Here is a 72,089-nt window from a genome sequence, read left to right on the forward strand (position 1 = left end):
TTTTTACATTGCAGGAAATCAATATCAAATGAAGTCCAAACACCGCGAAACTTTTTGTGGATTTTTTATGGACCATAAGACATCCAGTGGGCCAGAGAAGCACCTGGGGGGTGTCCCCGAGGGGGGCACAACCAACCAGGGCGCACCTGGGCCCCTAGGCGCGCCTAGGTGGGTTGTGCCCACCTCGGTGGCCTCCTGCACCCCCTCTTTGCCCTATAAATCACCAAATATTCCAAAAACCCTGGGGGTAACCCTAGATCAGAAGTTCCACCGCCGCAAGGCTCTGTAGCCATGAGAAACCAATCTAGACCCCGTTCCAGCACTCCGCCGGAGGGGGGAATCATCACCGGTGGCCATCTTCATCATCCCGACGACCACCATGATGAGGAGGGAGTAGTCCACCCTCGGGGCGAGGGGTTTGTACCAGTAGCTATGTGTTTAATCTCTCTCTCTCATGTTCTTGAGATGTCACGATATTGATGTATCGCGGGCTTTGTTAATATAGTCGGATCATATGGTGTTTTCCCCTATCTATGTTGTTGTGATGAATTGAGTTATCCCTTTGAGATTTCATTTTATCGGATTGAATACTTCTATGGATTTGAGAGCACTTGATATATGTCTTGCAAATAAATACTCGTGGTGACAATTGGGTATCATATTGATTCACTTGATATATGTTTTGGCACTCAACTCGCAGATTCCCAAGGTGACATTGGGGTAATCTACGCATAGGGGTTGATGCACGTTCTTGTCTTTGTTTCTCCGGTAGAAATCTTGGGGCACTCTTTGAGGTTCTTTGTGCTAGATTGAGTATTATGAATCTGAAATTATTTGGTGTTATTTTATTAGGAACTCTTTGATAGATTGATCGGAAAGAATAGCTTCGAGGTGGTTTCGTACCCTAGAAATAATTTCTTCTTATGTTCTCCCCTAGATAGGAACTTTGGAGTGATTCTTCATCGCACTTTGAGGGATGGTTATATGATCCAATTATATTAGAATTGTTGAGAGATTACACTAGCGAAAGTACGGACCCTAGGCCTCATTTTCAAGCATTGCAATACCATTTGTGCTCCGTTTTATCAATTGCTACCTTGCTGTGTTTTACTGTTCTTATTACAAAAATCAATATCTACTACCCATATAACACTTGTATCACCATCTCTTCACCGAACTAGTGCACCTATACAAGTTACCATTGTATTTGGTGTGTTGGGGACAGAAGAGACTTTTTATTATTTGGTTGCAGGGTTGTTTGAGAGAGACCATCTTCATCCTACGCCTCCCACAGATTGATAAACCTTAGGTCATCCACTTGAGGGAAAATTGCTACTATCCTACAAAACTCTACACTTGGAGGTCCAACACGTGTCTACAAGAATAAAGTTGCGTAGTAGACATCAAGCTCTTTTCTGGCGCCATTGCCAGGGAGGTTAGGTTAGTGGCACTCACATCCCGTCAACGAAGCTCTTTTCTGGCGCCGTTGCCGGGGAGGTTAGGCAAGCGGCACTCACACCCTGTCAACGAAGCTCTTTTCTAGCGCCGTTGCCGGGGAGGTGAGTGCTTGAAGGTATATCTTTAGATCTTGCAATCAAATCTTTTAGTTTCTTGTTTTATCACTAGTTTGGTTTATAAAAAGGAAACTACAAAAAAATGGAATTGAGGTTGCATCATATTACTCATCTTTATAATGTCTTTCTTTAAAATGATGGAAAGGAAAATTGTGCTCAATTGATAGAAGAAGAATTCAATAGAATGTTTGGTATAAATGATGAGCATTGTTGCAATGTTGTTATTATGATTTCTTTGAATATCCATGATGCTAATGATATGCAAAGCCATAAGCTTGGGGGTGCTATGTTTGATGAAGATGATATTTTTAGTCCCCCAAGATTTGATGTGCAAATTTGTTATAATGATTGCATTCCTCCTATTTATGATGATTATAATGATGAAAGTGGATTCGGAGAGGTCATGACTTTATTTAATGATGAATCCACCATTTTGGATGAGGCTTAAATTGAATATGAGAACAAGATTGATATCTATGATGATTATGCTGATGACATGTATGCTATAAACAATAATGATAACCATGAAACTTGTCATCATGATTTTAATTTTCACTCTCGTGATAGTTATCTTGTTGAGTTTGCTCCTACTACTATTGATGAGAAGAAATTTGCTTATGTGGAGAGTAATAAGTTATCTACGATTTTGTGTAATGAAAAGAATGCTTTATGTGATGATTATATTGTTGAATTTCTTCATGATTCTACTGAAAATTATTATGAGGGAGGAAATTATGCTTTTACATATTGCAATAATATCAAGTTTCCTCTCTATATGTTGGAAGTTTTGAAGTTATCCATGTTTTCCCTTCCTATGCTAGTTGATTCTTGTTCCCATAAGTTATTTGCTCACAAAATCCCTATGCATAGGAAGTGGGTTAGACTTAAATGTGCTAGTCATATGCTTCATGATGCTCTTTTTATGTTTCAATTCTTATCTTTTATGTGAGCATCATTGAAATCATCATGCCTAGCTAAATAGGCACTAAAGAAAGGCGCTTGTTGGGATACAACCCAACACTTTTACCTACTGTTTTTGTGTGTTCACATGACTAGGCTACTGTAGTAATGATGTTTTATAGCTGGTGTTTCAATAAAGTGCCAAGTAAGACCTTTGGGATGGCTTACGGTGATAGTTGATTTGATCTTGCTGAAAAATAGAAACTTTTGCGCTCAGGAAAATAATTCTACTTTTTAATAGAAGCATCATAAATACTGATTCTTTTTGAACAAGATTAGTAGACAAATTGACCAAGTTGTCCTAATTTTTCAAAAAAATTGGAGTATTAGAAGTATGGTTGGAGTACAGATTACTACGGACTGTTCTGTTTTTGACAGATTCTGTTTTCAATGCATAGTTTGCTTGTTTTCTAGTTTCTATGGCTTATATTGCTCAATATAAATTGTGCAAATGATGAGGTACAGTAGGCATTGTGTGAGAACAACTATGAATCTTGTCTTTGACAGTACCAAAGTGAAATGGTTTGCTCTTTATCATACTAACCTATCTCACGGAGTTCCGTTAAGTTTTGTGTGATTGAAGTTTTCAAGTTTTGGGTGAGACATCAATATGGGGAGAATAAGGAGTGACAAGACCCTAATCTTGGGGATTCCCAAGGTACCCCAAGTTAATATTCAAGGAAGATCCAAGCAACTAAGCTTGGGCATGCCCCGGAAGGCATCCCCTCTTTCGTCTCCAACAATATCGGTAACCTCACTTGGACCTATATTTTTATTCGTCGGATGATATGTGTTTTGCTTGGAGCGTCATTTTATTTTGTTAGGATTTTATTGATGTTATTTATAATAATGTTTTTCATGTTTCTTTTGAATAAAAATGTCAAGGATAGCCTTTACCATACTTATTTTGCAAGTATACATGTTGCTGTTTCAAAACAGAAAGTTTATTGATGTTGCAAAAATTCCCGAGAAAAGTCAGAATATGGTAAAATGTTGAAACTTTTTGAAAGATAACTCTGATAAATTTTCTACAGTGTGGTAAATTTTCATAATTTTTAGAGTTAAAGAAGTATTGATACTCTTGCATTCTTTAGCGACTGTACTGTTTTGGCAGATTGCTGTTATGTTTGCATTGTTTGCATACATTTGCTTGTTTAATGATTCTACTTGAGGATATGAGTATTAAATATGCAGAGGCATTTAGTATGCCTTTTTCGGTAAAGCGGGGCGAAAGCCTTTTTCGGTAATATGCAAAAGCATTTAGTATGCAATGTTGAATAATAATTTTGGTGATTTGCTACAGTAGAGAATGATAAGGTTTTGCATTGATTTATACTAACTTATCTCATGAGTTCTTGTTGAGTTTTGTGTGGATGAAGCTTTTGAGATTTAGAAAAACCATGTATGAGAGGAACTAAGGAGACACAAAAGCTCAAGCTTGGGGATGCCCAAGGCACCCCGAGATAATATTTCAAGAAGTCTTGAGCATCTAAGCTTGGGGAATGCCCCGGTAGGCATCCCACCTTTCTTCTTCAACAATTATCGGTTAGTATCGATTGAGCCTAAGTTTTTGCTTCTTCACATGATGTGTGCTATTATTTGATTGTCATTTTATCTTGTTTTACTTTCTGCTTGCTGCTTTAATAAAACACTTAGATCTGAAAGTTTTTAAATAAAAGAGAGTCCTCAAATAGCTACCCATTTACATAACTACTTGCTTGATCTTCACCTATATATTTTTGGAGTAGCTTGTCATTTACTCTTGTTCTTCACTTATATCCTATGAGTAAATTGTTGAATGAATTGAATATCATGAAGTTGAAATTACATCATGCCTAGTGGTAGCTTCACATTGGGTTTAGAAAGTGAAATCTTTTGAAGCTTGACAATCACAATATTGGTCATACAAGCAATTCATGAATGATTACTATAAGGAAGAGAACTTTCACATGCAAATACACTATCTTGGAAATCTTTTGTGATTGTGAGCCCCCATCAAAATATTATATGCCAAAATTGTTGATGTTGGTCGAGGAAGACAAAATGATTTATGTTTGTTCATATTCACATATAGGTTATATTGTCATAGATCCTTCAACATGTGGTGCTTGCCCCCCATCTTTGCTAGCCAAAAATTCCGCACCAGGTAGAGATACTACTTGTGCATCCAAAAACCCTTAAACCTAAATCTTATTTTCAAGAGTCTGCCATACCTACCTAAGGATTGAGTAAGATCCTTCAAGTAAGTTGTCATCGGTGCAATAAGGCAATAAAAATTGCTTCTAAAAGTGTTAGATCATTTAGTGTAAGAGAAAATTTAGCGTTGTACGAACTTGTGATGGCAAAGAATAAAAGCGATAGACTGCATAATAAAGGTTGCGATCATAAGGGGCAATATAACGTGACGTTTTGTTGCACTAAAGGGTTGAGCATACAAACAAAAAGCGCATGGCAACCTCTGCTTCCCTTTGTGAAGGGCCTACCTTTTACTTTTATGTATTTACTTTCATGCAAGAGTAAAAGTTTTTCTCTCCATTCCCTTTTATTTTTCTCTTTTGGCAAGCATCATGTGGTGAGGAAAGATCTAGGCACATATATCTAGTTGGATATGGGTAGCATGAGTTATTATTGTTGACATCACCCTTGAGGTGAATACGTTGGGAGGCAAAATTATAAGCCCCTCTCTTTCTATGTGTCCGATTGAAACGTTTTGCTCATGTGTATGTTGTGAGTGTTAGCAATCATAGAATACTATATTATGGTTGAGTATGTGGAGCTCTTACTTAAACGTTGTTGAATAAGTTGAATTGCAATTGCTTGGTGACTGAGAATATAGGTTGTTGAGTTTCAAGAGAATTCATTGTTTGAACCTTAACATGTGAATTGGTTGCTACTTTAACATAATAAGTTTTATAAGAAAGAATTGATGTTATGATGCTAGGAAAAGTGATTGAAATTGTCATTGATCAAACTTGTGCACTTTACTAGCATTCACACTTCATAAATTATTTCTTTTAGCATTTAACTACTCGAGGACGAGTAGGAATTAAGCTCGGGGATGCTGATACATCTCCAACGTATCTATAATTTATGAAGTATCCATGTTGTTATATTATCATTCTTGGATGTTTTACAATCATTTTATAGCAACTTTATATCATTTTTGGGGACTAACCTATTGACCTAGTACCAGTTGCTATTTTTTGCTTGTTTTTTCCATCGCAGGAAATCAATATCAAACGGAGTTCAAACACCATGAAACTTTTTGTGGATTGTGCCCACCTCGGTGGCCTCCCGCACCCCCTCTTAGCCCTATAAATCACCAAATATTCCAAAAACCCTGGGGGTAACCCTAGATTAGAAGTTCCGCCGCCGCAAGGCTCTGTATCCATGAGAAACAAATCTAGACACCGTTCCGGCACTCCGACTGAGGGGGGAATCATCACCGGTGGCCATCTTCATCATCTCGGCGGCCACCATGATGAGGAGGGAGTAGTCCACCCTCGGGGTCGAGGGTTTGTACCAATAGCTATGTGTTTAATCTCTCTCTCTCCCGTGTTCTTGAGATGCCACGGTCTTGATGTATCGCGGGCTTTGTTAATATAGTCGGTGTCGGATGTGGGGCTCCGGCTAACCCTTAAGGTTCGAACACTGGGGTGTGCACGAAGTCTTTCCCTCCTACCAATCTACGCTCTAGCTCGCTAGATCTCGTGGATGAACTCGACGAACTCACAACACAGAAAGACACGGGGTTTATACTGGTTCGGGCCACCGTTGTGGTGTAATACCCTACTCCAGTGTGGTGGTGGTGGATTGCATCTTGGGCTGATGATGAACAATATAAAGGAAGAGCAGTCTCCTGAGGTTGAGGTGTTCCTGTGTGTATGAACTTGTGGTGTGTAGGTTCCCTCAAGCTAAGATGAGATCATCCTCCACTATGGTGGCTAGTCTTATTTATAGAGGCCCTGGTCCTCTTCCCAAATATCGAGCGGGAAGGGAGCCAACAATGGCGGGCTAATTTGAAAGGGGACAGCTAGTATGAGCCATCCTGACAAAAGTAGTATTCGCCTGCACAAAGCTCTGGTGGTGGCGCCGTCTTGGGCTCCACGATGACCTCCGTCTTGCAGTCCATGGTCTTGGTCTTGTTGCACCGAAATGGCAACCTTTGCCTGATGCCTCGGTACTTCGCGGCTACGCTTGCCTCCTTTGCACCAAAGAGGAAACAAGGACGCTGCACGCGCTGGCGCCCGCCTGGTGTTGATCGTCATGGCTCACGTCACGATAGCCTCGTGAGGTTCGCCTTGCCTTGATATCTTTGCTCCTCGCGAGCCTACCTGACCAGACCGCTCCAGAGGAGGTCTTGCGTCGTCCGCCTCATGAGGCTTGGACCCTCGCAAGGGTCTCGGATGCTTTGTTGATGAAGATGGGCCATACGGCCTGCTGCTTGGCCACACCGTGGGCCGCAGGCAGGCAGGTCTGGAGACCCCCATTTCCAGAACACCGACAGTAGCCCCCAAGCCCAAGGTGCACTCGGGCTTGGCTTCGCGGCGAAGCCATGGGTCAAGTTCGGAGCACCGCGGGCCCCAAAAGCCTACGACATCGGTTGACATGTGGCGGTTGATTGGACGTGGGCGTCTCCCCTTCCCCACGCTGCCTCGATGACTGCATGACTTGACAAGTCCCTGCGACATGCAAGGGAAACCATCATTACCTGTGATCGTGGGAGACGCCGGTTTTGGCCTTCTCTTGCTATAAATGGGGAGGGGGCGGAGCCCCCATTGCCCATCTCTTCCTCGCTTGCTCGCTTCTTGCTCCAATGGCGCCTATCATAAGGTTCTCTGCCGAAGAAAAGGGGAAAGCCCCCCGGGATGTCCCGGAGCTACTCTCGCCGAAGAAGAGGTCGATCCATCACCGTGACGATGCGGCGATGCAGGTGGTGGCGAGGCCTTGGTGCGAGCGGCCTCCACTGGGGTACCCGCTACCCCTGTACGCCCAAGCTGAGGGCTCGGGAGGACGAAGTGACGAGCAGTGCCGCCCATGCTGCATCCGGGGTCGCCGCGCCATGGCGACGCATGTCGTCCATGCCGTAGACTCCTCGCTCGAGTTGGTGCTGTGGGCGCCGACGCCCCCGAGCTCCTGGATCCGCTTCCCGCGGTTCTTCTCCGACGTGATGCCACCGAGGGGGCCTCTTGAGCTCTAGCTGCAGCACGCCGACTGCAGCGCTCCGGCGACCGGAGCAAAGATCGAAGTGGTCCCCACTGGCAAGATCTTCATGACTCGCGGCTGGGGCGAGGTCGCACGAGTCTGTCGTGTGAGGGGCGCCCTCACGATCCACTTCGAGTACGACGGTGCCTTCACGCTTTTCTTCAAGGTCTTCGACGCCGAGGGCCGTCGCCTCGAGTGCTGCTCCGGAGAAGAACGCGAGGCTGGTGCGCACTCTGCTCGCGTCCACTCCAGCAACATCAACCCTTGGGAGTCCAGCAGCTCTCCTGAGCTCTATGAGACTCCGGAGACGAGCGACAACAGCTACGTGCCCCCGAGCTCTCGTCGCGCTCGGAGCAGGGCTGCGGCGTCCGGTCGCCGTCGCCGCTGATCTGGATGGGGTTGGCGCTGGCCTCCCGTGGCCCACTGTTGATGATGGCGTCCGCCACAGAAGGATGTAGATAGGATTCCCCTTAGCATCAGCTTTTGTTTCCTGCGAAGAATCATGAATCACCCCGTGGGGGCATGTAAGGATCTGTAATGCCTTTGTACTTACACTACAAGAAACTTGTTAATCTGTGACGGATTCCTCATGACGTCCTAGGGGACCGTCACAGAAATCGTCATGGATCAGCAAAGCGAGATTAGGGCCCAAAACAGTAGCCCACTTATGACAGGCCTAGAGGGACCGTCACAGAAACCGTCACAAATTGGGGAGTTGTGTCTAGCCTTTCTTTTTTTTTATACACAATGTGTGAAGCGTCAAGAATGACTTGTGCTGATGTGTCTTTTATTCCCCTTGAACGGCCCATATGTCAGTGTGATGCAGTAATAAAAAAATAAAAATAAAAAGGATGCAGTAATAAAAAAGAATTTTAAAAATAAAAAGAGAGCCTTAATCTCGGCCGCAAGTTATGTGTATATACTTATGGTAAAAAGGTTCGATTCAGATTGACATATGGGCCATACAAAGAGAACACAAGAAACATCACGAGAATTTTAAAAATAATTTTTAAAAGGAAAAAAAGAACCTCCTGAATCTAATCATTTTACTTTAAGTATATACACATAATTTACCTAAAAAAATCACATAACTGCATGCTTATGACTGGACTGACAGTGTGACTCATACGTGAGTTATTTACAAATAATCACGCATATTAACACAACTCCCTACAACCCAGCCCGTTGGCACGTCAGTGGATAGTATAAGTGTAGGTCCCACATGTCAGTATATGACAAAGAGAAAATAATTTTGAAAATTGGGGTGTAGTAGGAGATTCGAGTCTAAGACATACTCCCTCCGTAGGAACAGAGGAAGTACATGTTATATTTTTTTTGAGGGACAATACATGTTATGTTAGAGCGGTGCAAGCTAACAAACCAACTAGCGGCAATGCACGTACCTTTTTAAGACTACATATCGCTCACTTAACACAAGCACGTGGGCTGGCCCAGTACTGCATGTTACTTTTTTTATACATATTGTATCTTCTAGGGATTTTCTTAATGCATATTCTACTTGGTTTCTTATTTTATTTTACTTTAACTAGTTCATGTTTATTTTTACATTTACTTTTTAACAAATAAAATCGGTATTTTAAATTTTATTCAATCTCATTATATTTTAGGTTGAAGGGGTAAACATGAACTTTTTTGAAATTTGTGTGGATTTAAAAAAAAGGAAATGTAACACAATTATATATATTCATTCCATACCACAAGCACACACAATTATTGTGTATCATGATTGTATTTCTAGTTGGTACCTCGTTTGACAATGAAACTTTTTCTACGCTCAAAGATACACCAGTAAGAATATATCATTTCTAGAGGAAACGACCGGCAATGTTTTCGACCTTACTTGATATATATGTAGGTCAAACTGGAATTAGTTTCAGTGGATACGCGGAAATTCATTTTATGGAGTATCCTAGAAAACAACTTGCATGTAGAATCTTACATTAAAATTTTATTTTGATATACTCCCTTCGTTCTGTAATATAAGAGCATTTTTGACACTACACTAGTGTAAAAAAATGCTCATATATTACGGGATGGATGGAGTATATGATAATTCTTTTTCAAAGTTACTCTTTTTTTAGGTTTTCGAAGTTACTCTAAAAGGATGCCTTATTTGGTTATTTGAATAATTGAAAAAAAAATGAATTCGTGGCCGGCCTCACTATCAACACAGGCCCACAAGAGTTTCCAGCCGAAGTGGCGATCCAGTGTGAGGGCAAAGCTGCGTTGTGATTGGTTGATGTACGCATCCCATGGATCGCAGATCCAAACCGTCTATTCCCCTGAGATCCAACGGCAAGGAAACCTCCCCTCTTGCTTGTGTTTTCTTCTGTCCACCACGAGACGCCCGCTTCTCTTCCACCAGGAGGAAGTGGATCTCAGTCGCCCCTTCCAGATCCTCCACCCACCACCACTAGTCCGCCACCTTACCCATCCATGGCCACCTCCACTACAGCAAGGAAAAGGGTGGCAGCCGCCGCAACCTCGCCATCCATGGCCATCCTCCCCTCTGCATCCCGCAACCATCGCGTTGGTAGCCGCCGCGACCTCTTCATCCACGACCATCTTCCCCTCTGCATCGCGCAATGACCGTATGCCGCCGCGACGTTAGCATCGTCTCACAGGCGGCAACGCTCCTGAAGGCGGACCTGCAATGCACGCGGCGCCGACGACCAGGTCCCTCGTGGCCTCGAGGGCGTGCAGAGGCTGGATGGGTCGGGCGCGATGACTACGGGGTGCGGGAGGTCCCACTTCAGCCTCCACTGACGGCGTGCCTCATCGAGTTCTGCCGTATCGGACCGGCAGGATCCCACCAGGCCACCAGGTCTCTCCCCTGTTTCTTTTCATTTTCCCATGCTTTTCATTATTGTTTTTTAACCGTTCTTAGGGCTTCTTAACATGCAGGTAGCACACGTTCATAGACTCTTCGTCGATGGAGACAGAGTGTGGTTCAGAAGGATGGTTCGAGGAGATATGCTTGCAAAAATGGTGTCTCCCACGCATGAGCATTAACCCCAGTTTGCGTATGGCGAGCGTCGGCGGCGTTTCAGGAGCTGGAGAGTAGTTTTGGGTTCTCTAGGAGATGTTTGTAATTTTAAGTTTTTAGGGATCTTTTTGCTCGTGTACAGGTGTATTTCCGGGATTGTTTATGTAACTTCATTTTATTTAATGAAATGAGCATATATTTCTTTCAGATAGAAAATTTTCATGGACCAAGAGAAGGGAAATGTGATAGGATTCGGGTGGGCCTTGGACCGACCATAGTTTAATGGGCCAAATTTTTAATTGGGTTGATTGCTACATGGGTTGTCACTCTTGGACCTGGTCAAAATTTGATGGACCATTGGGCCGATTCCTACATGGGCTGCCATGTCAAATGATGACATGACAAACATGTTAACGCCATTACAAGCACGCCAGTTAAGCATTCCTGGGGCAGATCCATGACGGTCGAGAACCGTCAAGGACGGTATGATGTCAAATTATGACGTGATATACATGACGGATTTCGAGTCCGTCATGAATAGGCATACATGACAGATTTCTATTGATGCATGACGGAACAGAACCGTCATGTATTAACAGATTTCTTGTAGTGTTATCTTCCTTGTTATGAAGATTTGATGAACACGTGTCCCGTCAAGGTTCGGTCCCTCCTTTCTTTCCTCGCGATAGCTTGTTGCTCTACGCTGACGGGTCCCGGTTCCAAGGCGGCTATAGCCGTCGCTGGTATGCCAGGTCGCAATGCCGTGGTCAAGGCCAGGAGGTGCGCGGCCCGAGGTCCAGTAAGAGCCCCTGAGGCGCAATGCTCAGGAGGTCCCCCTTAGCACCCAAGCGGCCATGGTAAGGAAAGAAAGGAAGATGACTTGGCCGCAATGGGGTTGTGGCATGGTGTGAGCGACTACTAGGCCCAAATATTTAGCCGATCCGAGGACGAGACTTATCTTGCTGAGTTCGCGGTGATTCCTGGTGTTGCGCTAGGGCTGCGCCCAACTTACGCGACATAGCTAGGCTGGTCTGTATGAGTTTTCCTTCTCCCGAGCTCTTCTTAATGCTCTACGTCCTTAGGTCCCATCCCTCGAGCGAGCTCAGCCGCCACTGGTATGCCAAGTCGCGATGCCGTGGTCAAGGCCAGGGGTGAGGGCTGGAGAGACAGTAAGAGCTCCTGAGTCGCGATGCTCAGGAGCCCCCTTTTAACGCGTAAGCGAATCGCACGAGAGAAAAGGAGACTCGCAGTGTCGCCTGCTATCCTTCCTGCGGGGTCCCTGTGGACAGGCACAAGAAGAAACATGGTTTGCCGTTACTGCCGCCTGCCTGCCGCTGGGTGGTCCAGATGAAGCGAAGGCACTGAGGGCCTGGTGAGGTGACATGTACGGCGCGTGCCGCGAGCCATAGCTCGACCACTCAGATTTGTCGGTCGTGGCAGGGACGGACCCATGCACCAGCGCCATGCCTGTGTAGAGGCCCCAAGGGAGGCGATGATCGAGCAGGTGATAGCAGTTGGCAGATTAATCATGAAGAGCAGATCGTCTTGGGTAAATGCAGGAAGATACACGCCACTGGGTCTGGCCTGAGCGGCGTGGGGATGATGCAGCCCGAGGGGCACCCCCAACAAGGTAAGCTAAGACATAAGCAAAGGGATACATGCCACAGGGACGGACCCATGTGGCCTGGGAATAATGCAGCCCGAGGCGCGCTCCCGGCTTAAATGAACTTGGAAGATGTCACCTGGTTCTGTAGACGAAGTGGAGTTGGTGCAGCTGAAGCCACGCGTTGAAGGAACGGCTCCTCATGAGCCACCAGGACCCTGAGCCTCGGGAGGCTCTGGGGGCTCAGGAGGTTCCCTGAAGACCGTCGCCATCTCTTCCAGGACTGCGTGGCACCTGGCCTCCTGAGCCGCCAGTACACACCGCAGGTTGCGTTGGTAAGCCGACGCCACACTCGGCAAGCCGAAGGGCATGCGAACGTAGCCATGTGGTGGACCCTCACAGCGGCCCACACGTGATGGCCAGAAGCGTTCCTGAGATGCGGCCCTGTTGAGCCCTGGGATGTCGATGCAGACGCGCAGTTCAGCACCCTCGCCTGGATGGTGAGCCGCGCTCGGTGAGCGGCTGTCGCCGCACATGGCTCTCGCGTCTTGTAGATCTTGGGTGGTCTTGGTGATGAACTCCTGGGTGGTGGGCACTCCTTGCCCTGTGCTCTCCTAAGGAAAGTGTGCCATGAAGCACGCTTCCATGTGGTGCCCAAGCGTCTCCCTCGTGAGGTTGGGAAGGTCTGAGGCTCTCCAGGAGGGAGCCCCCGAGTCCTACCTGAGGAGGGCGCCGGGCGCACTTTCCTATGCGGTGGAGGGAGCCGCCCCTGGAGAGGGCGCTGATCCTGACGAGGCTCCTGACACGACGCCATCTTCCTGGGGTCCTGCGCGGCGCGGTAGCTTCTTCTTGGGGATGGTCTCCGGAGGGCTTTTACTTCTGCTGTCAAGGTTGTCGATTGTTGTGGCTTGGAAGGCGCGCTCAAGGGAGCACACCGCATCCCTTTCTTCACGTGGGACCGTGATGATTCCCTCGCTTCCTGGCATCTCGGAGAATGATGGGGTGGTGGTCGTCGCAGACGAAGGTGACGTGGTCAACGACGGCGATGGGGGCGTCACCGATGGCGGCGACGATTTCGATGGAGATGATGATGATGCGAGTGACGCGTCCGTAGACGATGCATCGAGCGATGTCTCTGGCTGATCCCATATTCTCCTGTTGTTTTATTCTGCATGCAAAACTCGGGCGTGGCCCTTGGAGAACTTGTAAGAGCATTTTGAGAGGGGGAGCCCCTTGTGTAAGCAAATCGCAGTTTTTACTTTCCTATGCGATGTGGGTATGTGTCCTTATGAGCTCATGAAGCTAGGGGTGAGTTTCCCGACGTGGTTTACCTTAGTCAGCGCCAACTTAGGGCTGGATCGTGAGGCGACGAGTTCCTGAGAATCCTGCAGAGCTTATTGCCCCGTTTGAGGGGGCCCCACAAGGGGTGAGCACCAGGCGTAGTGCTAGCGCGTGCTTTGTGCGGTCCGGCTCGCGAGGAGCTTTGCGAGGGAAAGGCGATGGATGTGAGTCCCAAACCAAACAAGATCCAGAAGGCGAGAAATGGCTCGAACGAGAAAATGCACCCCCCGCGTGCATCGATAAAAATGCAGCTTCAACTTAAGTCCAGAATCAGAAAGCAAAGCCACAGAAAGAGAGATCCAAAGCAAAAGGCCGCGTTCAAGTCTTCTCACCAGCGCGGAGCTAAGTGTTGTCCACTAGGCGTGGGAGGGAGCCCCAGGGCCTGAGGCCGGCGCTCCTGAGACTCTGAGGCGTGTACAGCCCCAACTCATTATCACGTAAGAGTGTCACGGGCAGCGAGCTTCACAGGCACCGGGCCTTCTTCACAGGTACCGACCTTGCTTCATATCGCCAGACGAGGGCCCCACATTGCGCCACTCTTGACCTCCTTTGAGCAGATCGAAGACCAGGATGACACAAAGGAGGGAAAGAGGACGCCAGCGGTTCCCTCGGCGACCATGGGTCCTCTGCCAGGGGAAGGGTTGTTGAAGCCACCCCGGTAGAGGGCCTACCTCTGGGTGCCCCCTGGTTTCGCGTGCCTTGGGGAGGGGCCTTGCTCCTGTCTCCCTCCCGGCGGCCCCCAGCGTGTCTCCCTTGTTGAAACGGGTGCCGCCGTGCCAGGGTCGCCGATCGATGTTGCAACCTGATTCATCTGCAGCCCATGGTTAGCATAAGCATGTTCCTGAGAGGTTAGTGGTACCCTGTAGTTGCCGTCGCCGGCGCGATCGCTGTGGTTCTCCGCTGGCTCTTGGAAGGCTTCGACTCCTAGCGCCCCTCCTCCCCAATCTTCTCCAACGAATGAGCCGATGTCGTCCTTTGGTGCGTACCCTTGGTCCATCATGCGGGGCACGTAGGCCTCCGGGGCCGGCACCCCGAACACCGCGTCGCGGTGCCCCACGCTCCATGTTGCTCCGCCCATGATGGCGTCCTGGGGATGATAATATGGCACCCGGCCTGGACCATGGGGGTGACGCTTGCGCTCGTGCTTGTCGAGGGCGGCATGGGGGGGGGGGGGTTGGAGCCTCCTATGCCGCCGACCGTGCTGATGTTGATGAAGCCTCCGGGCGTAGTCGATGTCGCGCAGATGTGGTGAGGCTCGCCGCGCGACCTTGCAGTGGCCTGGGAGGGGAGTCGATAGCAGAAGGGTGGCGCGCCCGACGCCGTTGCGTCCAGCAGCTCAGTAACATGCTCAAGCAGCGTGTCCCGGTTGCTCTCCATTAGCCTGCATCGCAGCAGCTCCCTGGCCACTGTGAGTGCCTCCCGCATGTTCGCTTGCTCCCGCCGTGAGTGCGGCGCTGTTGCTGTGGCGTGACTTGCTGCCCTCGCCGCGGCTCGTACTTGCCATGGGGTGAGGGTGGATGATGCCTGGCCGCGCTCTCCATGCCCGACGGAGCTTGATGGCGCCCGCGCCGCTTGGGGTGCGGGGTCGAGACTTTCATGGGCAGGCGGCGCCATCCGGCCCGCCCAGGCTGCCCAGCGGTCCGATCCGGCCCTTGGGTCGCCAGACATCGTCGCCGGTGAACGTCGCATAGCTGATTAGCGGAGAAGAAGCTCCGGCGCACCCCTACCTGGTGCGCCAAATGTCGGATGTGGGGCTCCGGCTAACCCTTGAGGTTCGAACACTAGGGTGCGCGCGAAGTCTTTCCCTCCTACCGATCTACGCTCTAGCTCGCTAGATCTCGCGGACGAACTCGACGAACTCACAACACAGAAAGACACGGGGTATATACTGGTTCGGGCCACTGTTCTGGTGTAATACCCTACTCCAGTGTGGTGGTGGTGGATTGCATCTTGGGCTGATGATGAACAATATAAAGGAAGAACAACCTCCTGAGGTTGAGGTGTTCCTGTGCGTATGAACTTGTGGTGTGTAGGTTCCCTCAAGCTAAGATGAGATCATCCTCCACTATGGTGGCTAGTCTTATTTATAGAGGCCCTGGTCCTCTTCCCAAATATCGAGAGGGAAGGGAGCCAACAATGGCGGGCTAATTTGAAAGGGGACAGCTAGTACGAGCCATCCTGACAAAAGTAGTCTTCGCTTGCACAAAGCTCTAGTCTTGGGCTCCACGATGACCTCCGTCTTGCAGTCCATGGTCTTGGTCTTGTTGCACCGAAATGGCAACTTTTGCCTGATGCCTCGGTACTCCGCGGCTGCGCTTGCCTCCTTTACACCAAAGAGGAAACAAGGACGCTGTGTGCGCTGGCGCCCGCCTGGTGTCGATCGTCATGGCTCACGTCACGAGAGCCTTGTGAGGTTCGCCTCGCCCTGATATCTTCGCTCCTCGCGAGCCTACCTGACTAGAACACTCCAGAGGAGGTCTTGCGTCGTCCGCCTCGCGAGGCTTGGATCCTCGCGAGGGTCTTGGATGCTTTGTTGATGAAGATGGGCCGTACGGCCTGCTGCTTGGCCACGCCGTGGGCCGCAGGCAGGCAAGTCTAGGGACCCCCGTTCCCAGAACGCCGACAGTCGGATCATATGGTGTTTTCCCCTCTCTATCTTGTTGTGATAAATTGAGTTTTCCCTTTGAGATTTTATTTTATTGGATTGAATACTTTTATGGATTTGGGAGCACTTGATATATTTCCTTCAAATGAATACTCGTGGTGACAGTGGGGTATCATATTGATTCACTTGATATATGTTTTGGCACTCAACTCATGGATTTCTGAGGTGACATTGGGGTAATCTACGCATAGGGGTTGATGCACATTCTTGTCTTTGTTTCTCCGGTAGAAATCTTGGGGCACTCTTTGAGGTTCTTTGTGTTGGATTGAGTATTATGAATCAGAAATTATTTGGTGTTATTTTAGTACGAACTCTTGAATAGATCGATCAGAAAGAATAGCTTCGGGGTGGTTTCTGTTGGAGAACATTGCAGAAAACAAAAAATTTCCTACGGTTTCACCAAGATCCATCTAGGAGTTCATCTAGCAACGAGTGATCGGATTGCATCTACATACCTTTGTAGATCACGCGCGGAAGCGTTCAAAGAACGGGGATGAGGAAGGTGCACTCGACGTGATTCAAATCACCGAAGATCCTAGCGCCGAACGGACGGCACCTTCGCGTTCAACACACGTACGGTCAGTGTAACGTCTCCTCCTTCTTGATCCAGCAAGGGGAAAGGAGAGGTTGAGGAAGATGGCTCCAACAGCAGCACGACGGCGTGGTGGTGATGGAGCTGCAGTACTCCGGCAGGGCTTCGCCAAGCACTATGGAGGAGGAGGATGTGTTGGAGAGGGAGAGGGAGGCACCAAAGATGTGTTATGAGAGGCCCTCCTTCCCCCACTATATATAGGGAGTCCAAGGGGGGGCAGCCCTAGGAGATCCAATCTCCTAGGGGGGTGCGGCCAAGGGAGGAATCCCTCCTCCCCAAGGCACCTAGGAGGTGCCTTCCCCCTTTGGGACTCTTCCCTTCTTGATCTCTAGGCACATGGGCCTCTTGGGGCTGGTGCCCTTGGCCCATATGGGCCAAGGCGCACCCCCTACAGCCCATGTGGTTCCCCGGGGCAGGTGGCCCCACCCGGTGGACCCCCGGGACCCTTCCGGTGGTCCCGGTACAATACCGGTGAACCCGAAACTTGTCCCGACGCCCGAAATAGCACTTCCTATACATAATTCTTTACCTCCAGACCATTCCGGAACTCCTCGTGACGTCCGGGATCTCATCCAGGACTCCGAACAACATTCGGGTTACTGCATATACATATCCCTACAACCCTAGCGTCACCGAACCTTAAGTGTGTAGACCCTACGGGTTCGGGAGACATGTAGACATGACCGAGATCGCTCTCCGGTCAATAACCAACAGCGGGATCTGGATACCCATGTTGGCTCCCACATGCTCCTCGATGATCTCATCGGATGAACCATGATGTCGAGGATTCAAGCAACCCCGTATACAATTCCCTTTGTCAATCGGTATGTTACTTGCCCGAGATTCGATCGTCGGTATCCCAATACCTCGTTCAATCTCATTACCGGCAAGTCACTTTACTCGTACCGTAATGCATGATCCCGTGACCAGACACTTGGTCACTTTGAGCTCATTATGATGATGCATTACCGAGTGGGCCCAGTGATACCTCTCCGTCATACGAAGTGACAAATCCCAGTCTTGATCCGTGTCAACCCAACAGACACTTTCGGAGATACCTGTAGTATACCTTTATAGTCACCCAGTTACGTTGTGACGTTTGGCACACCCAAAGCACTCCTACGGTATCCGGGAGTTACACGATCTCATTGTCTAAGGAAAGGATACTTGACATTGGAAAACTCTAGCAAATGAACTATACGATCTTATGCTGTGTTTAGGATTGGGTCTTGTCCATCACATCATTCTCCTAATGATGTGATCTCGTTATCAATGACATCCAATGCCCATAGTCAGGAAACCATGACAATCTGTGGATCAACGAGCTAGTCAACTAGAGGCTTACTAGGGACATGTTGGTGTCTATTATTCACACATGTATTACGATTTCCGGATAACACAATTTTAGCATGAATAAAGACAATTATCATGAACAATGAAATATAATAATAATGCTTTTATTATTGCCTCTAGGGCATATTTCCAACAGTCTCCCACTTGCACTAGAGTCAATAATCTAGTTACATTGTGATGAATCGAACACCCATGGAATTCTGTTGTTGATCATGTTTTGCTCTAGGGAGAGGTTTAGTCAATGGATCTGCTACATTCAGGTCCGTATGTACTTTACAAATATCTATGTCTCCATCTTGAACATTTTCACGAATGGAGTTGAAGCGACGCTTGATGTGCCTTGTCTTCTTGTGAAACCTGGGCTCCTTGGCAAGAGCAATAGCTCCAGTGTTGTCACAAAAGAGCTTGATCGGTCCCGACGCATTGGGTATGACTCCTAGGTCGGTGATGAACTCCTTCACCCAAATTGCTTCATGTGTTGCCTCCGAGGCTGCCATGTACTCCGCTTCACATGTAGATCCCGCCACGACGCTCTTCTTGCAACTGCACCAGCTTACTGCCCCACCATTCAAAATATACACGTATCCGGTTTGTGACTTTGAGTCATCCAGATCTGTGTCGAAGCTAGCGTCGACGTAACCCTTTACGGTGAGCTCTTCGTCACCTCCATAAACGAGAAACATTTCCTTAGTCCTTTTCAGGTACTTTAGGATATTCTTGACCGCTGTCCAGTGTTCCTTGCCGGGATTACTTTGGTACCTTCCTACCAAACTTATGGCAAGGTTTACATCAGGTCTGGTACACAGCATGGCATACATAATAGAACCTATGGCTGAGGCATAGGGGATGACGCTCATCTCTTCTATATCTTCTGCCGTGGTCGGACATTGAGCTGAGCTCAATTTCACACCTTGTAACACAGGCAAGAACCCCTTCTTAGACTGATCCATATTGAACTTCTTCAATATCTTATCAAGGTATGTGCTTTGTGAAAGACCTATGAGGCATCTTGATCTATCTCTATAGATCTTGATGCCTAATATATATGCAACTTCTCCAAGGTCCTTCATTGAAAAACTCTTATTCAAGTAGGCCTTAATGTTGTCCAAGAGTTCTATATCATTTCCCATCAAAAGTATGTCATCTACATATAATATGAGAAATGCTACAGAGCTCCCACTCACTTTCTTGTAAACGCAGGCTTCTCCATAAGTCTGTGTAAACCCAAACGCTTTGATCATCTCATCAAAGCGAATGTTCCAACTCCGAGATGCTTGCACCAGCCCATAAATCGAGCGTTGGAGCTTGCACACCTTGTCAGCATTCTTAGGATCGACAAAACTTTCTGGCTGCATCATATACAATTCTTCCTTAAGGAAACCATTAAGGAATGTCGTTTTGACGTCCATTTGCCATATCTCATAATCATAGAATGCGGCAATTGCTAACATGATTCGGACAGACTTTAGCTTCACTACCGGTGAGAAAGTCTCATCGTAGTCAACCCCTTGAACTTGTCGATAACCCTTAGCGACAAGGCGAGCTTTATAGATGGTTACATTACCATCCACGTCTGTCTTCTTCTTAAAGATCCATTTATTTTCTATGGCTCGCCGCTCAACGGGCAAGTCAGTCAAAGTCCATACTTTGTTTTCATACATGGATCCTATCTCGGATTTCATGGCTTCTAGCCATTTGTCGGAATCCAGGCCCGCCATCGCTTCTTCATAGTTCAAAGGTTCACCGTTGTCTAACAACATGATTTCCATGACAGGGTTGCCGTACCACTCTGGTGCGGAACGTGTCCTTGTGGACCTACGGATTTCAGTAGGAGCTTGATCAGAAGTATCTTGATCACCATCATTAACTTCCTCTCTAGTCGGTGCAGACACCTCAGGAACATTTTCTTGAGTTCCGCCCTTTTCTGGTTCAAGAGGTAATACTTCATCAAGTTCTACTTTCCTCCCACTTACTTCTTTCGAGAGAAACTCTTTCTCCAGAAAGGATCCATTCTTGGCAACAAAGATCTTGCCTTCGGATCTGAGGTAGAAGGTATACACAATAGTTTCTTTAGGGTATCCTATGAAGACGCATTTTTCCGACTTGGGTTCGAGCTTTTCAGGTTGAAGTTTCTTGACATAAGCATCGCATCCCCAAACTTTTAGAAACGACAGCTTAGGTTTCTTCCCAAACCATAATTCATACGGTGTCGTCTCAACGGATTTCGACGGAGCCCTATTTAAAGTGAATGCGGCAGTCTCTAAAGCATAGCCCCAAAAAGATAGCGGTAAATCGGTAAGAGACATCATAGATCGCACCATATCTAATAGAGTGCGATTACGACGTTCGGACACACCATTACGCTGAGGTGTTCCAGGCGGCGTGAGCTGTGAAACTATTCCACATTTTCTTAAGTGTGTGCCAAACTCATGACTCAAGTATTCTCCTCCACGATCTGATCGCAGGAACTTGATTTTCCTGTCACGTTGATTCTCAACCTCACTCTGAAATTCCTTGAACTTTTCAAAGGTCTCAGACTTGTGTTTCATTAAGTAGACATACCCATATCTACTCAAGTCATCAGTGAGGGTGACAACATAACGATAGCCACCGCGAGCCTCAACACTCATTGGACCACACACATCAGTATGTATGATTTCCAATAAGTTGGTTGCTCGCTCCATTGTTCCTGAGAACGGAGTCTTGGTCATTTTACCCATGAGGCATGGTTCGCACGTGTCAAATGATTCGTAATCAAGAGACTCTAAAAGTCCATCAACATCGAGCTTCTTCATGCGTTTGACACCTATGTGACCAAGGCGGCAGTGCCACAAGTATGTGAGCTATCATTATCAATCTTACATCTTTTGGTACTCACACTATGAACATGTGTAGCATTACGCTCGAGATTCATTAAGAATAAACCATTCACCATCGGAGCATGACCATAAAACATATCTCTCATATAAATACAACAACCATTATTCTCGGATTTAAATGAGTAGCCATCTCGAATTAAACGAGATCCTGATACAATGTTCATGCTCAAAGCTGGCACTAAATAACAATTATTAAGGTTTAAAACTAATCCTGAAGGCAAATGTAGAGGTAGCGTGCCGACGGCGATCACATTGACCTTGGAACCATTCCCGACGCGCATCGTCACCTCGTCCTTTGCCAGTCTCCGCTTATTCCACAGCTCCTGCTTTGAGTTACAAATGTGAGCAACCGCACCGGTATCAAATACCCAGGAGGTACTATGAATACTGGTAAGGTACACATCAATTACATGTATATCACATATACCTATCGTTTTGCCGACCTTCTTGTCCGCTAAGTATTTGGGGCAGTTCCGCTTCCAGTGACCACTTCCCTTGCAATAAAAGCGCCCAGTCTCGGGCTTGGGTCCATTCTTTGGCTTCTTCCCGGCAGCTTGCTTGCCGGGTGCGGCAACTCCCTTGCCATCCTTCTTGAAGGCTTTCTTACCCTTGCCCTTCTTGAACTTAGTGGTTTTATTCACCATCAACACTTGATGTTCCTTTTTGACTTCTACCTCTGCTGATTTCAGCATTGCAAATACCTCAGGAATGGTCTTTTCCATCCCCTGCATATTGAAGTTCATCACAAAGCTCTTATAGCTTGGTGGAAGTGACTGGAGGATTCTATCAATGACCGCGTCATCCGGGAGATTAACTCCCAGCTGAGTCAAGCGGTTATGTAACCCAGACATGGTGAGTATGTGCTCACTGACATAACTATTTTCCTCCATCTTACAGCTGAAGAACTTGTCGGAGACTTCATATCTCTCGATCCGGGCATGAGCTTGAAAAACCATTTTCAGCTCTTCGAACATCTCGTATGCCCCGTGTCTCTCAAAATGTTTTTGGAGCCCCGGTTCTAAGCTGTAAAGCATGCCGCACTGAACGAGGGAGTAATCATCAGCACGTGTCTGCCAAGCGTTCATAACGTCTTGGTTTTGTGGGACGGGAGGGTCACCTAGCGGTGCTTGTAGGACATAATCTTTCTTGGCAGCTATGAGGATGATCCTCAGGTTCCGGACCCAGTCCGTGTAGTTGCTGCCATCGTCTCTCAGCTTGGTTTTCTCTAGGAACGCGTTGAAGTTGAGGACTACGTTGGCCATTTGATCTACAAGACATATTGTAAAGATTTTAGACTAAGTTCATGATAATTAAGTTCATCTAATCGAATTAATCAATGAACTCCCACTTAGACAGACATCCCTCTAGTCATCTAAGTATAACATGATCTGAGCTAACTAGGCCGTGTCCGATCATCACGTGAGACGGACTAGTCAACATCGGTGAACATCTTCATGTTGATCGTATCTTCTATACGACTCATGCTCGACCTTTCGGTCTTCTGTGTTCCGAGGCCATGTCTGTACATGCTAGGCTCGTCAAGTCAACCTAAGTGTTTGCATGTGTAAATCTGTCTTACACCCATTGTATGTGAATGTTAGAATCTAACACCCGATCATCACGTGGTGCTTCGAAACAACGTACTGTCGCAACAGTGCACAGTTAGGGGGAACACTTTCTTGAAACTATTATGAGGGATCATCTTATTTACTACCGTCGTTCTAAGTAAACAAGATGCAAAACATGATAAACATCACATGCAATCAAATAATAATAGTGACATGATATGGCCAATATCACATAGCTCCTTTGATCTCCATCTTGGGGCTCCATGATCATCTTGTCACCGGCATGACACCATGATCTCCATCATCATGATCTCCATCATCGTGTCTCCATGAAGTTGCTCTCCAACTATTACTTCTACTACTACGGCTAACGCGTTTAGCAATAAAGTAAAGTAATTTACATGGCGTTTCTCAATGACACGCAGGTCATACAAAAAATAAAGACAACTCCTATGGCTCCCGCCGGTTGTCATACTCATCGACATGCAAGTCGTGATTCTTATTACAATAGCATGAACATCTCATACATCACATATATATCATTCATCATTCATCACAACTTTGGCCATATCATATCACAAAGCACTTGCTGCAAAAACAAGTTAGACGTCTTCTAATTGTTGTTGCAAGTTTTACGTGGCTGAAGTAGGGTTCTAGCAAGAACGTTTTCTTACCTACGTGAAAGCCACAACGTGATTTGTCAACTTCTATTTACCCTTCATAAGGACCCTTTTCATCGAATCCGCTCCAACTAAAGTGGGAGAGACAGACACCCGCCAGCCACCTTATGCAACTAGTGCATGTTAGTCGGTGGAACCGGTCTCACGTAAGCGTACGTGTAAGGTTGGTCCGGGCCGCTTCATCCCACAATACCGTTGAAGCAAGATAAGACTAGTAGCGGCAAGAAAGTTGACAACATCTACGCCCACAACAAATTGTGTTCTACTCGTGCAAAAAGAACTACGCATAGACCTAGCTCATGATGCCACTATTGGGGAACATTGCAGAAAACAAAAATTTTCCTATGGTTTCACCAAGATCCATCTAGGAGTTCATCTAGCAACGAGTGATCGGATTGCATCTACATACCTTTGTAGATCACGCACAGAAGCGTTCAAAGAACGGGGATGAGGAAGGTGCACTCGACGTGATTCAAATCACCGAAGATCCTAGCGCCTAACGGACGGCACCTCCGCGTTCAACACGCGTACGGTCAGTGTAACGTCTCCTCCTTCTTGATCCAGCAAGGGGAAAGGAGAGGTTGAGGAAGATGGCTCCAACAGCAGCGCGGCGGCGTGGTGGTGATGGAGCTGCAGTACTCCGGCAGGGCTTCGCCAAGCACTATGGAGGAGGAGGATGTGTTGGAGAGGGAGAGGGAGGCACCAAAGATGTGTTATGAGAGGCCCTCCTTCCCCCACTATATATAGGGAGTCCAAGGGGGGGGGGCGCCGGCCCTAGGAGATCCAATCTCCTAGGGGGGTGCGGCCAAGGGAGGAATCCCTCCTCCCCAAGGCACCTAGGAGGTGCCTTCCCCCTTTGGGACTCTTCCCTTCTTGATCTCTAGGCACATGGGCCTCTTGGGGCTGGTGCCCTTGGCCCATATGGGCCAAGGCGCACCCCCTACAGCCCATGTGGCCCCACCCGGTGGACCCCCGGGACCCTTCCGATGGTCCCGGTACAATACCGGTGACCCCGAAACTTGTCCCGACGCCCGAAATAGCACTTCCTATACATAATTCTTTACCTCCGGACCATTCCGGAACTCCTCGTGACGTCCGGGATCTCATCCAGGACTCCGAACAACATTCGGGTTACTGCATATACATATCCCTACAACCCTAGCGTCACCGAATCTTAAGTGTGTAGACCCTACGGGTTCGGGAGACATCTAGACATGACCGAGATTGCTCTCCGGTCAATAACCAACAGCGGGATCTGGATACCCATGTTGGCTCCCACATGCTCCTCGATGATCTCATCGGATGAACCACGATGTCGAGGATTCAAGCAACCCCGTATACAATTCCCTTTGTCAATCGGTATGTTACTTGCCCGAGATTCGATCGTCGGTATCCCAATACCTCGTTCAATCTCGTTACCGGCAAGTCACTTTACTCGTACCGTAATGCATGATCCCGTGACCAGACACTTCGTCAGTTTGAGCTCATTATGATGATGCATTACCGAGTGGGCCCAGTGATACCTCTCCGTCATACGGAGTGACAAATCCCAGTCTTGATCCGTGTCAACCCAACAGACACTTTCGGAGATACTCGTAGTATACCTTTATAGTCACCCAGTTACGTTGTGACGTTTGGCACACCCAAAGCACTCCTACGGTATCCGGGAGTTACACGATCTCATGGTCTAAGGAAAGGATACTTGACATTGGAAAACTCTAGCAAACGAACTATACGATCTTATGCTATGTTTAGGATTGGGTCTTGTCCATCACATCATTCTCCTAATGATGTGATCTCGTTATCAATGACATCCAATGCCCATAGTCAGGAAACCATGACTATCTATTGATCAACGAGCTAGTCAACTAGAGGCTTACTAGGGACATGTTGGTGTCTATTATTCACACATGTATTACGATTTCCGGATAACACAATTTTAGCATGAATAAAGACAGTTATCATGAACAAGGAAATATAATAATAATGCTTTTGTTATTGCCTCTAGGGCATATTTCCAATAGTTTCGTACCCTACAAATAATTCCTTCCTATGTTCTCCGCTAGGTAGGAACTTTGGAGTGATTCTTCATCACACTTTGAGGGATGGTTATATGATCCAATTATATTAGTATTGTTGAGAGATTACAATAGCGAAAGTACGAACCCTAGGCCTCATTTTCAAGCATTGGAATACCGTTGGTGCTCCATTTTATCAATTGCTACCTTGCTGTTTTTATTGTTCTTATTTAAAAATCAATATCTACTATCCATATTACACTTGTATCACCATCTCTTCGCCGAACTAGTGCACTATACAAATTACCATTGTATTTGGTGTGTTGGGGACACAAGCGACTTTTATTATTTGGTTGCAGGGTTGTTTGAGAGAGACCATCTTCATCCTATGCCACCCATGGATTTATAATCCTTAGGTCATCCACTTGAGGGAAAATTGCTACTGTCCTACAAAACTCTGTGCTTGGAGGCCCAACACGTGTCTACAAGAATAAAGTTGCGTAGTAGACATCAGGACCCTCGTAGCTTTGGGATGAGACTAGATGAGATATTAGAGAGCCTCAAGCTCGAGGGGCGCCCCCTGAGCTTGTGGGCCCCATGCAGCTCCGTTTGACCTAATTCTGCTTCTATAAATTCCCAAATATTTCCAAACCAACAGGGAGCCACCTGAAACACTTTTTTCGCCGCCGGAAGCTTCTGTTCTTCCGCGATCCCACATGGAGGCCTTTTCCAGTACTCTGACGGAGGGGGAATCAATCACCGAGGGCTTCTACATCATCCTTACTACCTTCCGATGATGCATGAGTAGTTCACCACAGACCTACGGGTCCACAGTTCTCTCTCTTTGATCTTTAATACCATGTTCCCCTCGATGTTCTTGGAGTTCTATCCAATGTAATCTTCTTTTGTCGTGTGTTTGTTGCGACCCAATGAATTGTGGGTTTATGATTTGAATATCTACGAGAAGTAATTGAGTCTTTTTTGAACTTTATTATGCATAATTGTTATAGCTTTGTATTTCTCTCTGATCTATCCGTTTGGTTTGGCGAACTAGATTGATGTATCTTCAGCGGGAGAGGTGCTTTTTAGTGGGTTCAATCTTGCGGTGTCCTCCCCTCGTGACAGAAGGGATAGTGAACCATGTATTGTATTGTTGCTACAAAGGATAAAACGATTGAGTTTATTCATATTGCTTGAGTTTACTTTGTCTACATCATGTCATCTTACTTAAAGTGTTACTATGTTTGTCATAAACTTAATACCATAGATGCATGCTGGATAGCGATCGATTGGTGGAGTAATATTACTAGATGCATGCAGGAGTCGGTCTACTAGTCACAGACGTGATGCCTATATGGGTGATCATTGCCATGATTATGCGCTTTTCTATCAATCCCCCAACAGTAATTTCTTTACCCAACGTATGCTATGTGTTCGAGAGAGAGAAGCCTTTAGTGAGAACTATGCCCCCCGGGTCTACTTTTACATATTATAAAAAATCAAAAATACTTTGCTGCAATTTATTTACTTTCATTTTGTTTTGCAATTTATTTATCTATTTATCACTATCAGAATTAATCCTTGCAATTGACGAGTTCAAGGGGATTGACAACCCTCTTGCGTGTGTTGGATGCAAGTATTTGCTTTTATGTGTGTAGGTACTGAAGATGGGAATTTGTGTGCTTCTCCTATTGGTTCGATAACCTTTGTTCTCCCAACTGTTCAGGGAAAATCCCAACGCATTTTACAAGTAGAAATGTGATACGTCCATTTTGCATCATGTTTTCCTACTGTTATTTAAGATGTTTTTATCCATAATAATGCTTTTTGGAGTAATTCTAATGCCTTTTCTCTCATAATATGCAAGGTATACACAAAGAGGGAGAATTTCGGCAGCTGGAAATCTGAACCTAGAAAAGCTACGTCAGGCTACATATTCTGCACAACTTCAAACAAGCTGAAACTTCACAGAGAATTTTTATGGAATATATGAAGAATATTGGAGCAAATCAGTACCAGAGGCGGTCCACCAGGTGGGCACAACCCACCTGGGGCGCGCCCAGGTGGGTTGTGCTCACCTAGGCCCACCTCTGGTACCCACTTCTGGTATATAAGTCATTTTGACCTAGAAAAAATAAGGGAAGGACTTTCGGGACGGAGCACCGCCGTCTCGAGGCGGAACTTGGGCATGAGCACTTTTGCCCTCCGGCGGAGCGATCTCGCCGGGGAACTTCCCTTCCAGAGGGGGAAATCATCATCGTCATCATCACCAATAACTCTTCCATCTTGGGGAGGGAAATCTCCATCAACATCTTCAACAACACCATCTCATCTCAAACCCTAGTTCATCTCTTGTGTTCAATCTTGTTACCGAAACTATAGATTGGTGCTTGTGGGTGACTAGTAGTGTTGATTACATCTTGTAGTTGATTACTATATGGTTTATTTGGTATAAGATTATATGTTCAGATCCAATATGCTATTTAATACCCCTCTGATCTTGAGCATGATTATCATTTGTGAATAGTTACTTTTGTTCTTGAGGTCACGGGAGAAATCATGTTGCAAGTAATCATGTGAACTTGATATGTGGTCAATATTTTGATAGTATGTATGTTGTGATTCCCTTAGTGGTGTCATGTGAACATCAACTACATGACACTTCACCATATTTGGGCCTAAGGGAATGCATTGTGGAGTAGCAATTAGATTATGGGTTGCGAGAGTGACAGAAGCTTAAACCCCAGTTTATGCGCTATTTCGTAAGGGACCGATTGGATCCAAAAGTTTAATGCTATGGTTAAAATTTATTCTTACTACTTATCTCGTAGTTGCGGATGCTTGCGGGGGGGGGGGGGGTTAATCATAAGTAGGAGGTTTGTTCAAGTAAGAACAACACCTAAGCACCGGTCCACACACATATCAAATTATCAAAGTAGCGAACACAAATCAAACCAACATGGTAAAAGTGACTAGATGAAAATCCTGTGTACCCTCAAGAACACTTGGCTTATCATAAGAAACCATTTTGGCCTATCCTTTTCCTCAAAAGGATTGGGCTACCTTGCTGCAATTTTGCTACTATTATCGTTACTTGCTCGTTACAAATTATCCTGGTATCAAACTACTCTGCTACTTACAATTTCAGCACTTGCAGACATTACCTTGCTAAAAACCACTTGTCATTTCCTTCTGCTCCTTGTTGGGTTTGACACTCTTACTTATTGAAAAGAGCTACAATTGATCCCCTATACTTGTGGGTCATCACAATGGTGTGCACCCCCTAATCCAGGACAATGTCAAAGCAGACGAGGGATTGATCTACCTCAAGCAACATCTTTGATGGCGAAACGGTTAGGAGCCATCAGAGCGGAGATGGATCAGCCCCTCCACTAGCACGCCGCTAGGGATTCTTTGGGTCCTACATCGCTTTTATGTGGGGGAGACGAGATTGAACCAGAGGGTATCGAAAGAAAACTTACTTTGAGTGAGGGGCCTTTCAAAAAATTGTGCATAGATTTATTCATCCAGATATATGCCATCAAGTCATCATCCAATGGTCCAGCTTATTTTTTTCTAATTTCCACCTCTCACACCGTTGATTCGAGAAAAGACTGCAACAAGCTCGAGTAACATCTAAATACAACATAGGCACCACATTACACACATATATAGATCGTAACTGTCTCATAACACAAATTTAGGTTCAAGACAGATAAAGGAAGGCAAGGTTGCAAGCAATAGATTAGGGAGCAATAAACTAGCAAAATAATGATGTAAAGCCTAGACCACACATACCGTTATCTTGATGTTGGTGATTAACTAGTAATACCTAAAAGAAGCATCTTTTATTACCAAAGCGCTACCACTGATTAGATGAGATCATTCACTTGCCATCTGTTGGTATGCTAAAAGTCCACCACCTTTTCCTTCTTCGCCACGGGAAAGACCTCGACCACATCGTGACTATCGTAGGAGTCGCTAGGAACCTCCATCACTGGCTTCTTGCCCTGTTCCTCTATCAACTTCTTCACCACTTGATATTCCAGCCCCTTCTTATCGGTCGTAGAATCAACGGAAACCATAGTGCCCTCATCGACTTCCCCTTTGACCAACAACTCCGAGAGCTTTGTCATGACATTCTTGTGCACCCACCTCCTTATGGGCCTTGCACCATACATCTATGGGGAGAGTAGCATGATTACTAAAACATATAGATTGGTGAATACTCATGTCTTCTTTTCTAAAACTGAAAATTAACTTCACTTACTGGGTTGTATGATTCTGATAGAATGACACCTAGCGCATCATCACTTGCAACTAGAGAGATGCCCTTGTTAGCCACATTGGCAATAATAATCTTCATCTCGATTTTGACTACCTCCTTTAGTTTGTCATGCGAAAGAGGTTCAAATATCACCACCTCACTCAATCTGTTGAGAAGCTCGGGCTTGAAGCATTTTTGAACCTGCCCAAACAAGTATATATGAAAATAATAATACAACTATTGCACCTTAAGAAAATAGTTTGTTCACAAACCTGCTCCATAACAAGACTGCGTGCTTCTTCCATTGTTGTTTCTCCATTCATTCCTGCTGTTAGGTGCTCTGCTCCCATATTTGATGTCATAATGATGATGGTATTCTTGAAATCCACGGTCTGTCCCTTGCCATCAGTCAACATACCATCATCAAGGAGCTGGAGAAAAACATTAAACACCGACGGATCAGCCTTCTCCACCTCATCAAAGAGTATGACACTGTACGGGCGCGTCCTGATTTTCTCAGTCAGTTGCCCACCATCTTCATGACCATGATAACTTGAAATGTCACAAAACAAGCACTAAAATTAGCCAAAGCGAGGATAAGTATGGAAATATAATGTTAACAAAGAGAACACTACACAAACCTCGGAGGTGCTCCAATGAGGCGCAACACAGATCCACTATTAACATACTCAGACATGTCAAAGCGAACCAACATCTTCTCCGTATTGAATAGTTGCTCAGCAAGAGCTTTTGCGAGCTCGGTCTTTCCCACACCTGTCGGTCCTAGAAAGAGGAAAGATCCTATCGGTTGGGCAGATTGATCAAGACCGGCTCTGGCACGTAACACTGCTTGTGCAACCAAATTGACCGCTTCATCCTGGCCAACGACTCGCTCATGCAACCTGTTAGCAAGGTGGATCAACTTATCCTTCTCCTCTTCATCAAGGGTGGCGACGGGAATTCCTGTCCATCGACTCACAATCTTCAAATAACAAACGAAACATGAGAAGCAGATCGCATTGAAATAAAGGAAATTATACCGGCACAATGGGAATATTAACAAACACTATTAAGAATGCCTACTTGTGCAACATGATCTGGGCCAAGAACTCCTTCCTGCACTACTCTTGTGGAGGTACTTTGTGTTGCGCTCAGGGCCATCTCCAGGAATTCGGGGGCCCGGTGCGAAAAGAAAAATGTGGCCCTAAATTTTAAAAAATACACAATTACGTAAGAATAATCACCTAATTATGTAATTAAAATTTATATTATTTCATACAATGCTTAGAATATTCTAAAGTATCAATGCGAAATACTAAAACCAATAAACTGACCTCATTCTCTATTGAAAAGTGCCATCCGTCTTGTGTTCCTTGAAATGAAATCTTCAATGACATCTTCATAATTAATCTTCTCCAAGACATCATTTTCAAGTGCTATTGTCACCAAACCATTGAGTCTTTCTTGTGTCATAGTTGAACGCAAATATGATTTCAACAACTTGAGTTTAGAGAAGCTCCTTTCCGCAGTTGCAACAGTTACAGGAATGGTTAACAAAATCCTGTACGCAATAATAGCATTAGGATAGAAGGGGCGCTTCATCAGAATCTCAAGAATATCAATGGGGCCCATAGATTTCTTAACTAAATCCTGGATGAAAATTAACTAGTAAAACAATTCAGCTCCATCAATATCTTTGTGTTCTCCACTCTTAAGTGCATCCTCAAGATTAACACAAGCAGCCAGCAAACTCTTATCATCCATAGATCGCAGCCTATCTAAAGTAAATAAGAAACCGAAAGTTTTTTCATACCCCTGATATTGCTCAAACCTCCTGGTAAGTGAAACTATAGCTTGATCGACCACTTGCAGAAAATAATTGACCCTAAATGACTCCTCTGCAGATTGTGAAGCAATAGATGCATCATCTGCACCCTCATCGAATTGTCTTCTTCTTTTGATTTTCCGCTTGGTGCGAAACTCTGGATGAATATCCATCTCAAGTGCAATTTCTTTTGCATCTTCCAATGCTTTTGAAAAGCCAGTTTCTCTATACTTCTTGAAAAAGGAAAGTAGACCCTGTATAGACTCAATTGCAATATCAATAAGCATGTCCTTTGATTGTAGTTGCTTGCTGACCAAATTAACAGCGGATAATATATCATACCAGATAATTATTGACACTAAAAATTCAAAACCACCAAGTTCATTTTCTGCCAATGATTGTGCTTCACTACTTGTCAATGGATCCTTATCAGTTTCAGCCACTTGTAGTAAAGCCTCTCTTATTTCTGGCATTTGAATCCGTATAGCCTTAACACTCTCAACATGACTCTCCCAACGAGTAGATGACAATGACTTGACAGTCAACTTCTTTAAGTTATCTTTGAGAATTTGCCATCGTTTAGTCGAATTAGCAAATATTGTATAGAAGCGTTGTATAATTCCAAAGAAGTCTGTTGCTTTACGACAAGACTTCGCCATATCGCATAGTGCCAGATTTAGACTATGACAACCACAAGCTGAATAAAATGCCCTTGGATATTTGTCCAGAAATTTCTTTTGTACCCCTTTATCGTTTCCTTTCATATTTGACCCATTATCATAACCCTCCCCTCTCACATTGTCCACATCAAGGCTAAGATTATTCAACTCCTCTTCTAGAACATTAAACAAACCTTGCCCAGTGGTATCATTCACCTCCAAAAAGCCTAAGAAAAATTCTTCGATGCAAACAGAAGCAGAAGATGTATCTACATACCTAATTATAAAAGACATTTGTTCTTGGTGGCTTGCATCAGGAGTACAATCAAGAATAACTGAGAAATATTTTGCTTCCTTTACCTTTTCAATGATTCTTGACCTGATGGCAGTAGCGAGCATGTTTATTAACTCATTCTGTATAGAAGGGCCAAGGTAGTGATCACGAATTTTTTCATTGGTGATGCGGTCAACATGCTCTTTGATAACTGGGTCAAATTCAGCCAACATTTCAATCAGTCCTAGGAAATTCCCATTGTTCTCTTGGTACAACTTGCTATTGCTGCCACAAAATGCTATATTATGTTCTGCAAGAAATTTTACAATCAACAAAATCCTGAGCAAAACTTTTCTCCAATGCTCCTTTTCCTTTTCAAGTTCTCGCTGAGCAACTTTGTCAATTGTTTGATTCTTTTGCATCCTGAGACGGAAGTCATACCATGCAGTCATATTTGTGATATGCTCTCTACTTGATTCATGCTCTTTTAGTCTAGCCCCAAGATGAATCCAGTCACTTAAACCCTCATTTGCTAGCTGTCCTCTCACATGCCCCCTTTTTAATAATTTGCAAAAAAACAAAATGCTTTATCGAGGCCTCTGTTGTACACAAGCCACTCTCTGTCAAACTTTTCTCCATTTGGGAGAATTCTACTAAATAATAATGTAGAAAACCTTCTAGAGAACTTGTCATAAGGACCATACTCAATATGTTCTCTTTTAGGACCCCTTTGCAGCAAGATATCAATCTTTTTCGGATCAAGTCCATCCCAATTTCTAGGATCAAATATATCAGGCTGAATGGAATTATTCATGTCATCCGAAATATTAGGATCATGATATTCATCTAAAATATTGACATCATTACCTTCATCAATTTCTGTAGCGGCAACCTCAACCTCTTGCGCATTATCAGCAAGACCATGATCACCTTCATGAATTTCTGCAGTGACAACCTCAACCTCTACTGCATTATCATCGTGACCATCATCAATATTACCATCTGGAGTATGATTTTCAGAATTATTTTGGGGTACTATCACAACATATTTATCAAGAGCACCCCTTTGAATTTCAGCATCTTCTTCTAATTTCTGTTTCTTCTTATGCTTGAAGGCACCAGAATCATACTTTCTTCCAGAACTAGAATGCATGATTATTTCTGTTTCAATGAAATATATACTCTTTAAATTTATTTGAACTAATGAGCTCACATGAAATATAGGCTTGTGACATGTATAGGTAGTTCAAAAAACTTACAATCAGATAGATCCTTGATTTTGTACTTGGATGACAGTACGAGCAACTACTGAAATTCTCAAATCTTTGACTACTTCTGAACTTGAACGACTGCACAAAAAATCGCTCCCAAACATATTAACACAGCTCTGTAATTTGTATCAAAATTAGAGAAAAGGGGAGAGTGTAGGGAGCAGGGAGGGCAACCACACCGGTTGGTCTTCTGTTCCTGTTGGGCGGCACCGCGGCACTGTCGGCAGGCCGCCGGCGCGATGGCGTCCAGCGCTAGAAAGTAGTCCGCTTCTTGCCCGTCGCCTCGCTGAACCTGCAAGGTTGCAACGCGATTGCCACCGAGCCGCCGATTTAGTCGGAAGGGATGGGGAGATGGAAAGCCTAGCGATCAGGCAGGGAATAGGAAGCGGAAGTTACGGAAGGTACTGCGCTGGGGCTGTCGTTTCATCTACGATCGATCAATCCACGCGACGGGAAAGCGTGTCGCTCGAGACTTGACCGGACCAGGCCCAACAAGGCCTAAAACTGAATTTTTTTCAGACTATACATATATGCATATGGATCCTAGTTGGGGCCCCTGGATTTTCGGGGCCCCGTGCGAGCGCACAGCTCGCACGGGCCCTTGGACGGCCCTTGTTGCGCTCCATTGTCTTTGGCTATTAATCTGCATCCTTGTAATGCCCCGAGAATGATGTGTCAGGTGTCTTCCAGTTATTCGCTGTTGTTGCCTTGTCTTTTGCTTGCGTGTTGCATCTTATCATGTCATCATGTGCATTGCATCATCATGTTTTAAAACTTGCATCTGTCCCGGTCTCCCAGTTCTTTCCGTTGTCCCTTCTGAGCCCAGACACACTTGCACGCTCCCGCGGCATGTCCGAAATATTATTTTATAAGTGGCCGAAAAATGTTCTCAGAATGGGTTGAAAGTTGGCATGCGGTGTTGTTTTGCTGTAGGTAGGCGTCTGCCAAGTTTCATCGCGTTCGGAGTCCGTTTGATGCCCCAACGTTTAACTATAGCGGCACTATAGCCGGTCTAACGTCGGACGTTTTCGGTCTCCCGAAACCATGTCAGGCTGCATCTCTCCCCTTTTCTCTCAGACCAACCCGCTCTCCACAGTCCACCTAGGCCCAGGCTAACCCTCTCTGCACAGTGCATCGAACCCCTCGCGCGCGTCCGGAAGTTGTCCCGGACCCGACCCGAGCAGTCATCACCATTGGATCCGGATCAACCCCAAACATCTACGAAACATCTCCGTTTCTTATTTGGATTTTCCTAGCCTATCTATTCTCGACCCTCGGATTTTGATCGGATGATCCAACTCCTCTCCTTTCCTATCCATATGTACACCCCAGTCCATCTTTAGACCCAAACCCTAAAACCTAGGGATCTTGTCGCATCCACTCGTCGTCGCCGCCACTCCACCGAATCCACATTGGGATCCCACCTGCCCAAACCACCGCCGCCATCTTCCCTTGTTTTCTGCGCCACCCAATCAGTAGCAGCGCCCGAGCGCTCCTCTCTACGCCGGCATCCCCGTCCCGAACCTCATCGTCGCCGCGCACCCTCCCTTGATCCATCGCCCGGGGCCGTTTCCACACTGGATGAACACCAGGCCAGTCCCGCGCCCCCTCTCCTGCATCTCACTCCTCTGCTCATCTCTCTCTCTCTCCCGGAGCTCTCAAATCCCCTCCTCTGCTTCTTATCGCAGTAATCGAACGCAATCGCCGAACGCTATGGCTGCCCTCGCCTACTCACTTTGTTCCTGGACCTCCTGCGCCCCGTCACCCGTGTCTAGCGCCGCCATGGATTCGCACCAAGTCCTCCTCGCCAGGCCGACCCCGTCCCCTTCTGTCCGTCTCGAGCGTCAAGCGCAGCTGCCTCCTCTGCCGACTTGCTCCCCGCCGAATCCGGTGGCTCGCAGCACCACCGCCGCCGTCGCCTCAAGTCCCTGCCGCCGGCGCCGCGAAGTCCTGATGAAGCCGCAGCTCCATTTGGTGCCTCTGCCTGTGACCAACGCCATCGCGCCTCGAGCCCTAGTCGGCGAGCTACCGTACTAGCAGCAGGTCCGGGCTGCCCCATGCCTCATCTCCCTTCCGTCTCCCCGTCTCCCTTTTCTTCTCCCAAGTATCTTCCTCTCTGAAACCGCCGCGCCACCAGTTTTCTTCAGGGAGTAGCTCCGCCATCCGCGACCTCTTCTCCGGCAAGATCTGCTCCGCCGCTGCTGCACCGCGTCGGAGACCAGCCGCTTCTCGCGCCGCCGACAAGCCCCTGCCTCCTTGCTCGCTTCGCACCGCGTCGCTCCCAAGTATCGTCGCTGCCCTGCTGCCATGTCCCGCCACGCCGAACTGCTGCGTTCCTCTGCTTCTTCAGTCAGAACACGAGCGAGCCAAGCCGCGTTGACTCTTTCGATCGAGCCAAGCGGGCCGACCCTGCGCGCCCCTGCCGGCCTCTCCCTCTCCACCCACCGGGCCAAGCCCAGGGTGAGCTCTGCTGCCCCCACCTTTTGCACTGTTGGCCCAAGTGCAGTTTTGGCCCATGTCATGTTTTTTCCCTCTAGATGATTTTGTCTATTATTCCAGAGAACGCCCATTTTGCAGAAAAGTCCCTAAACATCATGCATATTATAACTCACCAACCGTGCATCATATTAAAATAAGTTATATATGTAAAATGCTTTGAATTTTGTGTAGATTAATAATTTGCCACTTTCAAGCATGTTTAACATGTTTAAATGTTGTTTCTTTAAACCTTGCTTAAATAACTTGCTAAAATGATTAAATTCATAACTATTTAACCGTAACTCGGTTTGTAACAAACTTTATATGTAAATGGGGTAGAAAAATGCCTAGTTTAACATGGTGTACTTGTTTTGCATGTTTAACAACCCTAAAATTGTGTTTAGGGAAGAACAATACCAAACCTAATATATGCATATGGGGATTTACCGGAATTGTTGTTCGTTGCCTCCGGCCTCATTTAAACTTGCCTAGATTAGATAGTTTCTTCATGTTTCACCTCTTGCCATGCTAACAACATTTAATCTTGTTGGGTACATAAACGAGAGAGAACTAAATAAGTCATGTGGTGTTTCGTCAATATGCAACGGAGTTGCATGTTGAGCTCCACTTAATTTGTAGGATTGTTTGTGCATTTTGCCATGCTATGCTTCATTAAACCGGACATGCATCATACTTGATTGTGCATCATGTCATGTTTATGTGGTGGTTGTTTACTATGTTGTTTGCTCCTTTCCGGTGATTGCTTCTTCGGGTTGGTTCCGATAACGTCGTGTTTGTGAGGACCCGTTCGACTACGTCTGTTTGTCTTCTTCATGGACTCGTTCTTCTTCCTTGCGGGATCTCAGGCAAGATGACCATACCCTCGAAATCACTTCTATCTTTGCTTGCTAGTTACTCGCTCTTTTGCTATGCCTATGCTGCGATACCTACCACTTGCTTATCATGCCTCCTATATTGTTGAACCAAGCCTCTAACCCACTTTGTCCTAGCAAACCGTTGTTTGGCTATGTTACCGCTTTGCTCAGCCCCTCTTATAGCGTTGTTAGTTGCAGGTGAAGATTGAAGTTTGTTCCTTGTTGGAACATGGAGATGTTGTTCCTCGTTGGAACATTGTTTACTTGTTGGGATATCACAATATATCTTATTTAATTAATGCATCTATATACTTGGTAAAGGGTGGAAGGCTCGGCCTTATGCCTGGTGTTTTGTTCCACTCTTGCCGCCCTAGTTTCCGTCATATCGGTGTTATATTCCAGGATTTTGCGTTCCTTACGTGGTTGGGTAATAATGGGAACCCCTTGACAGTTCGCCTTGAATAAAACTCCTCCAGCAATGCCCAACATTGGTTTTACCATTCGCCACCTAGCCTTTTCTTTTCCCTTGGGAGTCGCGCTCCTGAGGGTCATCTTTATTTTAACCCCCCCCCCCCGGCCAGTGCTCCTCTGAGTGTTGGTCCGAACTGAGCTGCCTGCGGGTCCACCTCGGGGAAACTTGAGGGTTGGTTTTACTCGTAGCTAGTCTCATCTGAGTGTGCCCTGAGAACGAGATATGTGCAGCTCCTATCGGGATTTGTCGGCACATTCGGGCGGTGTTGCTGGATTTGTTTTACCTTGTCGAAATTGCCTTGTAGAACCGGGATGCCAAGTCTGATCGGAATGTCTCAGGAGAAGGTTTATCCTTCGTTGACCGTGAGAGCTTGCGATGGGCTGAGTTAGGATACCCCTACAGGGATTGAACTTTCGAAAGCCGTCCCCACGGTTATGGGCAGATGGGAATTTGTTAACGCCTGGTTGTAGAAAACCTGAAGTTGACCTTAATTAAAATGCATCAACCGCGTGTGTAACCGTGATGGTCTCTTCTCGGCGGAGTCCGGGAAGTGAACACGGTGTTGGAGTTATGCTTGACGTAGGTTGTTCTAGGATCACTTCTTGATCATAATTGTTCGACCGTGCTTTTGCCTTCTCTTCTCGCTCTCATTTGCGTATGTTAGCCACCATAAATGCTAGTCGCTTGCTGCAGCTCCACCTCATACCTTTTACCCTACCTATAAGCTTAAATAGTCTTGATCGCGAGGGTGCGAGATTGCTGAGTCCCCGTGACTCACAGAATACTTCCAAAACCAGCTTACAGGTGACGATGAGTCCGTGCAGGTGACGCAAACAAGCTCAAGGAGGAGCTCGCTGAAGATCTTATCCTTTATGTTGTTTCGTTCTAGTTGATCAGTAGTGGAGCCCAGTTGGGGTCAATCGGGGATCTGTGTAGCATTTGGGGTAGTCTTCTTTTATTTTGGTTCCGTAGTCGGACCTTGATTGTATCTGATTGATGTAATGCTTTATTCATGTAATTGTGTGAAGTGGCGATTGTAAGCCAACTATGTATATCTTTCCTTTATGTATTACATGGGTTGTGTGAAGATTACCTCACTTGCGAGATTGCTTTCAATGCGGTTATGCCTCTAAGTTGTGCTTCAACACGTGGGAGATATAGCCGCATCGAGGGCGATACAAGTTGGTATCAGAGCCTTCCCCGACCTTAGGAGCCCCCCTGCTTGATCGAATTAGCAGCCGTTGTTGAGTCTAGAAAAATATTTTGAGTCATTTAGGAATTATATATCAGAGAGTTTAGGAATTCTTTTTACTCCCCAGTCCCTTCATCGCTCTGTTAAGGCATCTTGACGTAGAGTTTTGACTCTTCTCTTCTCAAATTTCACTAAAAAAATTTAAGATCACGCGGGTATCTTGGAATCGTTCCGATGGTTTTGTGACGAGAACATTGTTCTTGGTGCCTCCTGTCATTTAGGGGTTGTGGCAGTGTCCCGGGGAGTTGAGCTCCGAGGTGTTGTCGTCACAATTTTATCGTTGCAGTTCTGGAATACCTGAGTTTAGTTCGCCGATATCGAAAATCTCTTTTATGCAGTTGTTGGTGAGATAACCTCGACGCCACCCAGTACTGGGGCGGGAGTTCGGGAGTATTGCCATAACTCTTATAACGGATGCTTTTCGAAGGTTGAGGTAGACGATTTCCGAAGGTTTCTTGGTTATGTGTTGAAGGATGGATACAGCTGGATGTAGGATTTGCTAGATTTGGGTGAGATATTATGCTTCCCCTGTATCCCCAACACCTGATTGCATAACCGGAAAATTTCAGGAGTTTATAAGTGGGAATTCAAGTAGCTCTTAGGATTTCTTTTCGACGGATGTATGATATGAAATTGGGGTTCGACGTCTAGTGGTCCGCCTATTCACGGTTGGTTTTATAGTGGTCTCGTTGTGTCTTAAAGAGTCCTTGGCTATGCCGACTCGGGGACGCTTTGTATGTCATGTGCACTGCCTTGTACACGATGGTGCTGTACGATCGAGCCCGTGTAGGCCCCACCACGAAAACTTCGGACGAAATCTCTATCATATGTTTGTTCCGGCTTATTTTGCAAGCCAATCCTTTGTTTTGTTTTGAGTTGTGGTATCCGAGTTGCTTCAATGTCAAGTGTTTGATTCCATACCTTTCCTAAACGGTGTTCTCATAGTTCTATGTGAATACTAATCCTTCATGATAATCAAGATTGTCATGCCAATCCTTTTCAACCGATGTGTGTCTCTTCAAGTGGATCCAATCTTGTCAACATTCACAAGATCAATTATCAGTTCTTCTCAACAGTGTTTGCTTCATCCGTCTTCAAGTTGCTTTTGTTTTCCCACCCTCCCTCCCTTTGTTTCTTCGAGGACCTAGATTTCTTCATCAGGTATCCATTTTATTCTTGTGAAGTCTCTCCATTCCTTTTCCATGAATGTTCTTACCCGGTGATGCTCATGAAGATTCTAACGGAGCCTCAAGTTTATCATTCATTGTTCTTTTATCTTCTTTGGTGGATTCAATTCAAGATTTCGGTGTTTGATCATATTCTTTTCCTTATTTCAAATGCCTTCTCATGCCGGTGCACCTTATATTCAGTCATTTCTCGCTATTCAATTGTTCCGGAGTGCTCAAGATATCTCGAAGATTCGTGTTTTCCACTCTGCATTCGTTGAAGATCTTTCGAGTTCCTATCGTATTCAAGCCATTTAATTCAACCGGTGCAATCTCTCCTTCAAATCGTTCAACGGTGTATCTTTTAAGTGGGCCCTAACCCACAGGTCTTTTCCCAGGATCTTACCTGACTCTTCTCTTTTCCCGGCGTTACTCTCAAATTCTTTTCCAAGTTTGACGTAAGAATGAATTTTTCATCAGTCAAATGCTTTTCTCCAAGATCTTTCAAATTCTTTTCATTGTTGGCTCAACTTTTCCGTTCTTCATTCAGGTGTGCCTCAATAATTCTTGGTGGTGCTTCTCATTGTCATTCTCATCATTTGAAGACCAAAGAAGTTCTTTCTATCAATCTTGTTCTTTTCTCTTCAAGATTAATGGTTCTAGTTCGAGGCCATCCTCTCATAATTGTTTTGATTGTGAAAATTCTTTTTTACCTATCCGGAGCAATTCAAGAGCCTTCTCAGTTTGTTATCCAGAGTCCATCAATTCAGGTTTATTCATTCTTAGTTGTTAGTCATCATTCTCCAATCTTACCGGTGCATCGTTCAAATATCCTCTAATCAGTTCATGATCTCTTCGTTCTTTTGTATCTAAACTCTCTCATGTATCTTCGTTCATTTGCTAATTCTTCCCGGTGTTTTCTTTATGTTATCTTCGTTCATTCAATTCTACTGATGGTTCGTTGAAGGTTTTCCCAAGTTTCCGCTATATCTATCTTAATCCTTTCTACAAAAATAAGTAGTATGACAAATACGTTGATTGTCATCAATTTAAATTGGTGAAGGATACGCATAACGTAATTCTTATTCTTGTTCATCCAAGCGATTAATTCCTTATTCCGGAGGTGCATCAACTTCTTGATTCCAATTGTGTTCATCTTTTCTTTTCCCGGAGTTTCAAGATCTCTCTTTTATCTCGTCGCAAGCTTCATCTAATCATTGCAAGGCTTCAACCTTATTCTTTTCATCCTTCACTTCTTTGTGATCATTCTTTTAACCGGAGTTCTTCATGAAGGTTCTACATGATGGTTCATCAAGGATTGTATTCCTTCTCGAAGTGTTCATTGAGATTCTTTTCTAAGGAGCTCAAGCATTCTTCATCTTGCAATCCGGAGTGCTATTCTTCCTTCCGTATCATTGGAGGTGGTATTATGTCATTCTTGATATTTTGAGTCATGCTTCATGATTCACTTGTTGTTAAGAATGAGATATATTAAATCCATCAACCTCTTTGTTGGAGTTATCTTGTGTCTGGTTTATGGTACTCATAAATGACCCAAGTTCTTCTTTTATCCTCCCGGTGAAATAAGTTTCTCGTCTCCTTGTTGATATCAATCCAATCAAATCTTTTTCGTGAGTGGCAAGTTGTCACCTCATAATTTTGAGATGTCTTCTATAAGTCCATATCAACCTTATCCTTTTCGTTTTTGTTTTTCCAACAACTCCGTTCGACCCTTCTCCTAAGGATGCCTTTTCCAAGCTCATTTGAGATAGAAGATATTGTTTTCTCCTTCCGTTCATTCCATTCCATGCTCTCTTTTCTTCTGGAGGCATTGTGATGTTGTTGTCCTCGTCACATCAACTCATTTTGCCAAGTTCATATTCTTTTCCTTGCTTATCCCATTTAACCAGAGTGTTGTGTCCTCTGTTCAAGTTCTTTCTTTTTATCAAGTCCTTCATCTCTTTTCAACCGGAGTGCTGTTCGAATTTCTTCTTCCTTGTTCCTTTTCCTAATGGAGTGCTTTCAACTTCGCTCTTTCTCGTTGCATTCTTTCTTTCAATTTGTTCAACCGCTCAAGGCTCGTGGTTTCACTCATTTGTCAAAGAAGCAACTTGGTTTTACCTCTTCTCTTTCTCTTCCGTTTTCCCTCCGGTGCCATCCTAGATCTCGGGACGAGATCCTCTCATAGTGGTGGAGTGTTGTAACACCCCGAGACCGATGTGCCAGGTGTCTTCCAGTTATTCGTTGTTGTTGCCTTGTCTTTTGCTTGCGTGTTGCATCTTATCATGTCATCATGTGCATTGCATCATCATGTTTTAAAACTTGCATCTGTCCCGGTCTCCCAGTTTCTTCTGTTGTCCGTTCTGAGCCCAGACACACTTGCACGCGCCCACGACATGTCCAAAATATTATTTTATAAGTGGCTGAAAAATGTTCTCGGAATGGGTTGAAAGTTGGCATGCGGTGTTGTTTTGCTGTAGGTAGGCCGCCTGCCAAGTTTCATCGCGTTCGGACTCCGTTTGATGCCCCAACGTTTAACTATAGCGGCAGTATAGCCGATCTAATGTCGGACGTTTTCGGTCTCCCGAAACCGTGTCAGGCTGCATCTCTCCCCTTTTCTCTCAGACCAACCCGCTCTCCACAGTCCACCTAGGCCCAGCCTAACCCTCTCTGCACAGTGCATCGAACCCCTCGCGCGCGTCCGGAAGTTGTCCCGGACCCGACCCGAGCAGTCGTCACCATTGGATCCGGATCAACCCAAAACATCTACGAAACATCTTCGTTTCTTATTTGGATTTTCCTAGCCTATCTATTCTCGACCCTCGGATTTTGATCGGATGATCCAACTCCTCTCCTTTCCTATATATATGTACACCCTAGTCCATCTTTAGACCCAAACCCTAAAATCTAGGGATCTTGTCCCATCCACTCGTCGCCGCCGCCACTCCACCGAATCCACATCGGGATCCCACCTGCCCAAACCGTCGCCGCCATCTTCCCTTGTTTTCTGCGCCACCCAATCAGCAGCAGCGCCCGAGCGCTCCTCTCTACGCCGGCATCCCCATCCCGAACCTCATTGTCGTCGCGCACCCTCCCTTGATCCATCACCCGGGGCCATTTCCACACTAGATGAACACCAGGCCAGTCCCGCGCCCCCTCTCCTGCATCTCACTCCTCTTCTCATCTCTCTCTCCCAGAGCTCTCAAATCCCCTCCTCTGCTTCTTATCGCAGGAATCGAACGCAATCGCCGAACGCTATGGCCGCCCTCGCCTACTCACTTTGTTCCTGGACCTCCTGCGCCCCGTCACCCACGTCTAGCGCTGCCATGGATTCGCACCAAGTCCTCCTCGCTAGGCCGACCCCGTCCCCTTCTATTCGTCTCGAGCGTCAAGCGCAGCTGCCTCCTCTGCCGACTTGCTCCCCGCCAAATTCGGTGGCTCGTAGCACCACCGCCGCCGGCGCCTCAAGTCCCTGCCGCCGGCGCCGCGAAGTCCTGATGAAGCCGCAGCTCCATTTGGTGCCTCTGCCTGTGACCAACGCCGTCGCGCCTCGAGCCCTCGTCGGCGAGCTACCGTACCAGCAGCAGGTCCGGGCTAGCCCATGCCTCATTTCCCTTCCGTCTCCCCGTCTCCCTTTTCTTCTCCCAAGTATCTTCCTCTCTGAAACCGCCGCGCCACCAGTTTTCTTCAGGGAGTAGCTCCACCATCCGCGACCTCTTCTCCGGCAAGATCTGCTCCGCCGCTGCTGCACCGCGTCGGAGACCAGCCGCTTCTCGCACCGCCGGCAAGCCCCTGCCTCCTTGCTCGCTTCGCCCCGCGTCGCTCCCAAGTACCGTCGCTGCCCTGCTGCCATGTCCCGCCGCGCCGAACTGTTGTGTTGCTCTGCTTCTTCAGTCAGAACACGAGCGAGCCAAGCCGCGTTGACTCTTTCGATCGAGCCAAGCGGGCCGACCCAGCGCGCCCCTGCCGGCCTCTCCCTCTCCACCCACTAGGGTTGGCCCAGTGGTGAGCAGCCGCCCACCTACCCCTGTGCGCTGCTGGGCTGCCAGATTCGGCCTGTTCATTTTTTTCTCTTGTCAACGATTTGTTAATTTCTCATAGCATTGCATATTTACAGATTTTGCCCCTATTTTAAACTGCTAATAACTTTGAACCTTGCATCCAAATAAAATATGTCATATATGAAAGATGCTTAGAAATTCATATAGTTTCATAATATGTCACTCTCATCCATGTTTAAATGTTTAAATGTGTTTGTTTAAATTGCTTAAATAACTTGCTAAAATGCTTTAATTCATAACTAATAACCGTAACTCGGAATTAATAATCTTTACATGTAAATGGGTAGAAATTGCCTAGTTTAACATGGTGGCTTTACTTTGCATATTTAACAACCCTAAAATTGTGTTTAGGGCAGAACAGTACCAAACCTAATATATGCATATGGAGATTTACCGGAATTGTTGTTCGTTGCCTCCGGCCTCATTTAAACTTGCCTAGATTAGATAGTTTCTTCATGTTTCACCTCTTGCCATGCTAACAACATTTAATCTTGTTGAGTACATAAAAGAGAGAGAACTAAATAAGTCATGTGGTGTTTCGTCAATATGCAACAGAGTTGCATGTTGAGCTCCACTTAATTTGTAGGATTGTTTGTGCATTTTGCCATGCCATGCTTCATTAAACGGAACATGCATCATACTTGATTGTGCATCATGCCATGTTTATGTGGTGGTTGTTTACTATGTTGTTTGCTCCTTTCCGGTGATTGCTTCTTCGGGTTGGTTCCGATAACGTCGTGTTTGTGAGGACCCGTTCGACTACGTCCGTTTGTCTTCTTCATGGACTCGTTCTTCTTTCTTGCGGGATCTTAGGCAAGATGACCATACCCTCGAAATCACTTCTATCTTTGCTTGCTAGTTACTCGCTCTTTTGCTATACCTATGCTACGATACCTACCACTTGCTTATCATGCCTCCTATATTGTTGAACCAAGCCTCTAACCCACCTTGTCCTAGCAAACCATTGTTTGGCTATGTTACCGCTTTGCTCAGCCCCTCTTATAGCGTTGTTAGTTGCAGGTGAAGACTGAAGTTTGTTCCTTGTTGGAACATGGAGATGTTGTTCCTCGTTGGAACATTGTTTACTTGTTGGGATATCACAATATATCTTATTTAATTAATGCATCTATATACTTGGTAAAGGGTGGAAGGCTCGGCCTTATGCCTGGTGTTTTGTTCCACTCTTGCCGCCCTAGTTTTCTTCATATCGGTGTTATGTTCCCGGATTTTGCGTTCCTTACGCGGTTGGGTAATAATGGGAACCCCTTGACAGTTTGCCTTGAATAAAACTCTTCCAGCAATGCCCAACATTGGTTTTACCATTCGCCACCTAGCCTTTTCTTTTCCCTTGGGAGTCGCGCTCCTGAGGGTCATCTTTATTTTAAACCCCCCCCCCCCCCCCGGGCCAGTGCTCCTCCGAGTGTTGGTCCGAACTTAGCTGCCTGCGGGGCCACCTCGGGGAAACTTGAGGGTTGGTTTTACTCGTAGCTAGTCTCATCTGAGTGTGCCCTGAGAACGAGATATGTGCAGCTCCTATCGGGATTTGTCGGCACATTCGGGCGGTGTTGCTGGATTTGTTTTACCTTGTCGAAATTGCCTTGTAGAACTGGGATGTCGAGTCTGATCGGAATGTCTCGGGAGAAGGTTTATCCTTCGTTGACCGTGAGAGCTTGTGATGGACTAAGTTGGGACACCCCTGCAGGGATTGAAGTTTCGAAAGCTGTGCCCGTGGTTATGGGCAGATGGGAATTTGTTAACGTCCGGTTGTAGAAAACCTGAAGTTGACCTTAATTAAAATGCATCAACTCGTGTGTAACCGTGATGGTCTCTTCTCAGCGGAGTCCGGGAAGTGAACATGGTGTTGGAGTTATGCTTGACGTAGGTTGTTCTAGGATCACTTCTTGATCATAGTTGTTTGACCGTGCTTTTGCCTTCTCTTCTCGCTCTCATTTGCGTATGTTAGCCACCATAAATGCTAGTCGCTTGCTGCAGCTCCACCTCATACCTTTTACCCTACCTATAAGCTTAAATAGTCTTGATCGCGAGGGTGCGAGATTGCTGAGTCCCCGTGACTAACAGAATACTTCCAAAACCAGCTTGCAGGTGCCGATGAGTCCGTGCAGGCGACGCAACCAAGCTCAAGGAGGAGCTCGCTGAAGATCTTATCCTTTATGTTGTTTCGTTCTAGTTGATCAGTAGTGGAGCCCAGTTGGGGTCGATCGGGGATCTGTGTAGCATTTGGGGTAGTCTTCTTTTATTTTGGTTCCGTAGTCGGACCTTGATTGTATCTGATTGATGTAATGATTTATTCATGTAATTGTGTGAAGTGGCAATTGTAAGCCAACTATGTATCTCTTTCCCTTATGTATTACATGGGTTGTGTGAAGATTACCTCACTTGCGACATTGCTTTCAATGCGGTTATGCCTCTAAGTCATGCTTCGACACGTGGGAGATATAGCCACATCGAGGGTGTTACAATCCTTGTGGTGGAACATGCCTCGTCAATCAGATCAATTGCCTTATCAGGAAACTGACGACCTATAGAAAACATTAAAAACCATCAATTTTTTTATGGATAAGAACCATCAATTTTATCCAACACAAATGTTGCCCACATGTATGCAGCTCAATGGGAGTATTACACAATGCTATATTACTCACACGACAATGCCACAAATTCACTAACATGGTTTGTACTTTAACTCAAGTGTATCCCATGTCATTAGACTCCATCACTCAAAAATAATATGAATGTATAAGCACTCTTGCCCTTGAATTGTAGCCCACAATAGCACAAAACCTATATTTAGATAGTTTAAATATGAAAGTGACATCATAAGTCAAATGACCAATTGCGATACTCTATTTTTACTTTTCATCTTTTTTTCCCTACGTGACTAGGTGAGTGAAAGAACTTGTCACCACTCATGTCTGATTCACGCAAAGCTCAAAACTCAAAGATTCAAAATATTAATGAATACTCCATCTATTCCAAAATGAATATAAGGTGTACTCATTTCTTTTAGCTAAAGCCTTATTTGTTCGACCGGGTTTATAGAAAACATATCAGTATCTAAAATACCACATCAGCATCATTAGATCCATCATGAAACAATGTTTCATGTTTCGTTTATTTGATATTGTGGGTGCTGATTTCCCCCCTATAAACTAGGTCAAACATAGATTGACTTCTCAAAAAAACCTTATATTTTGAAATGAAGGGAATAACAAAAATGTGGATAAAACAACATGTAATCAAATTTCTTGTTGCCCCTACTATTGTTGTAATCTACAATCTCTACACGACTACAAATTGGTATTTTTTGCATATTACCTGTTTCAGTAATCAAATGCATTTTATTAATTCATCACATGTGAATTCATGCTATTACTCTTATTAGAAGTACTCCCTCTTTCTCAATTTACAAGGTGTGTGCGTATCTCTAGGTCATCAATTTGACCAACCTAATACAAGTCATATATTACAAAAAATATACCAATATAAACTTCAGATGTTCTATTTTTAAAAGATATAGTTTTTGTGTTATATAGTTTATATTAGCATGATAAAATTGACAACCTAGATATACACGTAGGACTTGTAAACTGTGACGGAGGGAGTAGCATATATAAGACATTGATGCTTTTAATCCCAACTAACAGTATATTGATACAGCACAAAGGAAACCAAAGCAAGCAAGATAGAACAAAATTAAGATTGCTCACCAGTTATATAGCGGCCAGCAAGCTGTGCAGCAGCAACAAGAGCAGCATCCTGAATCTTAAGGCCATGGTGCTCTTCATACCGCTGCTTTAGCCCCCGCAGAATACAAATGGTTGCCTGCGTGCTTGGCTCCTCCTTCTGGAACCGTCGCTCCAATGCGGCGTCTTTTTCAATGTATTTGCGGTACTCATCGAAGGTCGTAGCGCCCACGCATCGGATACGACCACGGGCCAATGCCGGCTTCAGCAGGTTGGCGCCGTCCATGCTGCCGCCCAGGGCCGTCTCCAGGAATTTGGGGCCCGGTGCGAAAAGAAAAATGGGGCCTTAAATTTTAAAAAATATACAATTACGCAAGCATAATCACCTAATTATGTAATTAAAATTTATATTATTTCATACAATGCTTAGAATATTCTGAAGTATCAATGTGAAATACTAAAACCAATAAACTGACCTCATTCTCTATTGAAAAGTGTCATCCGTCTTGTGTTCCTTGAAATGAAATCTTCAATTACATCTTCATAATTAATCTTCTCCAAGACATCATTTTCAAGTGCTATTGTCGCCAAACCATTGAGTCTTTCTTGTGTCATAGTTGAACGCAAATATGATTTCAACAACTTGAGTTTAGAGAAGCTTCTTTCCGCAGTTGCAACAGTTACAGGAATGGTTAACAAAATCCTGTACGCAATAATAGCATTAGGATAGAAGGGGCGCTTCATCAGAATCTCAAGAATATCAACGGGGCCCATAGATTTCTTAACTAAATCCTGGATGAAAATTAACTCGTAAAACAATTCAGCTCCATCAATATCTTTGTGTTCTCTACTCTTAAGTGCATCCTCAAGATTAACACAAGCAGCCAGCAAACTCTTATCATCCATAGATCGCAGCCTATCTGAAGTAAATAAGAAACCGAAAGTTTTTTCATACCCCTGATATTGCTCAAACCTCCTGGTAAGTGAAACTATAGCTTGATCGACCACTTGCAGAAAATAATTGACCCTAAATGACTCCTCTGCAGATTGTGAAGCAATAGATGCATCATCTGCACCCTCATCGAATTGTCTTCTTCTTTTGATTTTCCGCTTGGTGCGGAACTCTGGATGAATATCCAGAGTCAAGTGCAATTTCTTTTGCATTTTCCAATGCTTTTGAAAAGCCAGTTTCTCTATACTTCTTGAAAAAGGAAAGTAGACCCTGTATAGACTCAATTGCAATATCAATAAGCATGTCCTTTGATTGTAGTTGCTTGCTGACCAAATTAACAGCGGATAATATATCATACCAGATAATTATTGACACTAAAAATTCAAAACCACCAAGTTCATTTTTTGCCAATGATTGTGCTTCACTACTTGTCAATGGATCCTTATCAGTTTCAGCCACTTGTAGTAAAGCCTCTCTTATTTCTGGCATTTGAATCCGTATAGCCTTAACACTCTCAACATGACTCTCCCAACGAGTAGATGACAATGACTTGACAGTCAACTTCTTTAAGTTATCTTTGAGAATTTGCCATCGTTTAGTCGAATTAGCAAATATTGTATAGAAGCGTTGTATAATTCCAAAGAAGTCTGTTGCTTTACGACAAGACTTCGCCATATCGCATAGTGCCAGATTTAGACTATGACAACCACAAGCTGAATAAAATGCCCTTGGATATTTGTCCAGAAATTTCTTTTGTACCTCTTTATTGTTTCCTTTCATATTTGACCCATTATCATAACCCTGCCCTCTCACATTGTCCACATCAAGGCTAAGATTATTCAACTCCTCTTCTAGAACATTAAACAAACCTTGCCCAGTGGTATCATTCACCTCCAAAAAGCCTAAGAAAGATTCTTCGATGCAAACAGAAGCAGAAGATGTATCTACATACCTAATTATCAAAGACATTTGTTCTTGGTGGCTTGCATCAGGAGTACAATCAAGAATAACTGAGAAATATTTTGCTTCCTTTACCTTTTCAATGATTCTTGACCTGATGGCAGTAGCGAGCATGTTTATTAACTCATTCTGTATAGAAGGGCCAAGGTAGTGATCACGAATTTTTTCATTGGTGATGCGGTCAACATGCTCTTTGATAACTGGGTCAAATTCAGCCAACATTTCAATCAGTCCTAGGAAATTCCCATTGCTCTCTTGGTACAACTTGCTATTGCTGCCACGAAATGCTATATTATGTTCTGCAAGAAATTTTACAATCAACAAAATCCTGAGCAAAACTTTTCTCCAATGCTCCTTTTCCTTTTCAAGTTCTCGCTGAGCAACTTTGTCAATTTTTTGATTCTTCTGCATCCTGAGACGGAAGTCATACCATGCAGTCATATTTGTGATATGCTCTCTACTTGATTCATGCTCTTTTAGTCTAGCCCCAAGATGAATCCAGTCACTTAAACCCTCATTTGCTAGCTGTCCTCTCACATGCCCCCTTTTTAATAATTTGCAACAAAAACAAAATGCTTTATCGAGGCCGCTGTTGTACACAAGCCACTCTCTGTCAAACTTTTCTCCATTTGGGAGAATTCTACTAAATGATAATGTAGAAAACCTTCTAGAGAACTTGTCATAAGGACCATACTCAATATCTTCTCTTTTAGGACCCTTTTGCAGCAAGATATCAATCTTTTTCGGATCAAGTCTATCCCAATTTCTAGGATCAAATATATCAGGCTGAATGGAATTATTCATGTCATCCGAAATATTAGGATCATGATCTTCATCTAAAATATTGACATCATTACCTTCATCAATTTCTGTAGCAGCAACCTCAACCTCTTGCGCATTATCAGCAAGACCATGATCACCTTCATGAATTTCTGCAGTGACAACCTCAACCTCTACTGCGTTATCATCGTGACCATCATCAATATTACCATCTGGAGTATCATTTTCAGAATTATTTTGGGGTACTATCACAACATATTTATCAAGAGCACCCCTTTGAATTTCAGCATCTTCTTCTAATTTCTGTTTCTTCTTATGCTTGAAGGCACCAGAATCATACTTTCTTCCAGAACTAGAATGCATGATTATTTCTGTTTCAATGAAATATATACTCTTTAAATTTATTTGAACTAATGAGCTCACATGAAATATAGGCTTGTGATATGTATAGGTAGTTCAAAAAACTTACAATCAGATAGATCCTTGATTTTGTACTTGGACGACAGTACGAGCAACTACTGAAATTCTCAAATCTTTGACTACTTCTGAACTTGAACGACTGCACAAAAAATCGTTCCCAAACATATTAACACAACTCTGTAATTTGTATCAAAATTAGAGAAAAGGGGAGAGTGTAGGGAGCGGGGAGGGCAACCACACCGGTTGGTCTTCTGTTCCTGTTGGGCGGCACCGCGACAGTGTCGGCAGGCCGCCGGCGCGATGGCGTCCAGCGCTAGAAAGTAGTCCACTTCTTGCCCGTCGCCTCGCTGAACCTGCAAGGTTGCAACGCGATTGCCACCGAGCCGCCGATTTAGTCGGAAGGGATGGGGAGATGGAAAGCCTAGCGATCAGGCAGGGAATAGGAAGCGGAAGTTACGGAAGGTACTGCGCTGGGGCTGTCGTTTCATCTACGATCGATCAATCCACGCAACGGGAAAGCGTGTCGCTCGAGACTTGACCGGACCAGGCCCAAGAAGGCCTAAAACTGAATTTTTTTCAGACTATACATATATGTATATGGACCCTAGTTGGGGCCCCTGGATTTTGGGGGCCCTGTGCGAGCGCACAGCTCGCACAGGCCCTTGGACGGCCCAGGTTGCACTCCATTTTCTTTGGCTATCAATCTGCATCCTTGTAACGCCCCGAGACCGATGTGCCAGGTGTCTTCCAGTTATTCGCTGTTGTTGCCTTGTCTTTTGCTTGCGTGTTGCATCTTATCATGTCATCATGTGCATTTCATCATCATGTTTTAAAACTTGCATCTGTCCTGGTCTCCCAGTTTCTTCCGTTGTCCGTTCTGAGCCCAGACACACTTGCACGCGCCCGCGGCATGTCCGAAATATTATTTTATAAGTGGCCAAAAAATGTTCTCAGAATGGGTTGAAAGTTGGCATGCGGTGTTGTTTTGCTGTAGGTAGGCCGCCTGCCAAGTTTCATCGCGTTCGGAGTCCGTTTGATGCCTCAACGTTTAACTATAGCGGCAGTATAGCCGGTCTAACGTCGGACGTTTTCGGTCTCCCAAAACCGTGTCGGACTGCATCTCTCCCCTTTTCTCTCAGACCAACCCGCTCTCCATGGTCCACCTAGGCCCAGCCAAACCCTCTCTGCACAGTGCATCAAACCCCTCGCGCGTGTCCGGAAGTTGTCCCGGACCCGACCCGAGCAGTCGTCACCATTGGATCCGGATCAACCCCAAACATCTACGAAACATCTTCGTTTCTTATTTGGATTTTCCTAGCCTATCTATTCCCGACCCTCGGATTTTGATCAGATGATCCAACTCCTCTCCTTTCCTATATATATGTACACCCTAGTCCATCTTTAGACCCAAACCCTAAAACCTAGGGATCTTGTCCCATCCACTCGTCGCCGCCGCCACTCCACCGAATCCACATCGGGATCCCACCTGCGCAAACCATCGCCGCCATCTTCCCTTGTTTTCTGCGCCACCCAATCAGCAGCAGCGCCCGAGCGCTCCTCTCTATGCCGGCATCCCCGTCCCGAACCTCATCGTCGCCGCGCACCCTCCCTTGATCCATCGCCCGGGGCCATCATGTACAAGGTAGTGCACATGACATACGAAGCATCCCCGAGTCGGCATAGCCAAGGACTCTTTAAGACACAACGAGACCACTGTAAAACCAACTGTGAATAGGCGGACCACTAGACGTCGAACCCCAATTTCATATCATACATCCGTCGGAAAGAAATCCTAAGAGCTACTTGAATTCCCACTTATAAACTCCCCAAATTTTCCGGTTATGCAATCAGGTGTTGGGGATACAGGGGAAGCATAATATCTCACCCAAATCTAGCAAATCCTACATCCAGCTGTATCCATCCTTCAACACATAACCAAGAAACCTTCGGAAATCGAGGTGCAAAGTGCCGCCCTTGGTCTTCCTGGAGCCGACGAGCATGTGCACCTCATCAATGAACAGAACTACCTGCCCGTCGGCGTCCTCCGCTTCCTTGATCACATCCTTGAGGCGCTGCTCGAACATGTCGCGGTACTGGGTCCCTGCCACCATCGTCCCAAGGTCGACCTCCACCACGCGCGCCCCGGCCAGAGCGGCGGGGACCGTCCCACCTGCGATGCGCCGCGCGAGGCCCTCGGCAATGGCCGTCTTCCCGACCCCCAGTGCGCCGACCAGCAGGGCGCTGTTCTTGGTTCGGTGGCACAGGATGCAGACGACACGATCGATCTCGTCGTCGCGGCCGATCACCGGACCAGTCATGCCAGCCACCACCGTCATATCCCGGCCGTACGTGCTCAAAGCCGTCTCCTTCGGAGTCGGAGCTGCCTTGGGCGCGGCGCCCACGAGAGAACTGCGCCGGCCTCCGGCAGAAGTGTACTTCAATGTGGTGCGGGTCTTCACAACTGGCGGCTTGTACGCGGATCCGCTAGTACAACCGCCGGAAGCAACGGCTGCGGCTGCCAGATCGATCGGCCACGAAGAGGTCGAGAAGGCGACCGGGCTCGCCGTCGCTGCGGTCGGGGTCACGAAGTGCGCCGGAGCAACTCCACCGGAGGCGGGGGCAGAAGCACCGGGGGCCAAATGGCGACACCTCTGCTGCTTCAGGTTAACCAAGGGAGACTCGAGGGAGTCGGAGGAGCGATGATAGACAGATTCTGTGTGCCGGAAAGGCGTGATGACACCCGGGAGCCCCGACACCCTCTAATCTCGCGCGTCCAGCCTTTTAAAGATTCGTGCAGTGGTGCAGCCGGGAGCAGGCCATTAGTGGTTGCAGTTTTAATTAATCAGATAAAGCGCAGTGATGGACAGGGCCGATCGTAGGCTGGGGGCATGCTACTAGGCTTTTGCATGGGTAAGACAGCGGGCCATAGTTGATAGGACAGGTCACGGGTGCTGCATGCAGCATTGTGCTTCACGTAGTTCTCATCACGTCATGTGAATCTCCTCTATTCTAGTATATTTTTCCCTGTTCTTCTTTTAACCGGAGAGAGGAGAAAGGTGAGGAGAGAGAGCCTTTTCTTTCAGTGAGCCCGTGTGTGAGAGAAATGGCAGAGGAGAGAGAGAGGCTGTGAGAGATAAGAGAGAGAAAATAGCTTTTTTTCATGAGAGAGTGACGGGAGTTCGGGGAGGAGAGAGAGGTTGTGAAAGGAGGGAGAGGAGAAAGGTAAGGAGCGTTTTCTTTTTGTCACACGTGTGTGACAGTGATAGATGTCAGAAGAGAGAGGAGATAAAAAAGAGGTATAGCCACATCGATGCATGTTCTGTTGTCCCGCTGATGCATTGAGCCGCACAGCAAGAATAGGTCCAGTATCGTTTAAAATATTAGTAGTCTCCGACGCTTAAAGAAATCCTAGACCTACTAATACAACTAGTGATGCAGGTTCTGGTCCATATCCCGAGTAGCTGTTTCCTGGACGAATGGTTGGGATAACCGGGTGCCTAGGCACCCGGGTGCTGAAAAGCCAATCTCTGTGCTGTGCGCAGCCGAAAACTCGACGCTACAGTTAGGAAAATCTCATCATTATCCTTTTTTTCGGGAAGTCTCGTCATTATCCGTACTGCAACGCGCTGTTCAAAGGAAAAATCCGTACTGCGATGTTCTTGGGCTTGTTCTTCTACAAAAAGTGTTCTTGAGCTTCCAGGTCGGGGCGGGAGGTCCTATACGCCGCTCATCGCATCCGATAGCGGGGCGACGCACAGAGGGGCCAATCAGCACAGTAGCGGTTCGGCTGCTGTAGCGTCTGATTTTTTTTTTAATTTCCCCAAAAAAGAAAAGAATGTAAACGTGAAGTTTTTTTTCAAAAAAGGGGTTTTTTCAGGTAAAAGGAACTTTTTTTTAACTTATGAATAGTTTGAAAAAGTAAACATTTTCTGAAAATGCGTTTTTGTATTGTCAACATGATTTATTTTTAAGAAAATACGAAACCTTATACTATAATGTTTCAAACTTCTTTCCGAGGATAGTCTATGATGAAACCTCATCCGAAACAAGTATCTAAGCTCGAAAACCCTCTCTCATGTTCATTGGAAAACAGAGGATTCACGTTTTTGAGTTGGTCGTTGCAAAGAACTATTTCTTTGTCGAAAAAGGCTTTCGCCCCGCTTTATATTATAAAGCAACTGCCCAAGCCAAACATTCAACAAGGTTCAAACACACACACACACACACAAAGGTCTAGCACACAAGATAGTCAAAGGGTTAATGCTGAGGGCACAGCTCAACAAGCCTTGAAAAAACAGAAAAGCCGGCACACGCGGGGTGCAGCGGAGCATCTAGTCGGGCTCCGGGGGCGGCGGTGGGAGCGGGGGCGCCAAGAGGAAGGCCATCGATCGAAGGTCGGCGAGGAGAGTGTTGATGACGTCCCGATCCTGGGGGCGGCTAAGCGGCCGCCAAAACTGCAAGTATCCACACATTTTAAAGATTGCGTCAGTAGCACATCGAAGAGGCACTAGTAGAAAAAGGACCTAATGTGAGACACATTAGTCCCGGTTTGATTTTGATCCAGTACTAATGGTACCATTAATGCCAGTTCGAACGGCTATGCATTAATGCCGGTTCATGTTGAACCTTTAGTACCGGTTCATGCCACGAACCGGTACTAAAGGGATGGTGGCAGGCTGGCGTCAGGCCGGGGCCCCACGATCAGCTTTAGTACCAGTTCGTGGCACAAACCGGTACTAAAAGGCTATCCTTTAGTACCGGTTCATGCCACGAACCGGGACTAAAGGGGTCTGACCTATAGTCTCGGTTGGAGACACAAACCGGGATTATAGGGCAATTTTCAAACTCTACCCCCTGGTATCGCCATTTCAGTTTTGAAAAAAATCAAAAGAAAATGATAAAAACTTCAAAAAATAAAATCCTTCGAGAGGTAGTTATATTACTACATCTACTAGTTAGGAAAATTTGAAAACTTAAATTTTGACATGTTTTGCAAAAAGTGTAGGGAAAATGTAAAAACGGCTATAACTTTTGCATACGATGTCGGAAAAAAACGTATAATATATAAAAAATTCAGCACGAAAATCCGCTCCGATTTTGACGGCCTACGGCCTGTTTGCAATTTTTTAGAATCCTCAAATTCCAAAAGGAAAAAAAGATATGCTCAAATTTCAGTTTTTTTAATTTTGGTTAAATTTGGTCAAACTACTTATTCAAGAAGTATTAATGTTACTACATAATTAGTCAAGAATATTAGTGTTACTAAATAATTATTTCAATTTTTTGAATTTTGGTCAAATCTGATCAAACTATGGTCAAACTTATTCAAGAAATATTAGTGTTACTAAATAATTACTGTTTTTTAGAATAATAGTTTCAAACTCAAACGGTGAAACGTGTGACCTAATGGTCAAGCTAAACTGTTGAGGGTTAATAGGATTGACAGCTTACATTTGTCAGGAAAACAACAAGTGCAGACTTTGAAAGTAGGGGGAATAGAACTCCGAAGTTAAGCGTGCTCAGGCTGGGGAAGTGAGAGGATGGGTGACCGGTCGGGAAGTTAGACGATTTAGAATGAGTGATCCACACTTTGAGCAGTTAAGAGGGGTGATTGAAGACTAAATCATCAAAAAATTCAAAAAATTAAAAATTGAAAAAAAATCAATTTTTTTCAAAATTTTCAAAAAAAAACAAAAAAACCCTTTAGTAACCGGTAATAAAGGTCCCCCAGACCACGACGCGAGCTCAGCCACGTGGTGGGCCTTTAGTGTTGGAAATATGCCCTAAAGGCAATAATAAAATAATTATTATTATATTTCCTTGTTCATGATAATTGTCTATTGTTCATGCTATAATTGTGTTATCCGAAAATCATAATACATGTGTGAATACATAGACCATAACATGTCCCTAGTAAGCCTCTAGTTAACTAGCTCGTTGATCAATAGATAGTCACGGTTTCCTGACTATGGACATTGGATGTCATTGATAACGGGATCACATCATTAGGAGAATGATGTGATGGACAAGACCCAATCCTAAGCATAGCACAAGATCGTGTAGTTCGTTTGCTAGAGCTTTTCCAATGTCAAGTATCATTTCCTTAGACCATGAGATTGTGCAACTCCCGGATGCCGTAGGAGTGCTTTGGGTGTACCAAACGTCACAACGTAACTGGGTGACTATAAAGGTATACTACAGGTATCCCCGAAAGTATCTGTTGGGTTGACACGGATCGAGATTAGAATTTGTCACTCCGTATGACGGAGAGGTATTTCTGGGCCCACTCGGTAATGCATCATCGTAATGAGCTCAATGTGACCAAGTGTTTGGTCACGGGATCATGCATTACGGTATGAGTAAAGTGACTTGCCGGTAACGAGATTGAAAGAGGTATTGGGATACCGACGATCGAATCTCGGGCAAGTAACGTACCGATTGACAAAGGGAATTGAATACGGGATTGATTGAATCCTCGACATCGTGGTTCATCTGATGAGATCATCGTGAAACATGTGGGAGCCAATATGGGTATCCAGATCCCGCTGTTGGTTATTGACTGGAGAGTCGTCTCAGTCATGCCTGCATGTCTCCCAAACCCGTAGGGTCTACACACTTAAGGTTCGGTGACGCTAGGGTTGTAGAGATATTAGTATGCGGTAACCCGAAAGTTGTTCGGAGTCCCGAATGAGATCCCGGACGTCATGAGGAGTTTCGTAATGGTTCATAGGTGAAGATTTATATATAGGAAATCCAGTTTCGGCCATCGGGAAAGTTTCGGGGGTAATCGGTATTGTACCAGGACCACCGGAAGGGTCCCGGGGGTCCACCGAGTGGGGCCACCTATCCCGGAGGGCCCCATGGGCTGAAGTGAGAGTGGAACCAGCCCCAAGTGGGCTGGTGCGCCCCCCATGGGCCTTCCCCTGCGCCTAGGGTTGGAAACCCTAGGGGTGGGGGCGCCCCACTTGGCTTGGGGGAAAGCCACCCCCCTTGGCCGCCGCCCCCCCCCCCTTGGAGATCCAATCTCCTAGGGCCGGTGCCCCCTAGGGGCCCTATATATAGTGGGGGGAGGGGGGCAGCCGCACCAAGTCCCTGGCCCCTCCCTCTCCCCTCGTAACACCTCTCTCTCTCTCGTTGGAGCTTGGCGAAGTCCTGCCGAGATCACTGTTGCTTCCACCACCACGCCGTTGTGCTGCTGGATCTCCATCAACCTCTCCTTCCCCTTGCTGGATCAAGAAGGAGGAGACGTCTTCCCAACCGTACGTGTGTTGAACGCGGAGGTGCCGTCGGTTCGGCGCTAGGTCATCGGTGATTTGGATCACGACGAGTACGACTCCATCAACCCCATTCTCTTGAACGCTTCCGCTCGCGATCTACAAGGGTATGTAGATGCACTCCCCTCTCCCTCGTTGCTAGATGACTCCATAGATTGATCTTGGTGATGCGTAGAAAATTTTAAAATTCTGCTACGTTCCCCAACATTTAGTAGCGGTTCGTGTCGAACCGGTACTAAAGGGGGGGCCTTTAGTGCCCACACTTTAGTGCCGGTTACCGAACCGGCACTAAAGGCCCTTACAAACCGGTTTTAAAACTCCGTTTTCTACTAGTGAGGCACCTTCTGGATGACAAGCTTGTTGCGGACGGTCCAAAGCGTCCATGCAAGGACCCCAATGCAACGCCATCTAATATGGCGGTAGCGAGGGGGGAGGCGAGGATCTCCGCAAGCAGGTCAGGGAAGTTGGTGTTGCACCAATGGCCCCCAACCGTCTCGCGGAAACTGGACCACAGGAACTGGGCCGTGTAGCACGAGAAGAAGATGTGGTTAGCATCCTCCACTGTGTCGCACAGGGGGCACATCCCATCCCAGGACCAATGCGCTTAAGGACCTCCACGCCGGACGGGAGGCGGCCACGGATTCATTGCCATAGGAAGATCCTGATTTTCAGGGGCAAGCGGATATCCCAAATCAGGCTAAAGGGCTCAGGGGCCGTCGGGGGGGGGGGGCGATGGCCGCATAGAGGGATTTGGTGGAGAAGCAGCCGGATGGTTCCAGACGCCAAGAGATGGCGTTCGGGGAGTCGGCGACGTTCATCGGGAGGAGGGCGATGTCCTGGAGGAGGACATCCCACGCGGCCACTTCCGGCGGGCCAAAGGGGCGGCGAAAAGCGAGGCGCCCCAAGCCAATAAGGGCCGTCTCGACAGAGACCCGAGGGTCAACTGCAATGGCGAAGAGCTCCGGAAAACGCGAAGCCAGGGGGATGTCGCCAATCCACCTATCAAACCAGAACAGGGTCGAGGACCCAGTACCAACCGAGATGGATGAACCAATGCGAAGCACGGGTAGCAGCTGTATGACAGCCTGCCAAAACTGGGAGCCACTGAAGCGCTGGCAGAATGCGAGTGGTTGTCCTCGAAGGTACTTGTTTCGGATGATGGTGAGCCAAAGGCCTCCGTCGTCATTGGCTATGCGCCAGAGCCAACGGGTCAGGAGGGCAATGTTCATGCGCCGGGAGGACAAGATCCCTAGACCGCCCTGGTCCTTGGGTTTGCACATATCAGGCCAGCTCACTATATGGTACTTCTGCTTATCCCCCTCCCCAGCCCAGAAGAATCTGGATTGATACTTGGTGACTTCCTGATGAAGCGTCTCATGGAGGCTATAGAAGCTCATGAGGAACCATAGAAGGCTGGCAAGTGAGGAGTTGATGAGGATAACGCGAGCAGCCTTTGACAACCAACGGCCCTTCTAGTGCTCAACACGATGTTGCATACGGGTCACCATGGGCGAAGGTCTGCCACGGTGAGGCGCGAATCACTAATGGGGATCCCCAGGTAGGTCGTGGGGCGGTTAGCACTATTTCTTTCATTCAAGTCTTTCTTCATTAAGGACGGTTTTGAGATTCGGTTCTGCAAGGATGAGAGACCAGGTAATGCTACTCTTCGAGAACAATACACAATCTTATACTATACTGTTAGTAAACAAGAGTTATACAATTGCACAAGTGATGATCTTATCCCTCTAATGTGTCATTCTGGCGAGATTTGATTGGACCATGTTTTCCGACATGGAATGTCCTACTGGGGCGGTTAGCACTTGTCCACTTATCGCACTTTTGTCTTTTAACATGCATGCATTCATGTAACTAGAGGGAGGGAGAGGGCACGTGAGAGAATGCGAGATGTCATTCGATTCTAACACTAAAAATTAACGTTCATCTGTTAGTCACTCTATAAATAAAATTTTAAAATAGAGTTTGTGATGGATCTAATTATACAAATTTGGTATAGATATCAATACTCCTTTAAAATTGATCAAACCTGCATAAATTTGACCTCTGAAAAAACTTCACCTTGTATTTTGAAACAGATGGAGTAATATATAGTGTAAGTCAGTTGCCTAGCTGCGTACTTAAAAAAAAAGACATTTCATTGAATTGATTTATCAAGGTGATACAACCGCATATAAAGAATGCCCGGCCTTTGCATAACATGATGCACACATTCAACAAGTCCAAACGAGCAAAAAATAAAAAAAGTTTTACAGCAAAAATAAATCAACCCAGCCTAGGGTGGAGCAGATCTTATACGGGGATTACACCGCCATCCATGGAGGGAGAAAACCTCCCTGGCCGTACGCTCCAGCCATATAGACGCCATCATAAAAATGTCTCTATCCTTCGACTTCTGCAGGATAGATCAAGTACGGAGCCATCGCATATGTGCATGAATAACCTGCACAGGAGAAAAATCACATTTATTATTAAAACCACATCATTCCTGGTAAGCCACAATGCCCACCATAAGACAACCACCCCCATAAAAATAATGTACAGAAAACTGTTTGTCAATACTCCGCAACCAATTGCTAACATATTAAGTACACTATATGGAGGGTATAGATTTGAAACTACTTAAACTATGACCCATACTGCATGAGCAAATTTAGACTCAAAAAATAAGTATTTAATAGACTCATCATGTTGGCAAAAGATACATGCCTGACTGCGTATAACGCAGGTTCATAACGAATCTCCCCTGGCCAAGGCTTGAGATACCCAAACTTCCAAGCATTACGCGCCAACGTGGTTGTTAATCTTGTTGATCTGCCAGGCACACGCGATGTTCGTTAGTACTCTGCTGAAGTCATGTACCAACATGGTAATGCGGCGGCTACTTCCTTCTCTTCTGAACAACTAAACTCAGTAGATCGCCCAACGTCCCACAGCAAACCAAACACACCAACCGTGTCGATCACCAACCCAAAAGGCCATGCATGCACTACCCGACGTCACGGCCGCCGTTTGGTGGCCAGATCGCAGAACGCACATAATTAAGAGCGCGCGGCCTCCTCACTGAGAGATCAGCACCTCCATCAGCATCGCTCATCCGATCCCCGGCCGCACGAGATAGCGCGCGCTCTCACTGGCCATGGCCGGCGTCTTGCCGAGGTTCGGCCCCTTCGGCCCGCTGCCGGCCTACGATGAGTTCGGGATCAAGGAGACGAGGCCCCGCCTCCCCGGCGGGCGCACCGGCGGCTACGACCTGGTGGAGAGGATGGAGTACCTCTACGTGCGCGTCGTCAAGGCGCGGGAGCTCAAGTGGGGCGGCGGCGAGTTCGACCCGCTGGCGGAGGTGAAGCTCGGGAGCTACTCCTGCGCCACGCGCCACATCGAGAAGACCGCCGGCCCCGAGTGGAACGACGTGTTCGCCTTCTCCCGGGAGCGCCTGCAGGCGTCCTTCCTGGAGGTGTTCGTCCGCGGCCGGGGCTTCGCCAAGGACGAGTACGTCGGGCGCGCGCGCTTCGACCTGGGCGACGTGCCGGTGCGCGTGCCCCCCGACAGCGCGCTCGCGCCCATGTGGCACCACGTCTTCGACGGCAACGGGGAGCGCTGCGGGGAGGTGATGGTGGCCCTGTGGATCGGCACGCAGGCCGACGAGTGCTTCCCGCTGGCCGTGCACGCGGACGCCGCCTTCGCCGTGGACGCCAAGCTCGCCGCGCACATCCGGTGCAAGCAGTACACGGTGCCGCGGCTGTGGTACGTGCGCGTCAACGTCATCGAGGCCCGCGACGTGGCCTTCGCGGACAAGGCCCGCGTCGGCGAGCTCTTCGTGCGCTCGCGCCTCTCCACGCAGGTGCTCCGGACCAAGACGTGCGTGTCCCGCCTGCCGTCCTACGGCTGGAACGAGGACCACCTGTTCGTCGCCGCCGAGCCGTTCGAGGACCACCTCATCATCTCCGTCGAGGACCGCGTCAAGGTCGACAAGGAGGAGGTCATTGGCCACGTCCACATCCCCTTCAGCGACTTCGAACGCCGGTGGGACACACGCCCGATTCGCCCGAGGTGGTACAACTTGGTGCAACCAGAAGGAGCCACGAAAATCGACAAGTTCTCCTGCAAGGTCTGCGTCCGGCTCTGCCTGGAAGGCGGGTACAGGGTCCTGTCGGAGCCCATCCACTACCTGAGCGACGTCCGGCCGGCGGCCAGGGAGCTGTGGCACGGGCGGCCTCCCATTGGCCTCGTGGAACTCGGCATCCACCACGCCTTCGGCCTCAGCGCTCTGCGTGCGCGCAACGGGCGAGGCTCCTGCGACGCCTACTGCGTGGCCAAGTACGGCAGCAAGTGGTTCCGCACGCAGACGGTGATCGACAGCCTCGCGCCGCGGTTCCACCAGCAGTGCTTCTGGGAGGTGCACGAGCACTGCACCGTGCTCACCGTTGCCGTCTTCCACAACTGCCAGATCGGCGAGAAGGGCGGCCTCGCCACCGGCGACCCCGTCAAGGACGTCCTCCTCGGCAAGGTGCGCATCCGGCTCTCCACGCTCGAGACCGGCCGCATCCACACGCACGCGTACCCGCTCATATCCCTCCACGCCGGCGGCATCAAGAAGATGGGGGAGCTCCACCTCGCCGTGCGCTTCTCGAGCACGTCCACGCTGGGCCTGCTCCAGACCTACTCGCAGCCGCACCTGCCGCGGATGCACTACCACTGCCCGCTGTCCGTGGTGCAGCAGGAGAGGCTGCGGCGGGAGGCGGTGGCGGTCATCGCGCACCGGCTGGGCCGGATGGACCTGCCGCTGCGGCGGGAGTGCGTGGAGCACCTCTGCGAGGCGCACGGGCACCGGTGGAGCATGCGGCGCAGCAAGGCCCACTTCTTCCGCATCGTGTCCGCGCTCGCGCCGCTGTTCGCCGCGATCAAGTGGTTCGTCGACGTCTGCCACTGGAGGAACCCGGTGACGACGGTGGCCGTGCACATCATCTACGCCATGCTCGTGTGCTGCCCCAACCTCATCCTGCCCACCTTCTTCCTCTACAAGTTCTGCCTGGGCCTGTGGAACTACCGGCGCCGGCCGAGGCACCCGTGGCACGTGGACACCAAGGTGTCGCACGCCGTGACGGCGCACCTGGACGAGCTCGACGAGGAGTTCGACGAGTTCCCGACGGCGCGGCCCCACGAGGTGGTGCGCATGCGGTACGACAGGCTGAGGAGCCTCGGGGGCCGGATACAGGAGATGGTCGGCGACGTGGCGTCGCACGTCGAGCGCGCGCGGTGCGTGATGACGTGGAGGGACCCCCGCGCCACGGCCATGTACCTGCTGGTCTGCTTGTGCCTTGCCGTGGTCACGTTCGTCGCGCCGTTCCAGGCGGTGGCGCTGCTGTCCGGGTTCTACCTGATGCGCCACCCGAGCCTCCGGCAGAGGCTACCCGACGTGCCGGCCAACTTCTTCCGGCGCCTGCCCTGCAAGGTGGATTGCCTGCTTTAGGCCCTGTTCGGAACTTGGCCGCTCCGCGGAGTTGGGGAGCTGGCTTTTAGCAGCTTCATCAAATTAAGCTAAAGTCTTGTCCACTCCCGGAGTGGAGTTAAAGAAGTAGAGAGAAACCGAACACAGCCTTAATCAGAGCACATTTTGGTTTGCTCCTCCTGTACTGCTGTTACTTTTTGATGTACTCAAAAAATTGTAGTATTCCCTTCCGTTATTATTACTCCTGGTCTATAAGACTTCTGGGAGCAGCCAATGTGCCGTATCTACACCCTCCAAAATTGTTTTAGAGCATCGTTCATAATTAAGCCTATTTCGAGAGAGATTGTCCATATTTTTTTAAAGTTGTGCGCAAACTCGAGTCGACCTACCTATGTAAGTTTAGTTTTTTCTTCTTCTTTAATTTGCACATACGGCCTCCAAAATTGTTTTAGAGCGTAGTTCATAATTAAGCCTATTTCGAGAGGGATCGCCCATAATTCTTTTTAAAGTTGTGCGCAAACTCGGGTCGACCCACCATGCATGATATGCATGCTTGTGCGTATTCTAGAAAACAAATTGCACCAACTCAATGTTCATACTTCTATCCGAAAGCATTGAAACACTAAAAGTGAATTGAGTTGAACCATTTCGCCAGTGTGTTCGTCCCCTATGAGCGACATGGGCAGAGCCTCCAGCCGTGCCACCAGCATTGTCGGCCTCCCCTCCATTGCCATTAGAGGACGCCGTCAGGCGAAGCCCATGCGGCTGATGGTGGCAGCAGGGGTTCTCCTCCCCTCTTGCATGTCGGCGGGGGTCACGGGGGCTCGACCTAATGTAGACCACAAAGGTGCGGGGCGTGGCGTCGTTAGATGGACACGACGACGCGGCAGGGGCGTTGTGGAGGTGTGGGCGCTGCGGCTCACGCGGAGTCTTGTCCAACGGTTGATGTGGCTGTGGTGGCGGCTCTTAGGCATGGCATCGCACGGGTGGTAGTGGTGGATGACGCCCGGGTGCGGGCTAGCTCGGGGATCCAACTTGGTCGACGGTGGCGCAGGTCTATGCGACATCACGTTCCCCTTTGGCTTCCAGTTGGGAGGTGCGGCACCGATATGGCAGTTGTGCGCTTCTGATCCAGCGGCAGCTGTGCACGTCGATGATGGTGATCTGGCTTTAGTGCTCTAGTTATGGCCATGTTGGCCCCTGGGCTGACGGGCATGGGCAGACTCTATACGGTGAGTGGCCATCGAAAAAGGTCTTCGTGCGATCCCTCTAGACCCGGTGGTTGATTTCGGCGGTGAGAAGCAAACTATGGACGACGGCTTGACGTAGAGGGATGGTTGTGTAGCGGCGGCAATCACACAATGTATGTAGCTGCTAGGGTCTCGGACAAATTGTGACGACAAAACACGAGTGACGTCGATGATGGTGCTACGAGCACACGGTCTCGAGTTTTGGGGTGAAAGCCTGTGTATGACCCAAGTGGGTTATACCTGTCAATGGTGATGTTTCTACGTTGTTACCTTGTCGAAGACATTGCTTGGATATGCTCGGACTGGTTCTTCAGGGTGAAAACTTAGATTCTGGTCTTGGGGTGGTTGGATTCTGCGATTGCGGCGTTTGAGTGTCACTCCTTTCCTGAAGGTGTTGTTGTTTAAGAACCTCGTCGTCCGTGCGATGTCATGAGATAGTTTGTGCAGATATGTCCTTATTGTAGTTTGCCGATCGCGAATCTGGTCGCTTTGGGTTTTTCTTTCTTTCCCTTGCCTATGCATAACTTTGGTCTTATATGACTTTGCTATTTGCTGGAGTATTTTTTGTGTGTGCGTTCTGTTGGCTGTGTACATCCTATTTATGTCTAGGTTGAGTGTGTGCTCATTGTGTTTGTATTCTCTTGATGCTTCATTTTGGATCAATAAAATCCATCCTCTGTCATAAAAAAGTGAATTAAGTTTGAACAATGTTGAAATACCTAATTCTTATATAGGTGGTTGAGACCAGGGTGTTCACCCTGTTGCCTAGGATAGCATGTAGCTATCTAGCTTACCCGAGCTCGAGCCACGGAGTGGCTCATGGTGCTTAGAATTTTTTTTATAAAATATGCCTTCAAGGGCATGGGCATGGTCTCGTTTATTTATATAGGTGGTTTGGGCAAGATGTGTCACTTCTTACATATATTTAGCGACTATATTTAGGGGGAATATTGATAAGTGTCATTTTTATGCACACTTAAACTAGATGTAAGTACTAAATTGGCTAGATAAGTGCGTGACGGGACGAGCTGATGCGGAACTTGCCGAAGGTGAACTTAGACTCACGATCGTAGGCATGACCGATGTCATTGGCAGTGCAAAGTGCCTGAGGGCGCCTTCATGCTATGCCGTCCAGGCACCATCGTCGTGGTTGGAGAGGCTTGACCTTGGACGACGGTCCATCACTCGTGTTGATGCCTCTGTCCTGGCCGCAGTCACGTCGGAGATAGTGTTGACATGAGTGGGGACGAACGATGAAGGCGGTTTGACGGGCTTTTCAAGCTTCCGTATGAGTGAGGGAGCAACGGGAAATCGATCGTGGCTGGGATCGACACGACATCGGGCGACCTCCAACATGACTGTGTTGCAGGACCTTTTGAGCATAAAATCCTCGTTGTACGCGTCGAGGTCGGCGTGTGCCATCATGTAAAGGTTTTTTCCGGAATTGGCGTGGTCCAACCCTATTGTCGGCCCCACTTCTCTTTCTCCTAGATATTGATGACAAATTCATGCATGACCTCCTCATCCAACTCTCATGCCTCCCCTTCCTCTGTGACCCCGACCCGGTACGGTCTTGGGCGAGGCGACATGGTGAGGATGAGAGAATGCGAAAATAAGAGGAGAAGGCAAGTGGAGTGGCCGGAGAGGTGAGCGAAGAAGCGGGTAGAGATGGTGAGATGTCGCCTCTTTATAGGTATGGGTAGCGGGTGACGGAAAATTGTGGCGGGTACGGGAACAGACAGTTGGACAAGAGACAATGGGCGTTAATGAGTGCATTTGCTAATGAGATAAGTGAATGTGAGATTGGTATGGCGAGTGCGTCATTGGTAGGGAGATGAAGATAGATGAGGTAGGAGATGAAGAGAGATAAAGAGTTTGGTACTGATGTGGCTTGAGACTGCGTCAGTATTTCCCCAATGAGGAAGGGATGATGTAGCACAACTACGGTAAATATTTTCCTCGGTTATGAAACCAAGGTATCAATCCAGTAGGAGAACCAAGCAACACTATGTAAACGGTTCCTGCACACAAAGAACAAATACTTGCAACCCGACGCGTAAGAGGGGTTGTCAATCCCTCCACGATAAAAAGATAGATTGGTTTGTATGAGATTGGATAAATAGATATGAATTAAACATGAAATAAAATAAGTAAAGAAAAAGTGCAGCAAGGTATTTTTGAGTTTTTGGATTAATAGATCTGAAAACAAATATGATAAAAGATAGATCTGAAAGCAATATGATAAAAGATAGACCCAGGGGCCGTAGATTTCACTAGTGCCTTCTCTCGAGAAAACATCATATGATGGGTAAACAAATTATTGTTGGAGAATTGATAGAAGAACAAATAATTATGACGATATCCAAGGCAATGATCATGAATATATGCATCATGTCCAAGATTAATAGACTGAAACGATTCTGCATCTACTACTACTACTACTCCACATATCAACCGCTATCCAGTATGTATCTAGTGTATTAAGTTTATGGAGAAATGAAGTAATGCAATAAGAATGCCGTAATGATGTAGACAAGATCTATTCGTGTAGGAATAGACTCCATCTTTTTATCCTTAATAGCAACGATACATACGTGCCTCGCTACTCCTTCTGTCACTGGGTGAGGACACCTCAAGATCGAACCCATCACAAAGCACCACTTTCAATTGCAAGAAACTCAATCTAGTTGGCCTAACTAAACCAAAGATTCGAAGAGAAAATATGAGGCTATAAATAATCATGCATATAAGAGATCAAAGAAAACTCAAATAATATTCATGGATATATATCTGATCATAAACTCGAACTTCATCTGATCCCAACAAACACACGGCAAAAAGCCATTAAATCAAATAGATCTCCAAGAGACCATTGTATTGAGAATCGAAAAGAGAGAAGAGGCCATCTAGCTACTACCTACGGACCCGTAGGTCTATGATGAACTACTCACACTGTTGGGTAACGTAGCAGAATTTTAAAATTTTCTACGCATCAACAAGATCAATCTATGGAGTCATCTAGCAACGAGGGAGAGAGGAGTGCATCTACATACCCTTGTAGATCACGAGCGGAAGCGTTCAAGAGAACGGGGTTGATGGAGTCGTACTCGTCGTGATCCAAATCACTGAAGATCCTAGCGCCGAACGGACGGCACCTTCGCGTTCAACACACGTACGGAGCGAGGACGTCTCCCGCGCCTTGATACAGCAAGGAAGAGGGAGAGGTTGAGGAAGAGGGCTCCAACATCAGCACGACGGTGTGGTGGTGGTGAAGCTGCAGTACTCCGGCAGGGCTTCGCCAAGCTCTTACGGAGGAGGAGAGGTGTTGGGGAGGGGAGGGGCTGCGCCTTGATGTTATGTGCAGCCCTCCCCTTGCCCCTCTATTTATAGGGGAAGGAGGAAGGGGCCCGGCCCCCTCTAGATTAGATCTAGAGGGGGCGGCGGCCAAGGGGAGGGGGCTTGCCCCCCCAAGCAAGGAGGCGCCCCCTTTAGGGTTCCCCCCCCAACCCTAGGCGCATGGGCCCAAGGGGGGGATGCGGCCAGCCCATGTAGGGCTGGTTCCCCTTTCCTCTACAGCCCATTAGGCCCTCTGAGAGAGGTGGCCCCTCCCGGTGGACCCCAGGAACCCCTCTGGTGGCCCCGATACAATACCGATATGCCCCCGAACCTTTCTGGTGACCGTATGACAACTTCCTACATATAAATCTTCACCTCCGGACCATTCCGGAACTCCTCGTGACGTCTGGGATCTCATCCGGGATTCCGAACAACATTCGGTAATCACATACTAGTCTTCCTAACAACCCTAGCGTCACCGAACCTTAAGTGTGTAGACCCTACGGGTTCGGGAGACATGCAGACATGACCGAGACGACTCTCCGGTCAATAACCAACAGTGGGATCTAGATACCCATGTTGGCTCCCACATGCTCCACGATGATCTCATCGGATGAACCACGATGTCGAGGATTCAATCAATCCGTATACAATTCCCTTTGTCAATCAGTATGTTACTTGCCCGAGACTCGATCGTCGGTATCCCAATACCTTGTTCAGTCTCGTTACCGGCAAGTCACTTTATTCGTACCGTAATGCATGATCCCGTGATCAACCACTTGATCACATTGAGGTCATTATGATGATGCATTATCGAGTGGGCCCAGAGATACCTCTCCGTCATACGGAGTGACAAATCCCAGTCTCGATTTGTGCCAACCCAACAGACACTTTCGGAGATACCTGTAATGTACCTTTATAGTCACCCAGTTACGTTGTGACGTTTGGCACACCCAAGGAACTCCTACGGTATCCGGGAGTTGCACAATCTCATGGTCTAAGGAAATGATACTTGACATTCAGAAAAGCTACATCAAACGAACTACATGATCTTTGAGCTAAGCATAGGATTGGGTCTTGTCCATCACATCATTCTCCTAATGATGTGATCCCGTTATCAATGACATCCAATGTCCATAGTCAGGAAACCATGACTATCTTTTGATCAACGAGCTAGTTAACTAGAGGCTCACTAGGGACGTGTTGTGGTCTATGTATTCACACATGTATTACGATTTCCGGATAACACAACTATAGCATGAACAATACACAATTATCATGAACAATGAAATATAATAATAACCATTTTATTATTGCCTCTAGGGCATATTTTCAACAGTCTCCCACTTGCACTAGAGTCAATATTCTAGTTACATTGTGATGAATCGAACACCCACGCAGTTCTGGTGTTGATCATGTTTTGCTCTAGGGAGATGTTTAGTCAATGGATCTGCTACATTCAGGTCCGTATGTACTTTACAAATCTCTATGTCTCCATTTTGAACACTTTCACGAATGGAGTTGAAGCGACGCTTGATATGCCTGGTCTTCCTGTGAAACCTGGGCTCCTTGGCAAGGGCAATAGCTCCAGTGTTATCACAGAAGAGAGTCATCGGGCCCGACGCATTGGGTATGACTCCTAGGTCGATAATGAACTCCTTCACCCAGACTACTTCTTGTGCTGCCTTCGAGGCTGCCATGTACTCCGCTTCACATGTAGATCCCGCCACAATGCTTTGCTTGCAACTGCACCAGCTTACTGCCCCACCATTCAAAATATACATGTATCCGGTTTGTGACTTAGAGTCATCCAGATCCGTGTCGAAGCTAGCATCGACGTAACCCTTTACGACGAGCTCTTCGTCACCTCCATAAACGAGAAACATTTCCTTAGTCCTTTTCAGGTACTTCAGGATATTCTTGACCGCTGTCCAGTGTTCCATGCCGGGATTACTTTGGTACCTTCCTACCAAACTTACGGCAAGGTTTACATTAGGTCTGGTACACAGCATATCATACATGATAGACCCTATGGCTGAGGCATAGGGGACGACACTCATCTTTTCTCTATCTTCTGCCGTGGACGGGCATTGAGCCGTGCTCAATCTCGTACCTTGCAATACAGGCAAGAACCCCTTCTTTGACTGATCCATTTTGAACTTCTTCAATATCTTGTCAAGGTACGTACTCTGTGAAAGACCAATGAGGAGTCTCGATTTATCTCTATAGATCTTGATGTCTAATATATAAGCAGCTTCTCCAAGGTCCTTCATTGAAAAACACTTGTTCAAGTAAGCCTTTATGCTTTCCAAGAATTCTATATCATTTCCCATCAACAGTATGTCATCCACATACAATATGAGAAATGCTACAGAGCTCCCACTCACTTTCTTGTAAATGCAGGCTTTTCCATAAGTCTGCATAAACCCAAACGCTTTGATCATCTCATCAAAACGAATGTTCCAACTCCGAGATGCTTGCACCAGCCCATAAATCGAGCGTTGGAGCTTGCACACCTTGTCAGCATTCTTAGGATTGACAAAACCTTCCGGCTGCATCATATACAATTCTTCCTTAAGGAATGCCGTTTTGACGTCCATTTGCCATATCTCATAATCATAGAATGCGGCAATTGCTAACATGATTCGGACGGACTTCAGCTTCGCTACGGGTGAGAAAGTCTCATCGTAGTCAACCCCTTGAACTTGTCGATAACCCTTAGCGACAAGCCGAGCTTTATAGATGGTCACATTACCATCCGCGTCTGTCTTCTTCTTGAAGATCCATTTATTTTCTATGGCTCGCCGATCAACGGGCAAGTCAGTCAAAGTCCATACTCCGTTTTCATACATGGATCCTATCTCGGATTTCATGGCTTCCAGCCATTTGTCGGAATCCGGGCCCGCCATCGCTTCTTCATAGTTCGAAGGTTCACCGTTGTCTAACAACATGATTTTCAAGACAGGGTTGCCGTACCACTCTGGTGCGGAACATGTCCTTGTGGACCTACGAAGTTCAGTAGCAACTTGATCTGAAGTTTCATGATCATCATCATCAACTTCCTCTCTAGTCGGTGCAGGCACCTCAGGAACATTTTCTTGAGCTGCGCCACTTACCGGTTCAAGAGGTAATACTTCATCAAGTTCTACCTTCCTCCCACTTATTTCTTTCGAGAGAAACTCTTTCTCTAGAAAGGACCCATTCTTGGCAACAAAGATCTTGCCTTCGGATATGAGGTAGAAGGTATACCCAACAGTTTCTTTAGGGTATCCTATGAAGACGCATTTTTCCGACTTGGGTTCGAGCTTTTCAGGTTGAAGTTTCTTGACATAAGCATCGCATCCTCAAACTTTTAGAAACGACAGCTTAGGTTTCTTCCCAAACCATAATTCATAAGGTGTCGTCTCAACGGATTTCGACGGAGCCCTATTTAAAGTGAATGCGGCAGTCTCTAAAGCATAGCCCCAAAATGACGGCGGTAAATCGGTAAGAGACATTATAGATCACACCATATCTAATAGAGTGCGATTACGATGTTCGGACACACCATTACGCTGAGGTGTTCTAGGCGGCATGAGTTGTGAAACTATTCCACTTTTTCTTAAGTGTGTGCCAAATTCATGACTCAAGTATTCTCCCCCACGATCTGATCGCAAGAACTTGATTTTTCTGTCACGTTGATTCTCAACCTCACTCTGAAATTCCTTGAACTTTTCAAAGGTCTCAGACTTGTGTTTCATTAAGTAGACATACCCATATCTACTCAAGTCATCAGTGAGGGTGAGAACATAACGATAGCCACCGCGAGCCTCAACACTCATTGGACCGCACACATCAGTATGTATGATTTCCAATAAGTTGGTTGCTCGCTCCATTGTTCCTGAGAACGGAGTCTTGGTCA

General features: G+C 46.7%; 1 protein-coding gene and 1 pseudogene across 1 annotated transcript; one reads left to right on the forward strand and one right to left on the reverse strand.

Annotated features, from left to right (window-relative positions):
- Positions 1-29,353: 29,353 nt before the first annotated feature.
- Positions 29,354-59,532, reverse strand: LOC123129644 (chaperone protein ClpB1-like; annotated as a pseudogene).
- Positions 59,533-61,144: 1,612 nt separating this feature from the next.
- LOC123130745 (FT-interacting protein 3) lies at positions 61,145-63,925 on the forward strand. Its single transcript, XM_044550563.1, has one exon. The coding sequence runs from the start codon at positions 61,290-61,292 to the stop codon at positions 63,621-63,623; it is 2,334 nt and encodes a 777-aa protein (XP_044406498.1). The 5' UTR covers positions 61,145-61,289; the 3' UTR covers positions 63,624-63,925.
- Positions 63,926-72,089: the final 8,164 nt, after the last annotated feature.

Source organism: Triticum aestivum, chromosome 6A (genome assembly GCF_018294505.1).
Source record: "Triticum aestivum cultivar Chinese Spring chromosome 6A, IWGSC CS RefSeq v2.1, whole genome shotgun sequence".
Taxonomy (NCBI): Eukaryota; Viridiplantae; Streptophyta; class Magnoliopsida; order Poales; family Poaceae; genus Triticum; species Triticum aestivum.

Bases quoted from the DNA above. Each gene is read 5' to 3' on its own strand.
- LOC123130745 (XM_044550563.1), top strand. From the start codon at position 61,290: ATGGCCGGCGTCTTGCCGAGGTTCGGCCCCTTCGGCCCGCTGCCGGCC.